Source organism: Labeo rohita, chromosome 12 (genome assembly GCF_022985175.1).
Source record: "Labeo rohita strain BAU-BD-2019 chromosome 12, IGBB_LRoh.1.0, whole genome shotgun sequence".
Classification (NCBI taxonomy): Eukaryota; Metazoa; Chordata; class Actinopteri; order Cypriniformes; family Cyprinidae; genus Labeo; species Labeo rohita.
The window spans coordinates 4676610-4730886 of record NC_066880.1 but is presented as its reverse complement, the minus strand read 5'-3'; the positions used below and the strand labels follow the sequence as shown (position 1 = coordinate 4730886).

Below are 54277 nucleotides of genomic sequence, written 5' to 3'. Positions count from 1 at the left end.
AAAATGTAGAATTACAGCTAATTAGTATTTGGGGTGAAATTTGTCTTTTAATATGTCAAAAATTGATTTTTGTTGTAAGTATGCCTGACAAGATTGTTACACTAAATGACATTTTAGTGGGTGTCTTTAAATTAGGGAAAAATTTATGATATTTATTTATTTATTTTTGCTCAGAAAAACCAAGATATGCAATTAAATTAAACAAAACGTTAGTTTTCAAAATCTTTTTTAGTATTTTTTGGAAAACAAAACAGTTTAAATTACACTGCTTTTTATGCTTAAACCTTTTTTTGTCTTTATTTTAACACACACAATGGTATATACAAGTATATTCATTTAAAAATTATATTTTTGTCTAATTTGACTCTTTTTTTTATGTTCTACAATGTCCTGAAAATATTTGTTTAATAGGGTTTAAAATGAGCAAGATTTCTTGGTAATAGGATGTCACTCAAGTCATGTAGATATTAGGCCTGTTGTTTGCAGACGTTTTATTCTTTTGTTGACTTAATACTCAAATGTCTTTCCAAAGGAAATGATGCTGTGACAAAAGCCCTGTTTGACAAGTGTGACAGCTTCTAATACTGAGCACCTTGAATGCTAATGACTTATTTTTTTAGACATCCAGAGAAACGCAAGCCTACACTTTAAACACAAGCAAGACCTGCATTACAAAATCTTGCATGCCAGCTTTAAAGGAGAATTCTGGCTTAAATACAACTTGAGGTCTATTGACAGCATTGGCATGCTTTTTACTGACAAATTCATTTAACTGCTTAAAACAAACATATAAACTTTACCTGAAACAGAATGTGCCACAAATGTTGATAGAACTTAAGTCTTTTATTTAACATGGCATATCCCTGGTTTTAATCATTTAAACAGTGCATTCACAAAAATTATGCTGCCAATAGGCAAAGATATCCAAGGAAAACATTTGTTTGGAAAGCAATTGTGTGGCATAACATCTTATGATGTTTTCAGATGGATGTGTGACTTCAGACTAATGGTCCAAAGTCTCAGTTTACACAGCCTCAGAACACAGATGCCACAAGAAGTTTTGTGTTTTGGCAAACTGTGGAACATTAGAATTGACAGACTCATGCATTAAATTTCCTCCATTTGAAAGCAATTACACTTTCAGTCTTCCTTTGCTTCTGACTCTTTGGTGGCAGGTGAGTCAATATGCAAACAAAAATAGACATTTACATATATACAGTAAGTTTACATACACCTTGCAGAATCTTAAAAATGTTATTTACCAAAATATGAGGGATCACACAAAATGCATGTTATTTTTTTATTTAGTACTGACCTGAAAAAGATATTTCACATATAAAACCTTTACATATAGTCTACAAGAGAAAATAATAGTTGAATTTATAAAAATGACCCAGTTTACATAAACTTGATTCTTAATACTGTGTTGTTACCTGAATGATCCACAGCCGTGTTTTTTTGTTTAGTGATAGTTGTTCATGAGTCCCTTGTTTGTCCTGAATAATTAAACTGCACAATGATCTTCAGAAAATCCTTCAGGTCTTACTAATTCTTTGGTTTTTCAGCATTTTTGTGTATTTGAACCTTTTCCAACAATGACTGTATGATTTTGAGATGCGTCTTTTCACACTGAGGACAACTGAGAGACTCATGTGCAACTATTACAGAAGGTTTAAACACTCACTGATGCTTCAGAAGGAAAAACAATGCATTAAGAGCTGGGGGTGAAAACTTTTGAACAGAATGAAGATGTGTACATTTTTCTTATTTTGCCTAAATATCATATTTTTTCGTGTAGTACTGCCCTTCAGAAGCTACAGAAGATACTTGCATGTGTTCCAGAAGACAAAATGAGTTAAATTTACCCTGCTCTTCAAATTCCAAAAGGCTCTTAATGCATTGTTTATCCTTCTGGAGCATCAGTGAGTGTTTGAACCTTCCGTAATAGTTGCATACAAGTCCCTCAGTTCATCAAAATCGTAGTCATTGTTGGAAATGGTTCAAATACACAAAAATGCTGAAAACCAAAGAATTTGTGGGACCTGATGGATTTTTCTGAAGAACAGCAGGCAGTGTAATTGTTTAGGACAAACAAGGGACTCATGAACAACTATCACTAAACAAAAAACAACACAGTATTAAGAATCAAGTGTATGCAAACTTTTGACTTTAACTATATATGCTAACTTCCCCAATTATTTTTTCAATATCAATTCCTAATGAATAAAATCCAGTCGCATTCAACAATCCAGTTTTCTCATTGAACATCCTATTTATGTCAGAAATACAGTGGTTTTTGAATTGTTCAAATCAAATGATTTAAAAATGATCACTGCGTCTGTGTCCTTGGAGCAGGAGTGACTAAGGACAGTTTTCTTTTAAATGTAGTCTTATTTTAAATGTGGAGTCATCACATGAAAGCAGCAGGAGATTGATTTTCATCCTGTGAAGAAAACATAATGTTGCACACATTGCAATCTGTCAGATTCTGTAGCTGCATTTTCTGTTTTCTGTTTTCCATCCCTTACACTGAGATGGAGCAAGCTGAATTTCAATATGAATGCCAAATCATCTCTCCGCACGCCAGAAAGCCAAATATTGTTTTTATCGACCTCAGTTGAGAATACTAAACTCGCCTGTTACCATAGTAACATATTTAAAAAATCTTTTGAGTATTTTAGGTTGAGTTTCTTCAATGATGCTGCAGCTCTAGACTTCATTTTTCATTGATCTGTGTGGATGTCAGGAAGAAAGAGTGACCGAGACTTTGTTACGCAATACAGGTCTGCATACGCATATTGCTGATGATGGACATGAAATGTTGTCCTGGATCCCGAGTAAGTTTCCTGAAATATCCCTGCTAGTAGATATGATATGGTCATTCATAACATGGAAATATTCTGTCTGTGGTCTCAGCACAGCTCAGTAAGTGTGACTACATCACGCTGTATACATTTTTGCTAATTCTGTTCATATCTTTTTCAAATTCACTGAGATTTACGTTACTTAAAGGGGTCATCGGATGCCCATTTTCCACAAGTTGATATGATTCTTTAAGGTCTTGATGAAAAGTCTATAATATACTTTGGTTAAAAATTCTCAATGGTAGTGTAAAACAACACTTTTTACCTTGCCAAACTCAGCTTTGCAAAAATCATCTCATTCTGGTCGAGGCTGCTTTAAATGCAAATGAGCTCTAGTCGCCCCGCCCCTCTCTTCTCTCTGTGGAGTGACGAGCCTGTTTACTTTAACAGCATTTAGCCCCGTTTAGCTTCTAAAGTTTTGTAGTGTAAACGGTTTGTTATTCTTGTCGCTATTTTCCTATAGTGGCTGTTGAACCGGATGTTTTGCTCATTCACAGAAAACAGCTTACTTCCGCTTTAATAAGGTAGATACAATTCAATTAATAAAACTAACGTTACCGTTATAGCGATCGTTCTTTCTTGGCGTGAATGGGCCTTTAATAAACACATCATACTAGTACAAGAAGAGCAGCTACAGAATTAGTCGTTAGCAGCTTTAGCGCGAGAACTCGTCCTGATTTGGTAGAGATTAGTTGAAGGTGACTATTCCGGAGGGCTCAGGTGTCTTCTGGCACTTCATTCTGGAGAGCAGAGTAAGTGCTGGAAATGCGTATTGACTGTTTGTGTGCGATGGACTCTGTCCAAGTCTCTCAACGTGCGCTTTGATCCGAGGAGGAAAACGTGATGAGCCAACAAGATGCTCGGATCAAAGATGCAAAGTGGTGTGTATGTGTGTCGAGCTTCAAGGAGAAACAGAGGTCTGGTTCAACATGACAAGAGATTATTAATAAGTATTTCCTTATGAATAAAGAGATGTTGTGTTTGTGGTGGTTTGGATTCTGGGAAAAACCTCTAAACGCTAAGAATTCTTCTTAGTGTTAGAGGTTTTTCCTAGAATCCATTTTCATTAGAAAGCTGGTTCTTGGAACCAGTGATGTGACAATGGCTTGACTGGAGCTGTTCTATATATTTTTTAAATTAAAATATGTTTATATATAGTATGTACACTACCATTAAAAACTTTCGGGTTGTTAATTTATTTATTTTTAATTAATTAATTTATTTTTAATGCTTCTGAAATAAGTATCTTATAGTAAAAACATTATATATATATATATATATATATATATAAAAAAGGCTTTCTAACTTAATATGTTAAAAGGTGTTTATTTCTGTGATGAAGCTGAATTTTCAGCATGATTACTCCAGTGTCACATGATACTTCAGAAATCATTCCAATATGCTGATTTGCTGCTTAAGAAACATTTCTTATCATTATCATTGTTGAAAACATGTTGCTTTACATTTTTGCTTAACATTTTTTTTTTTTTTTTTTTGTATTTTTTGTTAAATAGAAAGTTTGAAAAAACAGCATTTATTTGAAATGGAAATATTTTGTAACAAATATTTTTACTGTCATCCAGCGTTGCCAAGTCCACGATTGTTCTGCAGAATTGGGCTACTTTCATACTATTGCTGTGGGTTGTTTTTCATGTCCACTGGTTGGTGCTACCTCAATAATGTAAAATTTAGCTCCTAGAATGGTACTTTTACCAGAGGTAAAAAAAACGTGAAACGAAAAAAACGTGTATTTTACCCCCTGGAGCATGATTTTTTACCTGATTTTTTACCTCAAAATATGATTGGGCTCCTTTTGAGCTAGTTATGAGCAGCAATTGGGTGGGTTTTGTTGTGGACACCTGGCAACCCTGCTGTCATCTCCAATGTACTTCAAATTTTTGAGTGGTAGCATACAGTTGTCAATATTTTTTTATTTTATTTTATTTTTTTATTTTTTTTTTTTTGTGTTACATTTACCCAAATATATTTGCTAAAAATGAGTCTTTAAGAAAACACTAGCTCTTTTAAATTTACTGCCACAACTGTTTTGATAGGAAACTGTATATTTAATTGTTTCATGGTGTTTCTAAGTAGTTTGGAATCCATTATTTTAATTTCTTAAAAAATGAGAAGCAGTATTGTTTTAAAATATTTTTGTTTTAAAACTTTTGTTTACCAAATCAAGGTCAGTAATAAATGTGCAGGAAGCCGTTTTGCTGCCAGGTGACTAGAAAACCTTAAAAACAGGAAAACAGAAAGGGATATCACAGAAGACCTCTGAAGACCCTCACGAATGTACATTAAGGTCAATGAGTCTATAAAATTTCAAATGATTTCATGTTTTTATGTCATGGCAATGTTATTTCAGTTTGTGATAATATAACATCCCTGTATTTATTATTCAAAAATTCATGGTATTTGTAAAATGCTTTTGAAATACTTCAGAAAAATATGTTTGAAAGTGATGACTGACATTTGTGTACTCGTATGTATTCAAGGATATTATGTAGGATGTTAATGCTTTTACATCACTTGACATAGTCGGTGAAGCTTAGCTGAACGAGGCATGAGATATTCAAAACCGTATGAAACCCACATGAATGCATTTGCTTTTCATTGATTCTCTTATTTGGCAGTGACTCTTTAAAAAGCGTATAGGAAATGAACATACAGCACAGCATTTACATACATCTATTTCTGTGAAGTGCACTCTTAAAAATAAAAGCTCTTAATTGGCCTTGAAAATTCCATGAAGAGCCTTTGACCTCCATGGAATCTTTGCATTGCACAAAAGGTTCTTTATAGTGGAAGAAGGTTCTTCAAATATTTAAATATTCAAAAAAAACAGTTCATTTAAGAACAGTTCAAAGTAAGATTCTTTGTGGAACCCAAAATGGTTCTTTAATGGAATCACTGCGTGACACTTAACTTTTAAGAGTGTATGTGGCTCTGTTCCAAAACCTGTCTGCCTTCTGAGACAGTATCCTAACTAAAAAGCTCTGATTTGGAACGCTCTGCATGGGCAGCAACTAAATCGCAATTGATTGGAATAGAGTTTGACATTAACATGCTGCTAAGCTAACAGCATGCTACCCTAATAAGCATAAATTTGCATAGTACACACAAATATTAGGTAAATCAATTTTAAATTACACTAAACTATTTTTATCTCTACTTTTAAGTATTTAATGACATATAAGTGTATTTACAATCAACATTTTTCTCTCTACCTTTTTTACTGAGCTTTACACTATTAAAACTAAAAGTTTATTATTGTCATTGATGGCTGCGTTAAGGACTTGTAACATCGATGGAACCTTTCCATTAGACTAAAATTTCTTTGAAGAACCAAAATGGTTCTATTAGTATGAGTAGGGAACATGCAGTGCGGTCTTAGAAGGCATCATAATTAAATGTCTAAATTTTCACACTTTGTGTTAGGTGTGCGCCCTAAAATGCTGCCTACGTAGGCAGCTCTCTAGGTGTTGGAACACAGCCTGTAAGTGTGTTGCCTGGATGCTATAACCTAAAATTAAATTGTGACAGCGGAGAATCCCGCAGTGTATCTGTGATATTCTCACTTGCAGAGTATTTTCAGTTGATTGAAGGGTGAGAAAAATTATTTGACCTTTCTGTCATTTCCCAGGAGAAAACGAGAGGCAGCGACTTCCCTTCACTCACAAAAGACTGCCGTTGCTATGGTTATACCGCAGTACTGTTTTGAGGTTACTCTGATTATAAGCATGTTTGTATTAACATAATCACATATTCTGTTTACATAAGCTCTAACTTCATTGCACTATAAGGTGCACGTAAACACAGCCAGAGTAAACATGAAGGCAGTGAATTTTGCGTATGGATTTTTCATCACTTTAAAATGTGTCCTTCATTACCGTCAGACAGACTCCTAATAAACATGCAGGGCAGTATGTCGTCTCGTTTTATGTTAGCAGATGAGAAAGTTGTTTGATTTTTGTAGTGCCTTTGTCGATACGACGGCCAACAATGACTCATCACAACAACAAAGACGCTGTGAAGATCAGAGCAGGAAAAAGATGAGACTCTGAAGCTGCCTTGATGCGAAATCAAAAAACCAAAGAAATGCTGTGAAATTCATTAATTGTTTTCAGGCTAAGGCACATAATCCAATTTGTCTGCAATCTTCAGACGGCGCTGTGGTGTGGAATGATTGATTAGATGCTGGAGTATGAGCTATTCATCAATGCCCATTCAAAATGGCAGTTTGATTATTCCCTAATAGAGCCGTACTGCCGCAGTCACAACGCATTACTTCAGAAGACGCCATGGCAACGGTTTCTTCCTTCCAAGGTGATCGTTAGGCTTGGAGTCAGGTGACCGGAGGGATGAATTGGGATTGGTTAAGATGACCTCCTGTCAATAAGTGACAAGTCTATTATGTGGCACCGTTCAATATGGGAGCTTGATTCATCTGTTGAGAACAATATTAAAAAAACATTCAGCAGTGGCTCACTGCAGTCATAGATGGATGGATGGATGGATGGATGGATTGATGGATGAATGGACAGACAGACAGATAGAAGAAAGGACTGATAGATGGGTGGAAAGACGGCAGATGGGTTGATGGACGGACGAACGGACAGATAGAAGAAAGGACGGACGGATGGATGGACAGACGAACGGCCAGAAAGAAGAAAGAACAGATAGGTGGATGGACGGACAGACAGATAAATGGATGGATGGATGGATGGATGGATGGACGAACGGACAGATAGAAGAAAGAACAGACAGATGGGTGGATGGACAGACAGACAGACAGATAGATAGACAGACGGACGGACAGACAGATAGACAGACAGAAGGACAGATAGAAGAAAGGACAGTCAGATTGGTGGATGGATAGATAGATAGAAGAAAGGATGGACAGATGGGTGGATAGACGGATGGACAGATGGGTGGATGGATGGACAGAAAGAAGAAAGAACAGACAGATGGGTGGATGGACGGACATGCAGACAGATAGATAGATAGACGGACAGATAGAAGAAAGGACAGACAGATTGGTGGATAGACGGATGGGTAGATGGACTGACGGACGGACGGATGGATGGATGAACGGACGGACGGAAGAACGGACAGAAAGAAGAAAGAACAGACAGATGGGTGGATGGACGAATGGACAGATAGAAAAAGAACGGACAGATGGGTGGATAGACGGACAGACAGATAATGGATGGGATGGACAGATAGAGGAAAGGCAGAACGGACAGAAGAAATAACGGACAGATGGGTGGATGGATGAACGGACAGATAGAAGAAAGGACGGATAGATTGGTACATGGATGGATGGATAGATAGATAGAAGAAAGGACAGACAGATGGGTAGATGGTTGGACAGACGGATGGATGGATGGATAGCAAAAAGGACAGACAGATGGGTAGATGGATGGACAGATAGAAGAAAGGACAGATGGATGGATGGAAGGACAGACAGACAGATAGATAGATAGACAGATAGACACTGTAGATGGATGGATGGATGTATTGGATGGACGCACAGACAGACAGATGAATAGATAGAGGGTAGAAGAAAGGACAGATGGATGGATGGATGGAAGTATGGACAGACAGACAGATAGATAGATTATAGATGATAGATATAGATGGATAAATAGACAGATAGATACTGTAGATGGATGGATGGATGGATGGATTGGACGGACACACAGACAGATAGATGAATAGATAGGTGATAGAACAAAGGATAGACCGATGAATAGATGAAAATATTGAACAGTGAAATATTTTTTGACCCTTAACTGGAAACATTATTTTTTATTACATTGTTTACAGCAATGAGTGTGTGGTGAGAAACCCCTGAACACCAGTCTGGGAAATAACTGGAAAATGTGATATTTCTTCTTCTTTATTTGTTTTTTTTTAAGTCTGAGTGTCTGGGATGTTTGGCACAGGGTGTGTTTTGGCTGTCAGGCAGAGGATTTGTACGCACCTGTTCAAAGATTGAGGAGGCAGCGAGATTGAAGGAAAGGATGGAGGAGAGGATAGATAGATCAGTGAGAGGGCTCACAACAGAGGCACTGTGTCTGATGCACCTGCCTAACCCTCATCCGCCCGGAGAGAGAGAACGCAGAGCAGAAGAGGAGAGTCGCAGACTGGCTGGAGGAGAAGCCCTTAACTCTCACTTCGGTTAAAAGTGGATTCATAAAACAAAGAGTCTCTTTCACCACAGAGATTAAAGAGACAAACTTGATACCATGATGCAAGTGTTGTGGGTGGTTGCCAGGGAGTTGCTATGAGGTTACTCTATCTATCTATCTAGACTTGATGTGTTTCTTCACACTATTTTGTTTAATATTCTCAGAGCAGGGAGTCTAAAGCTTTCAGAGTCGTTTTCCAAACGAGTGTGTCCATCTGATCGATGCAGTGGTCGATGTTTAGTGTGTTACTGAAGAAGAGGTTGAGGATAATGACGGTAATTGGCTGGTCTGATAGATCACCGCATTCATTCTGCCTTTTGCTTGGAAAAGAACATAAAGAAACCCTTGACTTCAATCAGGTTTAGAAGTGCTATAGACTCCAGCTTGTTTTTCATACACAATGAGAGATGAACAAGTGTTTATGATGTTGACTTGACAACATACTGTTATTGTACAGTCTTCGGTTAGGCTTTTTTCTTTTAACTCGAATGTTTTGAAGCTGCATCCCCTAAATTTCTCACAGTCTGCAGCAGTTCATTTTGAGGCAGTATATGTGATCCTGGACCACAAAACCAGTCATAAGGGTCCTTTTTTTTAAGCTTTCCATTGATTTGTGGTTTGTAAGGATAAACGATATTTGAAAATCTGGAATCTGAGGATGCAAAAAAAAAAAAAAAAAAAAATACTGAGAAAAGCGCCTTTAAAGTTGTCCAAATTAAGTTCTTAGCAATGCATATTACTAATCAAAAATTACGTTTTTAATATATTTATGTTAGAAAATCTACAAAATATCTTAATGGAACATAATCTTTACTTACTATCCTAATGACTTTTGGCATAAAAGAAAATTCCTTAATTTTGACTCATTCATTGTATTTTTGGCTATTGCTACAAATATACCCATGCTACCTAAAACTGGTTTTGTGGTCCAGGGTCACATAATTAAATATCTTTTTGACCAGAAGCTTAAGGAAATATAGAAACGTTCAAATCCCTATATATATGCAACATTGTAATGTACTGATGGTGCAGTGTAAAAAGTGCCAAAAATAACCAAACTCCAACCAAATATCACCCAAAGTCCAAACCCACACCCCCGTTTGCCCCAACTATCGCTCTTTTAAGGGAGCACTCGGAGCGCGGCAGCAGGTGTATTCAATCTGAAAATGGCCGCAAATAGAACCGCCAATCACATCTCACAGGCTCAATGACGGGGCCGTCACAGTGTGTAAGTGTAGATGTATAACTTTCTAACAACCACAAAAAGCAACCACTCATGCTTTCATCTCTTTAAACATCAGACTGTTTAATAGGCAGGCAAGTCTATCAATCCAACATTTGTCCCTTGTTCTTTTCTTTTTCTTTCTTTGTCTTGTAGCTGAAATACGTTAAGCTGTTAATCTTCTCAAATTGTGTTCGAGCTGCGAACTTCTCATCAGATCAATAGTTCAATCCTGTGGGACGGCTGTGGACCAATGATACGAGCGATCCTTTTAAGTGAACTATTGAAAGAGAGAGAGAGCATGAAGGAGAGAGTGTATATGGATGCAGTATGGATGGATGTTGGAGTGGATTTATTTAGCTCCTGCTGTCTTACTCATCTATTTTTAGGGCTTGGACACAAAGGCTTTGTTTTTTCACTCCTACACACACAAACACAAATACACTCAAGAACCAAAGCCGTGCATTTATCACTTTAAACCTACACCCACATCCATCTCCACTCGTCAGAGCAAAACATTCTTGAATCGTAAATGTGTGTGCGTTAATTAATATTTAATGAGCTGCACCTGTGAGACTAATGAGCTGTGACTGGGATTCCCTATCGCCCAAATACACATACACTCAGATTAGCATTTTATTCTTATTACTATCTATAGCATGCAGTATAGTGCATACATATATTATATATATTTTATAGCATGCATACTGCATATATACATTATAGAGCATGCATACTGCATATTTAGACAGCATGCATATATATACACAACACCTGCTGAATTAAATATGACGTGACAAAAATTTGGCATACTAGTTTGCCATTGCAATGTGCACGTTTTGGCAAATGTTGCAGGTAATTTGGTTATATGCATATTAAATGTGCATTCTGTGCACAGTTTACATACCAGTGTTGTTTTAGTATCACTGAGATACTATTATAGTTTTTTTTAATAGTTTAAATTAATTTTAAAAATTATAATTTCCATTTTCATTTAAATGTTAGCTATTTATAATTTTTATTAATTTTTTAATGATTTTTTAAAAAGTTTTTGTTTTTAGCTTTAGTTAATTTATTATCATCAAGTTATTCTATGAATATTTTATTGCAAACTGTAACTTAATATTTGCTTTATATATATATATATATATATATATATAATTTAGGGCTGTCAAACAATTAATCGCGATTAATTGCATGCACAAAAATGTGTGTACTGTGTATTTTTATTATGTATATATAACTACACACAGATGCATGTATGTATTTAAGAAAAATTTTATATTCATATAGAAAATATATGTACATATAATATAAATTGTATGTAAATATACATGTATGTATACATATAAATATTTTTAAATACATGTGTGTTTGTATTCGTATGTGCATAATATACACAGTACATATTTTATGTAAACACAGGCTTTTATTTTGCATGCGATCAATCGAGATTAATAGTTTTTTTTTTTTTTTTTTTTTTTTTTAAATAAAAGTTTTTTTTATTTAGTTTTAGTAAAGTATAACCTTGATAAATACCTAAATACTGTAGGGGGAAAAAAGTAGACCTATGCTAGTATGTTTTTCTGGACACAACCAAATCTTCTGTTCTATTATTAGCTCCATTATGGCCCCTAAAACCCATTGTCAGATTAGTATTAGATGAAACCTCCACCTGTGAGCACAGCAGGACGCTGAACTAACACAAACCCCCTGTCATGCGATCCGTTTACCCCTTTAATCTATGAGCACATGAGGTGTGTTTGCTCATAGATTATCATCAGCACCCCAGTCTGTCTGGCTGTTATCACATTTACATCGAGAATATCACAACACCGTGCTTCAGTATGACTTAAATTGACACTATATTACACCGTATTTGTTACATTATAATAAATGAGATCTCCTTCAAATAGAGACGTTTTAAGAGTCATTTTATCGTTTTTTTATTTAATATATCAAGTATATTATTATGGCGGAAGCTAGCTGTATGATTGTTAATACATTAATAGGATGTGCGTATGTACAGGATAAAATGTAAGACGGGGCAAGGCTGTAGCGCCCCCTGTAGTCAATGTTTAATATAGGCTTTTGTAATGGCAGATGTCACTTAATCATTAGCAGACTTCACAAACACTTAGAAAATTATTACATGGATGGGTAACAGATTTTTTTCATGCCCTAATACACTTCAGCTTTGCTGCTACTCAGTGCATCAAAGAGCATTGACTAGTTTAGAAATTATAGAAATTAATTCTTTTATTTAGCAAGGATGCTTTAAATTGATCAAAAGTGATGATAAAGACATTTATAATGTTACAAAGGATTTTTATTTCAGATAAATGCTGTTCTTCTGAGCTTTCTATTCATCAAAGAAACCTAAAAGAATTCTACTCAGCTGTTTTCAACATAATTCAACATACTACTACTACTACTACTACTAATAATAATAAAAATTTTTTTGAACAGCAAATCAAAATATTAGAATGATTTCTGAAGGGCCATGTGACTGGAGTAATGATGCTAAAAATTCAGCTTTGAATATATATATATATATATATATATATATATATATACTGTATATATATACATTTTTTTTGGCATCAAATGCAGGGTTGGTAAGAAGACTTAATCTTACTGTTCAAAAACTGGTAATGTATGTATGTATGTTTATTTATTTATTTTAAAAAGTACAGTGTAAAAATGATAACTCATCAAAATAAGTTTAGCAATTTGAACTTTTTATGTTATATGAAATTCAAATTGATTAAAGTCAGTTTAATGTAATTTTAAGTTTTTTTTTTTTTTTTTTTTTTTTACAGTGAATGGACAATGAGGAATTTACAACATGTGATATACTATATATTCATATATTTAAATATGAAATAAATCAAATTTAAAACATTTAAATAGTTAGTAATTTGTCATTCCAATTAAATGAATCAGAACTAGAATATTTTTATATTATGTAAACTTATACATCATATAAACTTCTATAGTAAAATATTATGTGTGTGTGATTATTTACAAATTAATACATAAATAATAATAATAAAAATAACCATATTGAGAAAAGCAATCCAGCCTAGTTAGGTTTAAGATGAGGTTTAGCTGAGTATTGAATTCAGTCCTAAAGCAGATCTTTAGTGTTGACACTAATCCCACCCTGCCGTCTGTTTACTAGTTAGTGCACAGGAACATGTGCCATGTTTTTATATCACAAAACATGCTCACATGCAATACTGTTTATTTTAAAGACACTGCATGTCAGCAAGTTGATTAAAATTGTTTCTCATCATTTTAAAACAATGTGATTATGCTTGAAATTACTTATGCAGTCAAATATAAATAAACAGTAGGCTATACATACAGTTAAAGTCAAAAGTTGACATACACCTTGCAGAATTTGCAAAATGTTAATTATTTTAGCAAAATAAGAGGAATCATACAAAATGCATGTTATTTTTTATTTAGTACTGACCTGAATAAAATATTTCACATGAAAGACGTTTACATATAGTCCAGAAGAGAAAATAATAGTTCAAAAGTTTACATACATTTGACTTTTAATACTTTGTTGTTACCTGAATTAATCCTTCAGGTCCCACAAATTCTTTGGTTTTTCAGCATTCTTGTGTATTTGAACCCCATTTTTAGATCCATCTTTTCACACTGAGAGACTCATATGCAACTATTAGAGAAGGTTCAAACGCTCACTGATGCTCCAGAAGGAAACACAATGCATTATGAGCCAGGGGTGAAAACGTTTTGAATTTAAAGATCAGGGTAAATTTAACTTATTTTTTTTTTACATTTTGTTAAATGTAACATGTATGTATCTTCTGTAGCCTCTGAAGGGCAGTACTAAATGGAAGAAATATGATATTTAAAGGAGAAGTCCACTTCCAAAACAAAGATTCACATATAATGTACTCACCCCCTTGTCATCCAAGATGTTCATGTCTTTCTTTCTTCAGTCGTAAAGAAATTACGTTTTTTGAGGAAAAAATTTCAGCAGTTTTCTCCATATAATGGATGTCGAAAAACTCCCATCTCATGTTCTTCCTCAACTTCAAAATCGCCCTATATAGTTTTACTTTTTTTGTTAAGGGTGTTTGATTTTCTTTGCATGTCGGTACTTCTGCAGCAATGTAGGATGATTTTGAAATGATTTTTGAAGTTGAGGGAGTAAATATGAGTTTTTCGACATACCCTAACTGTCCTGAACCAGAATACACAGAGTTCAGGGAGAGTAAGACAAGACGAGCGTTTGAGAATAAAAAGTATTTGAACTGTATTTTTTAAATGAAAATAACAGATCACTTTTTTGCTAGATAAGACGGCATTTGATCCTTTACAACTGCATTTGGGATCGTTTGAAGCCACATTTAAACTGCATTTTGGAAGTTCAAAATCGGGGCACCATATCAGTCCATTATATGGAGAAAAATGCTGAAATGTTTTCCTAAAAAAACAATTTCATTACGACTAAAGAAAGAAAGACATGAACATCTTGGATGAGAATTGGGTGAGTACATTATATGTCAATCTTTGTTTTGGAAGTGGACTTCTCCTTTAAGCAAAATAAGAAAAATGTACACATCTTCATTCTGTTCAAAAGTTTTCACCCCCAGCTCTTAATGCATGGTTTTTCCTTATGGAGCATCAGTGAGTGTTTGAACCTTCTGTAATAGTTGCATATGAGTCCCTCAGTTGTCCTCAGTGTGAAAAGATGGATCTCAAAAGCATACAGTCATTACTGGAAAGGGTTCAAATACACAAAAAAGCTGAAAAAAAAAAATTGAAGAACAGCGGGCAGTTTCAACTGTTTACATTTTACAGAAGTTTTGCATTTTTATTGTTATTTTTTGTGTTTAATGAATGTTTTGCAGTTTAAATATCACTGATGGATTCAGCATTTGTGCTTTAGATTACTTATGCATGCACATATTTTTGATAATAGTGATATTGAGTAAAGTCAAAAGAACAATACGGTCCCAGATTGACGTATTTCATGCTTTGTTCTGCTCCAGACGTGTTTATTGCCTTCATGCTTTGATCTAGTAATAAATTCATACTCATATTGGATAATAAAGGAACTTCAGATGTAATTTGATGCTTGTGTTGATTCCAGACACTAAAGCTGAAGCCAGAAGGCTTGAAAAACCCTTGATTCGCAGCTGTTCTCTCTTCTCAGACTGAATATCTTGTTTCTGCAGAAATATGTATACTGCTTGTACAATATTTTGGTTTTCCATTTGAAACCTTTTCGAATTTCTCATTATCCACTTTTCGTCTTATTAGACGTTTGCCTCTTTTCAGTTACAGTACATCACTTACAGCCCATTCAAGTGCAATGTAACACATACATCTAACACCGTGAAGCTGAGTGCCATCCAAATGAATTATCACTTATCAAGTGTGCTCTGCTCTTGCCAGGACATCTTTAAATGTTATGTAAGCTGGCTTTGTAAGTTATTAAAGAATCTTTTTCACAGCACAGATGTTTTGCCTGGGAGTGTGAAAAGATAGCGAGAAAGAGCAAGGAGTCGTGATGATGAGGCAATACAGAGATTAAATAAAGCAGAAAGAGTGATAAAGAATGACAGCATTAATGCAGTACAGTTGCTCTTTACTGTACAGACGCTCATTCAGTCTATAAATGTGCTGCAATTCATTTTGTTTATCTGACATCACTGCAGTCTATTTTCGAAGCACAGTAGCTGCTATCTAGCTAGTTCATGTCCTGTTTGAAGTCTGAGGTCTTTAAATAGCTGAAAAACATTGATTATATTATAACTAAAAATATGTACACATCATGGAAATATTTATTGTGCTGCCACATACATTAAAAAGCAGTACAGCAAATACATGTGTGTGTGTGTGTGTGTGTGTATAGAGACAGAGGGAGAGAAATGTAGGCATGTCATAATGCAAAAAAAAAAAAAAAAAAAAAAAAAAAAAAAAAGTATTTAGCCCCAAAGTCATAAAAACAAAATTATATTCTAATTAAACATAAATACTTTGAAAAAAAAGAAACCTATATTTAAGTATGATGCATTATATTATATTATATTATATTATATTATATTATATTATATTATATTATATTATATTATATTATCATTTCTGGACAGTTGTAGGTCAAACATTTTTACCTCATTTACCTTGTAGTATATTTTCAATGTTTTTTTTTTGTTGTTGTTTTATTTAATAGTAAGTATATAAAAAAAATACATGTCATAATAATAATAATAATAATAAGAAGAAGAATTTAATCAGCATTTAGACATTACAACAAATCCTACCATTTAAATCAATCAATAAATAAAATGTATGTGTAAATAAATGTATGCATATGTTATTAATGAAAAAAAGTCTTAAGGAAGGAAAATATAAGTATGTATGGCTAATATTTAGCCCCCAAATCATAACAATTCTATTTAATATTTTAATTAAACATATAAATATTTTGCACAAAGAAAATTAAACCTATATTTAAATAAGATATTATATTGTATTAGATTTTTTATTATTATATTATATTATATTATATTATACATTAATTTTTGGACAATTGTAAGTTTTTTTTTATTATTATTATTTAGGTATTTAGGATATTTTCAATAATGTTTTTTTTTTAAATAGTAAGTAAATAAAAAATACTTTTCATAATAATAATAATAATAACAACAACAGCAACAACAACAACAACAATTTAATCAGCATTTATTAGACATTGCAACAAATCCTACCATTTAAATAAACAAATAAATAAATGTATGCATATGTTATTAATGCAACAAAAAATATTCTTTAGGATAAGTATGTATGGGTCATATTTAACCCCAAAGTCATAAAAATTATATTTTTGTTTTTAATGGTAAGTAAATAAACAAATACATACATGTAGTAGTAGTAGTAGTAATAATAATAATAATAATAATAATCTGTATTTATTAGAAATTACAACAAATCCTACCATTTAAATGAATTAATGAATGAAGGAATGAATAAATGAATGTGGTATGTTATTAATGCAAAAAAAAAAAAAAAAAAAAAAAAAAAAAAAAAAACCTTAAGGAAAATATAAGTATGGGTCATATTTAGCCCCAAAGTCATAAAAAAATTATATTTAATATTTTAATTAAACATAAATACTTTGCACAAAGAAAATGAAACCTATGTGTAAATATATATTATATTATATTATATTATATTATATTATATTATATTATATTATATATTATATATATTATTTTTTATTGTAATTAAGTTAATAAAGAAAGTAAATGTAATAATATAATAATGACATTACAACAAAACATAAATAAATGTGTTTTATAAACATATATTAGACAACAAATCCTACCATTGTGTGCACATGTAGTGTATAAATCTAAATGTATAAGCTTCGAGAATGACTGCCCTATCCATTTATAAATTATTATGATTGAATATTTCACGTAACTAATGGCATTATTTGTCTATTTATAGCTGAAATAACTAATATATGCTTCTGAACTTCACAGAGAGATGAAATAACATCAACTCCCCACTGAATTCCTGTGTTGTACTCACTGATGTGCTAAAGCGCCATTTAGTGGTTTAAAAATGTATTGCACATTAATTTTCATATCCTCTTGATTAAGTCAGTTTGATCCTAGTTATATTGACTCATTCCTGAGTAATTAGACAGAAAGCTGATCCATGCAAACGTCACATTTAATTAAACATGGTTTCACAGCCGGTGAAGGCCCAAAGTGCATTGACACAAACATACCAGATACTCCCAGAAGTATGATGGCAGTGGTGCATTGCAGACATATTTTATATCAGTTTTGCATTCTGTGTTGGTTCTGGGGACCAGAGGAAAGCAGGCCAGTTTGATCCGTTTGCACCGCCACAGCCTGCTGGGATCAAACAATTAACCTTCGGTATATTGAAAGCAACAGGAGAATGCTAACACAAAACCTTGCAAATGAAATAGCACCAGTTGCTATAGTAACTTCTGCTGAAGTCTAAAGGCATTTGTGCAACACCATACAATATGTTTCAGTTGCCAAGAAACATCCGTCATTTACTAAGTTTTCAGTGGCCTGGACTTACTGTAAACACACGAAGAGGACTTAAAAAGATTTCTAACGTGTTCTAACATTTCTAAAATGTTAAAACAATCCCTATGAACATTTAACCATGGTTTTACAATAGTAACTCTAACTGTTGCATGCTGTTTTGGTGGAAATGTTTCATAGGACTAATAATTAAGGCTTTCCAAGATGAAAATGAGTTTGTTTTTTCATCAGAACAGATTTGGAGAAATTCAGCATTACATCACTTGCTCATCAGTGGATCCTCTGCAGTGAATGGGTGCCGTCAGAATGAGCGTCCAAACAGCTGATAAAAACATCACAATAATCCACAAGTAATCCACACCACTCTAGCCCATCAATTAACATCTTGTAAAATAAAAAGCTGCATTTTCTAAAGATCAAATCCATTATTAAGGCCTTTTTCAATTGTTGCTTCTGACCAAAATATGAGTCCATAATGCATAATGCTACCTCTAGTGAAAAAAGTTCATCAATATATTTGTTTAGATCTGCTTTAAACTGGTTTCACTTGTAAACGGTGCTTGATCTGTGCATATTTCTTTAGTAGACAACTTTTCACCACAGAAGGCAATATTATGAATTATGGAAGCAATGGTAAAAATGTAAGCAAGTTAAAAAAAAGTCTTGATAGATTTGTTTATCACAAAAAAAGCAGCTTTTTTTGACAAGATGTTCATGATGGACAAGATGTGGATTACTTGTGTATTATTATGATGTTTTTATCAGATGTTTGGATTCTGACGGCACCCATTCACTACAGAGGATCCATTGGTAAGCAGTTGAGGTAATACTAAAATCTTGAGTTAAACTGAATTAAATCGGCTTAGACGAATAGTTACTTCCAGAACAAAAAATTACAGGTAATGTACTCACCCCCTTGTCATTCAAGATGTTCATGTCTGTCTTTATTCAGTCGTAAAGAAATTGTTTTTTGAGGAAAACATTTCAGGATTTCTCTCCATGTAATGGACTTCTATGGTACCCCCAAATTTGAACTTCAAAATGTAGTTTAAAAGCGGCTTCAAAGGTCTCTAAACAATCCCAGCTGAGGAAGAAGGGTCTTATCTAGCGAAACGATTGGTTATTTTCTAAAAAAAAAATGCAGTTTATATACTTTTTAACCTCAAATGTTCATCTTGTCTAGCTCTGTGTGAACTTTTTTCCGGTCAAGACAGTTAGGGTACGTCTAAAAACTCCCGACTCATTTTTCCTACATCGCTGTTTTTACGGTTTTTTTTTTTGTAAAGGGTGTTTGATCTTCTTTGCATATTCACTTTCTAAACTCTGGGTTGGTATTTCTGCGGTGATGTCGGACGATTTTGAAGTTGGAGGAGAAAATGAGACGGGAGTTTTTAGATATACCCTAACTATCATGACCGTCAAAAAAAAAGCGTGTGAGGTTAAAATGTATATAAATTGTAGATAATAGATAAGACCATTTTTCCTCAGCTGGGATCATTTAGAGCCTATTAAAGCTGCATTTAAACTGCATTTTGGAAGTTCAAATTTGGAGGCACCATAGAAGCATGGAGAGAAATCCTGAAATGTTTCCCTCAAAAAAAAAATTCTTTACAACTGAAGAAAGACATGGACATCTTGGATGACAAGGTGGTGAGTACATTATCTGTAAATTTTTGTTCTTGAAGCGAACTAATCCTTAGCGTGTTCCTCATGTAAAGTGATTGTAGAAGACCTAGAATATAGTATGAGTCATGTGAACTACTTTTACTTTTGTGACACCTATTATTATGGCGCTTATGGTGTGTTTTGTCATATATTTTAATATAGTTGTTCAGTAAACTGCATAATGATTCTTTAAAATTTTTCCTTTTGCATTTCACAGAACAAATGACAGTTTACAGTTTGAAATCACATCTGGGTGAGTAAATAATTACTCTTTTAAAGATGTTACCTACATTAGTATTTCACACTTTTAGGAAAAAAGGTCCCAAAGCTGCTAGTGGGGCGGTACCTTTTTAAATGATACTCTTTTGTATCTTATTTACCCCTAAAAGATGCTTTTTAGTACCTTAAAGGTACATATTAATACCTAAAGAGTACATATCAGTACCTAAATGGTGCACATTAGCACCTTTTGACAAATACACCTTCTTAGTGACAGCTTTTGTACCTTTTATTTTTCTCAGAGTGCATATTAAATTCAAAAAGACATAAAAAATGAGTAAAAACATTAAATTAGAAAGAGTAGCCCCTCTCAGTTTTCCTTGATTGACAATTCATGTGGCCATGTGTTTTGTATTATAGTTGAGTGTTGCTGATGGCTGATGGGATGTACTGGCATATGGCTGTAATAACAGCTGTCTGTTTTTTAACAGCAGGGATAATCTATAGCTTTGTGCTGAATGTAATCCCTAAATGACAACAATGAGTTTGTTCAGTCCCGTCACGGTACCTTAACTCCCGCCTTATGATGGGGGTTGTGGTGTAACTATGGTAACGGGATGTGTTAGTCATCACTCATCACAGAGTGAAGTATGTGACAGGTGTGGACACGACTGAGACGGAGTGTGATGTATATTTATAATCAATTTGAAATGCACACAGCATTACGCCCAAATGCTTTTACGTCCTCCCTCTGCTCTCGGGTATCCTGGAGCCAGTAGGGCCTGTAGGTTGCATGCTTATATAAGACATATGAAACACACCCGTCCTGTGATTAATGCCTGCTTTAACATGCCACTGCAATTTGTTGTTGACAGATAACATAGTTATGCAGTCCATGCAGTCTCTAAAAATGCATGCATAGTCATTAAAATAGGTCATTTATGTAATAATAAAATTAAATATTTGAAATATGTAACATTAGATGACTTATAATTATTTCTATGAACTGTATAATTAGGTCAAATAAAATTAAATTGAAAAAAAGGACTGAAATGTTTAAAATTACAATCAGTGACATTTTTGCATCATTAACCATAGTATTTTAATCATACTATTACATTATATTTTCTGTGTTATTTTTTTTTAAGTTGGTCATCTATTTGTTTTTGTCGTTTTTATTAATGCACAACAAAAATTATTATAAAGTAATTTTTTCTGTTACAATATTAACCCTGATCTACTACTAGGCCATGCTCTATGGCAAGGCACAAATAAAATAAAATAATAAAATAAAATAAAATAAAATAAATAAAATTCTTAAAAAAAAAAAAATTTAAGATGATAACTGAATTCCATATACTAAATTGAACAAGCATGTAATGATCTCATGTTTGCAAAAAAAATAAAAAATAAAAAAAAAATGCTAGTATACATATACACACATTTTATCCTATTCATGAACTTTTTTTTTTAATAATAATTTAAAGAGAAAATGAAAATAGCAGTTCTGGAAAAGAGGCTGGTCACTGTTAGGCTTACCTCTATTATTCTGCATTTGTGTGTGTGAAAGAGAGTGTGCAGGTTATTATCTGTGCTGAGCGTGTGTAATTCAGACCTATGGGACGCAGCTCTAATTGCGTCCTGCAACCGACAGTTATAATTGCATAGCATGTTATGACAATCAAACTGACAGGCCCAAATGAACTGAGAGACAAAATAATGAGTATTGTGTCTTCCTGTCTAGTTCTGTCTTTTCTTCCATTAACTTTCTCTGATATTCTCTCCCAATATTCATTCTTTTTCTCCAGTTCCCCAATGCCCAGCACCAGTTGCATTCGGTTTTGTTATTCTCATACCTAATTATTCTGTTTTCTGCACCTGTGCCTTTCCATTTTCGTGGACATGGATTGTATTAGAATTACATGCTATCATAGTACACATACTGTTTTTGGTAGAATTTTACACAAATCAGCTGCATAGAATTCCATATCCCACAATGCAATGTACTTGACTTAACCTTCCATTTCATTTTTTTTTAGTATTAAAATTTTTTTGATCACAATTTACAATCATGTAATTGGACATTTTTTACTGAAAACTAAATGGAAAAAAAGGTTGTATTTTTGAGTAACCGAATTCCATTTACTGAATTAGAAAGAAAAATGTAGTAAAACAAACCAATTATTGTTTTGTTCAAATTTTGTTTTTTTTTTTTTTTTTTTTTTTTTTTTTGTTCATTTTGGTTCAGTGTGGTTCTGATATATGTATTTTTAAAGTAAAAATCACAAATAATTACAAAGAAATGGCAAGTAACACACTGAATTGAGTTTTGAAGTAGAAGGAAGTGTACTGTACAGTATACTGAATACTATTGAAGCCCATTTCCACCATGTAAGAAAAAAATTAATGACTTTAAAGTCAAAACTATGACATACTTAAGTGAAATTATGACTTTAAAAGTCATAATTTAAAAGTCATTATGAGATAGAAAGTAAAAATTTTGACTTTAAAAGGTGAAATTATGACGTAAGTCATAATTATGAGATAAAAAAGTCAAAATCATGATGTAAAAAGTCAAAATTATGAGAAAGAGTCAAAATCATGATGTAAAAAGTCAAAATTATGAGAAAAATTCGAAATCATGACTTAAAAAGTCAAAATTATGAGAAATCAATTATGAGATAAAAAGTTAAAATTATGAGATAAAAAGTCAAAATTATGACTTTAAAAGTCGTAATTACAAGATAAAAAGTCGAAATCACAACATAAAAAGTCAAAATTATGAGATAAAAAGTCAAAATTGACTTCAAAAGTAGTAATGAGATAAAAAGTGTCGAAATTATGACATAAAAAGTTTAAATTATGACATAAAAAGTTTAAATTATGACTTAAATCGAAATTATGACTTTAAAAGTTTAAATTATAACGTAAATCATAATTACGAGATAAAAAGTTGAATTAATTACTTTAAAAGTCGAAATCATGATTTAAAAAGTCGAAATTATGACTTAAATTGAAATTATGACTTAAATCACAATTACGAGATAAAAAGTTATTTTTTGACTTTTCAAAGTCGTAATAAGAAGTCCAAATCATGATTTAAAAAGTCGGAATTACAAGATAAAAAGCCCAAATCGTGACTTAAAAAGTCATAATTACGAGATAAAAACTCGATCTTGTGAGATGAATAAATTGAAATTATGACTTGCTGACTTGCAGGCTCACTATTGACTTGAGTCATAATTTTAACTTTTTATCTCTTAATTATGACGTTTTGTCTTGTAATTATGACTTAAGTATGTCATAATTTCAACTTTTTCTTATAATATTTTCATTTTAAAATCATAATTTCAATTTTTTTTATCTCGACTTTTAAATTTTTTTATTTAATAAGTCTTTGTCTTTTTATCTTGTAAGTATGACTTAAGTATGTCATAATTTAGACTTTTTAGGGCATGAATGTTTTTCTTATGTGGCGGAAATGGGCTTCCATAGAATACTGCATGATTTTTTTAAATAGTAAGTAAAATAGTAGTTATTATTTATACAGTAACATTATACAGTATACAAATTAAAACAAAAACTGGGTGGTAAGAGGTATGCAAATACTCCATTGTGAACACAGCCATGAAAATGCAGAACTGAAGAAAATCCCAATGGCTTTGACCTGCTATTCCGTGTTATCAGCACAGGTTGGCGCTGTTCTACCCTGTAATGCATGAAGTTGCAGCCATTGCAAATATTCAGACTATGCTGTGCTCATACAGTATGACAAAAGGGTGATGAATCACAACATCTGCTCTAAGCTCTTGTCCGGCAGAGAATGAATTTAACAGGCCTGCACAGCCTAACCCCAAACACAGACCGAGGGGTATTTAGGATCTTGTCCAACCAGAACAGGTGTTCTCCTATAGACTTACTCATACACACACATACAACACGCTATGCTTTGTCTGTCCTGCTTATGATATCAAACTACTGTGTACAAGAATGTTGAAAAGGCAAATCAACTGACGAATGCCACATCCTTGCATTTAATACATTAAATATTAGATATGAGCTTTTAATGACACCTCACGAACAAAGACAGCTGCAGATTCATCAGTGCTGAATTTAGTGACATAGAAATGACTGCTAAATGGTATTAAGGTGTTAGATTTTTAAAGGCAAGAAGTTTAAAGCTGTTTCATACAACCACATAGTAAGTAAATAATGAGTAAATGAAAATGCAACTATCCCTTCGATTGTTATTTACATAAAGCAAAGCATTTCATCAGAGTGTCATTAACTGTTTTTGTTTGTATTGTAGCTTTGCCCTAATATTTTTCCTCAAATTAATGATAAAGTCTCTTAGATAGGCAACACCCAGACAAGCCTATTTTTTTCTGAATCCCAGCTGAGCTCTGTTTCTTTCTCTATCTCTCTCATCCATCTGTCCATTTAAACCAGGCTGTTGAGACGTGTCGTTCCAGCTTCCTGTTGCCTGCAGTGATGTCCTGATGTTCACCAAGAGTGGCAACAGGCGTGACTGGGTCATGCAGTGTGACGACCAGAGATAACGCACACAAACACACACACACACACACACATTCCAACACAGTCTATTGAGCAGACTTGTCAGAGGATTTAGTGAAAGGACACAGAGATTGATGCATTTTATTGATCCCCTAATAGAAATTCAGGTGTAAGGAAACGAGCTGAGGATGATACTAGGAAATGGTTTCAAAGGTATAGGCCCAACATGCGTCCACTGCTTAAAATGCTAAAAATGATATGATGATAAATCATACCATTTTATTGTTTTGCTTAATTCATCAGCACAAATATATATACACTACCAGTCAAAAGATTTTTAAAGGTTTTTTTTTTAAGAAGACTCTTCTGCTCAAGACTGCATTTATTTGATCCAAAGTATAGCGAAAACAGTAAAAAAAATTATTTATAATATTACAAACGATTCTTTATCAGATAAATGCTGTTCTTCTGAACTTTCTATTCATCAAAGAAACTTAAAAAACTTCTACACTGTAAAAAATAAAAAACACAATTTGTTGAGTCAGCTTAAAATAATTTGTTACCCTGCTGCCTTACAATTTTAAGTTATGTCAACTACAATAAGTTTAGTCAACTTGAAATGTTAAGTTGTACTAAGTAACAACTTAGATATTTGTGTTGAGTAACAGATGGGTAACTCAGCTGCCTTAAAATTTTAAGTCGATTCAACTCAAATATCTAAGTTGTCACTTAGCATAATTTAACATTTCAAGTTGAATAAACTTTTTTTGAGTTGACTGAACTTCAAATTTTAAGGCAGCCAGGTTACAAATTATTTTAAGTTGACTCAACAAATTGTTTTTTACAGTGTACTCAGCTGTTTTCAACAATAATAATAAGTGTTTTTTTGAACAGCAAATCAGAATATTAGAATGATTTCTGAAGGATCATGTGACTGGAGTAATGATGCTAAAAATTCAGCTTTGAAATCACAGGAATAAATTACATTTTAAAACATATTCAAATAGAAAACAGTTATTTTATATATTAAAAATATTATTATTATTTTTTTTTGTACTTTGGATCCAATAAATGCAGGCATGTTGAGCAGAAGAGACTTGTTTAAAAAAACATAAAAAATCTTACTGTTCAAAAATGTTTGACTGGTTGTGTAAATATTTATCGTAGTACCATTAATTATTATTATTATTTTTTTTATGTTTTTGAAAGTCTCTTAAGCCAGGGGTGCCCAACCCTGTTCCTGGAGATTGACTTTTCTGCAGAGTTTAGTTCCAACCCTAATCAAACACACCTGTCTGTAATTATCAAGTGCTCCTTGAGATCCTAATTAGCTGGTTCAGGTGTGTTTGGTCAGGGTTGAAGCTGAACTCTGCAGGAAAGTCGATCTCCAGGACCAGGGTTGAGCACCCCTGTCTTATGCTCACCGCTGCATTTTTTTAAAATTAAAAATACAGAAAAAAACAGCAATATTGTGAAATATTTTTATAATTTAAAATAACCGTTTTCTATTTGTATATGTTTTAAAATGTAATTTATTCATGTCATGCAAAGCTGAATTTTCAGCATCATTACTTCAGTCTTCAGTGTCACATGATCCTTCAGAGATCATTCTAATATGCTGATTTGCTACTTAAGAAACATTTCTTATAGTTATCAATGTTGAAAACATTTAATACTTCAAGTTCAAAAGAACAGCGTTTATTTGAAATAGAAACCTTCATACTATAAATCTCTTCACTGCCACTTTTGATCAGCTTAATGCATCCTTGCTGAATGAAAGTATTCATTTCTACCAAAAAAAAAAAAAAAAAAAAAAAAAAAAAACCTTGACAAGACTTGACATGTTACAAAAGTATCATTAATTGAGTGTCTCTCATGTTGACTTTAATTGGTACAGCATTTCATTGATGTACCTCTGCCTTCTGTAACCTAATAACTCCCAAATCTCATCACTTATGAAATGTCTTTTGAAGTAGCAGCTGGTTGGGCCATCTGCGTCAATACAGTAGTGCAACTGAGAAACATACTTTCAACCACAAAAATGTGTTATGCATCTCAGAACTAAATCTGTACCAGCAGCGACCACTCTGAAAATGCTGTTTCTAATTATTATCAGCATTTGCTAATGCAAGCATCGCTACCGTTGCTCATACTCAGAGATCTGAAGTATTTCCAGCCATGTGTCCTCCTGCCACACCCGGGTACAGTGTATTTGTCCATGCAGCACTTGTGATGAGTAATTTCCACCAACGACATCTGTGCATGACGTTATGGTTGGCAGGAAGTCAAAACGGGAGTTGTTTTCATTCATGTGGTAACTTAACTTTATGTTCTGAATCTGGAATATTCCTTTATCATATCTTTAGCAACTCAATTCAATTCAATTCAAATTTATTTGTATAGCGCTTTTCACAATGCATACCGCTGCAAAGCAGCTTTACACCAAATTGACATTTTTACAATATACACTACCGTTCAAAAGTTTGGGGTCAGTACATTTTTATTGTTTCTTTTTTTTTTTTAAGAAATTAATACTTTTATTCACCAAGGATGTATTAAGGTAATAATTAAAAGTTTATTAAAAGTTAATAATAAATAATTTACAGTGTTATAAAATATTTATATTTTGAATAAACACTGTACTTTTAAAACTTGTTATTCATGAAAGAATCCTGAAAAAAAAAATTACAGGTTCCAAAAAATATTTGGCAGCACAACTGTTGATATTATCCAACATTGATCATTCTAATAATAAATCTGCATATTAGAATGATTTCTGAAGGATCATGTGACACTTAAGACTGGAGTGACAGCTGATAAAAATTCAGCTTTTCATCACAGGAATAAATTCTATTTTAAAGTATGTTAAAATAAAAAACATTATTTTTTATTGTAAAAACATTTTGCAATATTATTGTTTTTTTTCTATATTTTTAATCAAATAAATGCAGCCTTGATGAGCATAAGAGACTTCTTTAAAGACTATTACAAGTCTTACTGACCCCAAACTTTTGAACGGTAGTGTATGTAGTAGTGTAGTAGGTAGAGATGTGTGGTAAAGATCAATTAATGACGTAATCAAACAGACAAAGAACACTATAAATTAGTAGCAGAATTCGGTAGTGCTGTATGTTTTCAGGGTTGGCATCATCTGAAGTCCTCTGTGGGGTTGGCATCTTCTCTTCTTAAGTGTTCTGGATCCAGACTGGAGCTTGTGAATTCCTAGTTACCACGGGATGTCAATCCCATGGCAAAAACAGAGAACAAACAGGAACATAATTAGCGTAGCTGCTGTTCAAACTAAGAAAAGGAAGATTTGTTAAACCAGAGCTAAAAGATTAATAATGAACATTCGATCAGATATAACTGCAGGAAAAGTTTATGAGATGCATTATTTGAATGCTTGGCTAAAAAGATGTGTCTTTAATCTAGATTTAAACAGAGGGAGTGTTTCTGAACGCTGAACGTTATCAGGAAGGCTGTTCCAGAGTTTGGGTGCCAAATGCGAAAAAGCTCTACCTCCTTTAGTGGACTTTGCTATCCTAGGTACTACCAACAGTCCAGAGTTTTGTGACCTTAGGGAGCGTGATGGATTGTAGCGTGGTAGAAGACTAGTTAGGTATGCAGGAGCTAAACTGTTAAGTGCCTTATAGGTAAGAAGTACTATTTTATAGCTGATGCAGAACCTAATAGGTAGCCAGTGCAGAGACTTTAAAATTGGGGTAATATGATCATATTTTCTTGACCTGGTAAGGACTCTAGCAGCTGCATTTTTTGGACTATCTGTAGCTTGTTTATTGAAGATGCAGGACAACCACCTAGTAGTGCATTACAATAGTCCAGTCTAGAGGTCATGAATGCGTGAACTAGCTTTTCTGCATAAGAAACAGGTAACATGTTTCGCAGCTTGGCAATGTTTCTAAGATGGAAGAATGCTGTTTTTCATGAGAAATATGATTTTCAAAAGACAAGTTGCTGTCTAATATAACACCCAGGCTTTTGACTGTAGTGGAAGTAACCGTACACTTATAAATCAACAAGCCTATGCTTAATCAACGTGAGTGAATCAGAGCTGATACAAGATGTTTATATTTAACCATCCAATATCCACCAGAATTCAGCCTCTGGCTCTGCAAAAGCATCTCTGACATCCCCTGGCATCACACATCCATCAGGATCCAACGGATCCCTGAATCATCCAGAATCAATGCTGCGTCTGCAAAGAATAGTTAGCGATGTGTGTGTGTGCATCTTGAGGGTTACTGGAAAACTATACAGTATAAAACACTTGTCACACTTGACAGTGTCAAAAACAGAAACAAGGAGCTCTGATGTAGAATTTAAGACTTTGTAAGTGCATTTGATTCATTATGGGGCAAGTTGTCACAAGCAATTTTAGTTTCCAAGGGAATTTTTTTTGTGAATTTTTAAAGTTTAAAGTATTTAAAAGCCATGTAAATCTAAGTTGGTGCATTTGTATTATTCTTAATGGATGTATTGCTATGAAATATCCTTTGTGACAGCTTCCCAGTGTGACAACTAACGTTAGCCCCTTCTTGTTTCATTATCTCTGTGCGCCTGTGTTAGGGGGTGTGACAGCAACTTCACTCCCTGCATCCGAAACCCATTCTGTCAGAACCCACTTCCAAAACAGACCAAACGCACCAAGCTGAGGACGGTCGGGAGGAGCGCTCACCATCATCATCATCATCCTCCTCCTCATCCTCCTCCTCACAGCTGAAGATGGCGGACCCGGCCGAGTGCACCATCAAAGTCATGTGCCGTTTTCGGCCTTTAAACAGTTCGGAGGTGATGAGGGGAGACAAATACATCCCCAAATTTCAAGGAGAGGACAATGTGGTCATCGGGGTGAGTTTAAAACATAATATCATGAAGAATTTCCGCGGTGACACCCGTCGTCCATCTCTGTTAGCATCCGCTAACCACCTGCAGACGTATCCTGACAGAAAATATCATCTTTAATACACGTTTGTGTGAAAATATGATCGTAATTCGTATTTTAGAATCATTCTGTGTGGGAAATTTTGTGCGTGATGCTTTAAACCAGTAACGTATTTGTAAAATGAAGAGTTTTAACGTTAAACCATCGTTAGCTCGGTAGCTAACAGCCCTTAGATGTAATGCAGCACAATGTTGATGGCACAAAATGTTTTATTTTCGACTTTTAGATTTTTTTTACCTAAACTTTTTAAGCGTAATTTTGTATTTCAGCGCATTTCGAAATACATTTTGATGTTAAATGGTTTGATAAGTAACCGCTAGCACCTGTGCTAATGTTAATCGGTTTGTTTTCATTTAGAAAAACAACTAAATCTATACGTATTTTACATTTCATACTGTAATTAACGTTAGTAGGTGTTAAAAATGAGTAAATTGAGTACATATGATCATAACAGTCACTAATATCAGTCTGTTATGATTTGGCCTAGTTTAAGTTAATAACATGAATGAACAAAGAACGTTTCGTGTCATTTATTACGGCTTTATTATTTGTGTTTTTATTAGGAACAGACAAATGTGTATTTTTAGGGCATGAAATGAAGTCAGCCCACTTTCTGTATTTTTTTGTTTGTTTATTTATAGGCCTGCATATATTTGACACTAGTTAGGCTATATGTCATTTAAATATTCCTACACCTCAGGTTTTAGGTTAGTTTATTACAATATGTTGTTTGTAAAAGTAAGGTTTTAAGAGTAAATAATGTTGGCCAGATAAATAAGCTATTCATTATATTAGTATTAATTATTAATGACTTAAATTCACCTCTTCTGAAGTTAAAGTCATTTACTTATGTTTAAATTTGGATTCATAACTGTTCAAAGACTGTAAACAAGTATTAATTCTCATTAAAATGCTGACATCATTAGTTTGGTGTAATATTGGCTTTGTGCACATCCTTCCTATTTTTAGTCAAAGTATCATTACTAATTTATTTACATTATGAAAATGGCTTTCGTGCTGGAAATTGTAGTTATGTTATTTGATGTCAGTAAATAATGCTTCTGCGTACATTTAAAGAGCTTGTTTGAACTCAATGCATTATAGATATCTGTTAGAGTGAAATATAGTTTTATGAGGTGTTGAGTCATGTCCTAAAGTTTCTTTATGCAGTTTCTGTAATGTACAGCTGAGTATAAGGCGGAGCAGTTTTGTGGTTTTGCTGTGGACAGTCTGCCCTGGTAGTTTGTGTTAAATTGCAATATCACGTCTGGAATTTTTCATCTTGGCCTTTATTTCTGCAGTGACACCATACTGTCTGTCCAACACTCACCCTTTTGTTTTCCAGTGCACTGACGTGTTTTGTGTGTGTGTATTTGAGAGTCGGCCAAATGAGTTTTGTCTTCCAGCTGTTTTGAGCAAGTCAGCATCAAGCACCAGTGCAACTATCCCGGTCCGGTGTAATGGACCGTGTGTGTGTTGGTATAATGGCTTTCAGCAGGTGGATAAGGTCATAAATTGGGCCATAAATCTTTCTGTAACGAAGGAAACCAAACCTGTCTGTCCAGCCACACATACAAGGATAGGCATATGGATTATGCATGTCTTGTTGCGTTGATATCCGTCTCATTTCACTATTAGTTCATAAGGGAATGTACTGTAATTACAGCTCTTTTTATGCTTGTTCATTTCTTTACTCTCTTTGTCTCTCTGCAAGCACAGCACACACTCTCATGCGTGTTTGAAACTAACATGTGACGAACGTTCTTGTCTCTGTGACCGTTGGGAGCATAATTATAATCACTCATTGGGAATACTGAGAGCTGTAAACAGTGCTGTTCCAATCCTGGCTGTGGAGGAGGCCTCAGGACATTGAGCTACACAAAAACAGTCTTCATGTAGTCTTGTGATTGTCTGAAGACCATAAAATAAGTCATTTGAAATTCAGAAGCTGTGATGTTGTGCATTATTAATTTTACAAATATGTTTGATTATTGAGACAATTCAGTCACTGAATGTTTAAGTTATTTGACATCAAAATCTTAAATATCCGTGTTGGTGGAGGTTGAGAAAATCAAGTTTTCTCGGAAGTTGCTTTACCATGTTAAAGTGCTGGGTAGATGTTGTAGTGATATATCAGGAACAGTAAAATACACTATTAAAACGATTAAACTATTTAAAAAAGATTTTCTGCTGATTGTTTAATAACATCTGTTAATTGTGTTAATTAAAATAAAGCTAAAATAAAATGAGTTTTATATAAATATAACACTTCAATGAAAAATTAAAATAAAATAAATATAAGCAGAAGTGCTAAAATTAATAAAGCCAAAACTGAAATAAAAATACAGGTAAATGTAAATATCTTAAAAAAAAAAAAAAAATGGTGAAAGCATGTAATAAAATGACTAAAATTACAATGAAAACTGAAAATATAAATGAATAATAATATATACAAATTTAAATATTGTAATATTATATAGATAATACTATAAGAGCACTGATGTTAAGATTATTGGCATCAGCCAATAAATTTGCCTACCAATTAACAAAAGAGTTGTCTCTTTAAAAAAAGTTACAATATTATTAATAATAGTCTAAAATATAATGCACATTGTCAGTTTTCAAGTATTTTTTTAGAGATTGTGTAGGTCACTGTTCATTAAAGTCAGCAATTTTGTGTGTCATTTGCTAAGATTATATGGATGTATAGATAAAGATTTATAGATCCATGATTGATATTAGAACTGGCCACTGAACATCAATATAAGCCTGCAATTAAAATTAATTTTAGATGTAGGCTTGTGCTGTGGTGGATGTGAGTGTATTGCTGTGTTAGAGGTTGGTCAGGTAGACTAATCTGCTTAGATGTGTTACATTCACAGCTGTTTCTTCACCTGGATAATCTAGTCTTGTGTTATAGTCAGTCTGGTGTGGTAAGGTCATGTCGATTTCAACCAATTAGTATCATGAGAGGAAGTTTGACTGCTAATGAGCAGATTCGTCACAGAATCTGCTTCTGTAACCTTTAAAGTTCATCCGGTGAAGAATTTGTCAGACTGATTCTTTAAAAGAATCAGCTCTTATTTATATTACACATTTATATTATTATTGTACTGTATTATATAAATTATTGTATTTATATTACAAATTCATTGAGATGGAAAACACATGAAGCCCATAGATCAAAAAAAGACAATGAAACACTTTTTGTTATGTCATATAATCTGTAAAGCTCTTCTTTCAGGCTCTTGGGTATCAAATCAACCTGTTTATGTTTTATTTCTCAACGAGGTCTGAATCTCTTAGAGGAGGTCTGATGTGTCTTGTGAGGGGTCTCAGCTTTATATTTGACCGGATTGTGATATATTGTCTTCTGATGGGTGTCAGTCAGTTGTAAGGTGATTAGTGATCGTCTTGTATGAATCAATGGGAGTTTACCTGAATGTAAAGAGATTACTTACTGCTCCAGCCTCCTATGACAGTCCTTCTACTGTAATCACTGCTAGTGCTGATATCATATTCTTAAATACCATGCATGTTCATCCCACTTATGTGATTGAATTGTGTAATGCTATCAAGGAAAATGGCCATCTAATGCACAACAGTTATACACAATTTATGCCTGTTATTGGGTAGATTATTTGTGCTGTCACCTCTATTTTTAGAGATGCACTGCTGACGGATGTGGTCATGGAAAAGTCATCTTGGTGTTTTTTTTGGACAGTGTTTCTTTATGTATTTAGTTTTGGTGTCAAAAGCATGCTAAATGATAATCTATACTAGTTTCTTCAACATATTTTGTTTGTTTTATAAAATACCACTTTGGTAAGCAAGTGAGTCATTTGTTGGTTCAGTCTAGTCCAGATAATTCATATCAGTTACTGATTAAATTACTTGCAGACTGATGTGCTTGTTGATTTAATTTATTCATTAAAAGTAAAATACATAAAAATATTTAGCTGTATTCAGTCTTACGCTCATCACATACATTTCACAAGGTCACAGTATTAATGTTTTATGTAAAACACCAGTAGTGGTGTATTATTGGCATTTTGAAATATTGGTATTTAAAAAATTAGTTGCAGTGCGTCTTGCACTTTTGTCTTTTAATGATATTCATCTTGCAGATGGTATAGTTCAAGAAAAACAGGAATAATTCAAAAACGTCTAAAGGAAGCTAGTAAAATGCTAATAGGCTGCTAATAAACAGGATGTTCACTGCACAATCTGTTTATAGCTATACAGAGTGAGCTCATGCTGGGTGGAAGACCTCTGATAAAATGATGTTATTATGTTATAACAGCTGAATTTCATTTCTGATTTACTGATTCTGCTGTTTGTGTTAATAGTTAAAGCCGTTTGTAATAGGAAGGAAGTATGTTTAGTTTTTTAGCCTGTATTAATGAGGCTTGGTCTGAATTTCTCTAAAGGATGATCTTTGAGTCTTATGACTGTGGTCTGCTGATTTAGAGTTACACGTATACGGTATGCATAATGAGCCATCATTCATTCTCTGTCTGTCTCTCTCTCTCTCCCTCCAGGGAAAGCCGTACATGTTTGATCGGGTGTTTCAGTCTAACACTACTCAGGAGCAGGTTTACAATGCTTGTGCTCAAAAGATTGTTAAAGGTGAGAAAGGAATCCTCTAGGAATCATGGCAACCTGATCACATGATTCAGGAAATAGCCACAATTAATAGTCAAAGCCACACTCTTTTATGCTGCTGTTAATCTTTAATCATTAATTATTCATTGATATTATTTAAGCATCACTACATACTGTTTGTCTTATATGGGGCGTTTATTCAAATGGTATGTTGTGTTGTGTTTTTGTTCCCTGCAGATGTGCTTGAGGGTTACAACGGTACAATATTTGCTTATGGACAAACCTCTTCTGGAAAAACGCACACCATGGAGGTGAGAATTCCTGTAGAAAACACATTTAGAGCCACAAAGAATTGTTTATTGCAACAAGCGGTTTGATTTTCAACAATTAGCTACTTTAAAACAAACTCCACTGTTTTTTGCTAGTCAGGACTATCAGTACATTTACTGTATCGTAAATTATCAGACATTATCATAGCGATTGAATGTGTGTTTGTGCGATTGTTTAGGGGAACCTTCACGATCCAGATGGCATGGGCATTATTCCACGGATCGTCCAGGATATTTTCAACTACATTTACTCCATGGATGAAAACCTGGAATTCCATATCAAGGTTGGAAATGCACCACAACTGAGGGCTAATTATTCACAGGGTTTCCACTGACATTTTCAGACTTGGAAAAAATTAATGATTTGAAATATAAAAGGTCAAAAGTTGTAGGAATATAAATATGATGTGTGTATAAATATGTATATATATATATATATAATTAGAATAATATTTCACAATATTAAAATGCATCCTTAGTAAGACTTTTTTTTCCAAAAAAATCTTACTGACCCCACACTTTTGCACAGCAGTGTATTAATTTTCAGACTACTGGTAATAAAACTCACAGAGCTTTTCTGCATTGGCAGGTCTCCTATTTTGAGATTTACCTGGACAAGATCAGGGATTTGCTGGATGGTATGTATGACTGAATATGATAGAGGTTCTATTAATTATGCATTGTTTTATGTATTAGAGATTGTGTAACCATGTCGTATTACATTAATAATAATCATTGTTTTATCTTTCAGTATCCAAGACCAACCTGTCTGTACATGAAGACAAGAACAGAGTTCCTTATGTAAAGGTAAGGCGTTGTTTTAGTAATTAGCTGTGCATGCATTACTGAAGAAGTGATTCACGTTTTGTTTATCTCTTTCTCCATCTGCAGGGTTGTACTGAACGCTTTGTATGTAGCCCGGAGGAAGTGATGGACACCATTGATGAAGGCAAATCCAACAGACATGTGGCTGTCACAAGTAAGCCAATGCAAATAAGTCAGACACACTGCATAGCTGTTTTTAGCAGGCTGAACTTTTCCACACCTGTTGCTCTCTTATATTAGCAAGAGTAGTTTCAGTGTTGTTCTTTCTTATTTGATTTTTTTTAAATGTTTATACGACCAAAAGAGTGTCCTGTTGTGTGCATGTAGTTAAAGTTGGGTGAAAATGGAAACTCATGTTTTTTTCCTGTGGTGTTTGTCAGACATGAACGAGCACAGCTCCAGGAGTCACAGTATCTTCCTGATAAACGTCAAGCAAGAGAACACACAGACGGAGCAGAAACTGAGCGGGAAACTCTACCTGGTGGATTTAGCAGGAAGCGAGAAGGTAATATTTCTGCTTATCTCTTTTCACTTCCTCTTTCCCTTTCACTTGTTCTTTTTATTTCTTTTTAAGCTCATTCACAGACATTTTTAACTCTGTTATTCTAAGCTGTTTTCACTTCAGCATCCATAATAGTATTTGAGATTTGATTAGTTCCTTATTACTATTAGTTTCATTTGTGGCAGAACTGTCTCTGATTTGATGTTTTGGACTGCAGGTCAGTAAAACCGGAGCAGAGGGTGCTGTATTGGATGAAGCCAAAAATATTAACAAATCTCTTTCCGCTCTGGGCAACGTCATCTCAGCTCTGGCTGAAGGAACGGTAGGTGTGATGCATCCGAGCTGCACAATTCACCTTCACGTTGTTACGTACTAATTTTGGGGTGCTGATTTCAAAAATAGCGCCTGTTTTGTTCAAGCATGCCACACTTTCTTACAAAATTTAGCCATTTGTATCATTTTTGCTTTCCACAATCAATTGCAAAGTGGAGAAGTCTTGTATTATCCCTCAATCACAAGATAAACAGTCACAAATACATGATTTTGAGCCAAATTACAAATGTTTGTTCAGTTCTAAGCTGATTTTCACATGTATAAATGATTCTGGAGGCATTATTTTATGCCTAATCCTGATTTCAAGGTTAAAATTATGGCCAGTGACAGGAAAAAATGCAAGCATGACCCAGATCCAATCTGCAACAGAAAATTGCAGATTCAAAAGAGTGCATTAAAGCTGATACATGTTCATAAAAAAAAAACCTTTAATTGTATATAAAAAGAAAGTTTGATATTTTTGAACTCAGCATCACCAAATTAGACCATATAAGGCCTTTTTTGTAATTCAGCAGAATGTTTTTTTTTTTTTTTTTTTTTTTCATGGATGGGCTAATGAATGATTATTTTTTTTTCCCTGTCAGACGTACGTTCCCTACAGAGACAGTAAGATGACGAGGATCTTGCAGGATTCTCTGGGTGGAAACTGCAGGACCACTATAGTGATCTGCTGCTCTCCATCCTCCTTCAATGAAGCCGAGACCAAATCTACCCTCATGTTCGGACAGAGGTGATGAGATATACCCACACTGAGAGTTTTAAGGAAACTTTCGTTTTGAGCGCCAATTCATTTTTACTGTTCTCACTGTTTTTAGAGCAAAGACCATCAAGAACACAGTGTCTGTGAATGTGGAGCTGACAGCCGAGCAGTGGAAGAAGAAATATGAGAAGGAGAAAGAAAAGAACAAGACACTAAGGAACACCATCACCTGGCTGGAGAACGAGCTCAACCGCTGGAGGAATGGTACTGTAATGACACACACACTCAAACTCATCAAGCTGTGTTTATTAAAAAAGGCAGACAGCTGTATTGTATTTTGTGTGTTTTTAGGTGAGAGCGTCCCTATTGAGGAGCAGTACGATAAGGAGAAGGCAAACGCAGATGTTCTGGCCTTGGATAATGTGATTAATAATGATAAAATCACTTCGTCTCCCAGCATGCCCGGCCTTAAGTTCACTGACGCTGAGCGTGAGAAGTGTGAGGCTGAATTGGCTAAACTCTACAAACAGCTGGATGACAAGGTGAGATGAACTGGACATTTTTGGAATTAATAGCCATTTTGAGATTTTCTTTGAAAATTTGTTGTGTATAACAATAAACAAAAAAAACGAAATTTTGTTGTAAAATAATTAAGATGCGGTTCAAGACTCATTCATTGTGTGTTTCTCTCTCTCTGCTGTCTGTCTATAGGATGATGAGATAAATCAGCAGTCTCAGCTGGCTGAGAAACTCAAGCAGCAGATGTTGGATCAGGAAGAGGTAAGAGCTGAACATGCACATCAGATTTACATTATGTCCCATAAATAAGAAGAGTGCCCTGTCTCCTAGTTGGCTGTGAATCATTTGGAGACTAAAAACTTGGGAGTTTGGGTTTGCCCTTTGCCATTAAGAACTATAAATAATAAATAACATTCTGACTAAGTGCACACGCTCCTTACATTTTGAGTTCCCATCACAGTCCCCTCTTCTCTCTCCTTAAGAATTTAACACTAATGACCCTAAAGTTGAGGAACATGTCTAATTGTAATAGCAGTAAAGTCACAATGCAAAACAAAATGAAATCTTTGTGTTGTAGCTGCTGGCCTCAACGCGAAGGGACCATGACAACCTGCAGGCGGAGCTCACCCGTCTTCAGATGGAGAACGAGGCTTCTAAAGAGGAGGTGAAGGAGGTGCTGCAGGCCCTGGAGGAGCTCGCAGTCAACTATGATCAGAAGAGTCAGGAGGTGGAGGACAAGACCAAGGAGTTTGAAGCCCTGAGTGAAGAGCTCAACCAGAAATCTGTAAGGAGAAACCCTTCATTTAAAAACACTGTTTTCTTCACCATTGTTTAATCATATGCGAAAGTTTCTTTTACCAAAATGTTGCGCAGCCAGACTAAAAAGAAATGCTGTGTAGATAAGTTCAGACCACTTATTTGCATACTGACAGGGTTGACAGTTGTTAATGCACAATTGACACTTTAGATCAACAAATTGTAATACTGTATAAGATTTCTATTTGAACTGAAAGCATAAATCTAGGCTGTCCACTGCTTTCATTCACTGATGCTCTTCAGTCGGCAGCACTAAACCTGGCAACGCATATCCTTATTTGCCAGCAACCCACCAAAATAAAAGCTGATTTTAAGTTAATATGAAAATTCATATTTAAAAAAGTAGATATTAGCATTTAATTTTAAGTTTACTATAAAATAAGTGCATTTTTATTTAATACTCCCTTTTTATTTTAAAATGTAGTAGTATTATCACACTTTATTATTTTGTTTATTTTATAAAATAAAATAATAATAATATAAAAAGTGCAATAATATTATCATCACTATTTTTTTTTTTTTTTTTTTTTTTTTTAGTTTTACTTGATGGGTCACACTATGTGCAGAGTAAGGGACCAAACCCAATCTCCTGGTGCTCTTATGAGAACCAGGCTGGGGGAAAAACTTATGTGCACCCCTGATGAAACATTATTATTTATAATAATATATGTAAAGCAACAGGGTAACTATATCAATGTAAGTCAGTAATTTTAAGTAATGTCTTGGTACTGTTTACTGATCTGAGCTGTCTGTTGTTGCAGAGCGTTCTTGCATCTATCGACTCTGAGCTGCAGAAACTGAAGGAAATGACCAACCATCAGAAGAAGAGAGTTACTGAGATGATGTCATCACTGCTTAAAGACCTGGCAGAGATTGGCATCGCCGTAGGCAGCAATGACATTAAGGTAAAAAGGCCAAAAAAGTTGTTGTATTAACTTATTTCACTTTTATATTTATGTTTTTTCTTTGTCCTTGCTTGTTGTTTTCCTCTCTTTGCATTGTTTTAACTGCTCACCCTCCTCTCTAACCTCAATTATTTCTCTTTCCTTCTGTCTGTGTTTTGTCTCCTCAGCATGAGGGTGGAGGTCTCATTGATGAAGAGTTCACAGTGGCTCGTCTGTACATCAGTAAGATGAAGTCAGAGGTGAAAACTCTAGTGAAGCGCAGCAAACAGCTGGAAAGCGCTCAAGCCGAGAGCAACAAAAAGATGGATGAGAATGAGAAGGAGCTCGCAGCCTGTCAGCTCCGTATCTCTCAGGTAAATGCAAAAACGACATAAAACAACAAATCTTGCATTTTATTAATAGTTCATTTAAAATATCGTTTACTCACTCTCATAGCATTGACTGAAAATAAAAGAGTGTTTACACAGCTCTTCTGCTGGTAAAACCACTTTTATGTTTTATTAGATAATTAATGTATCTGTAGCTAAATGGAAACACCGTATGTTCTTCATTGCAATACTAGCATGGCATTTACAGCAAGCTTTAAATGGATCCTAAGATTTATATGTTTGTATTTGTCTACAGTATGAAGCAAAGATCAAGTCCCTGACAGAGTATCTGCAAAACATCGAACAGAAGAAGAGACAGCTGGAGGAGAACGTCGACTCTCTCAATGAGGAACTGGTCAAACTCAGCGCACAGGGTACAAATACACACACATGCTTTTTTTTTACCCTCTCATAAATGCATTTTAATGGCCATATAAAAACTGTGGCGCAGACCGACCAACTTTTACTGCCCTCTTGTGGTGCGACTGCATTGGGTGAGAAAGAAGTTGTGATGAAGTTGTGATGAAGTTTATTTTCCCTTATGCAGAGAAAGTTCATGCCATGGAGAAGGAGAATGAGATACAGAGTGCTAATGAAGTCAAGGTAAGCATTTTATAATAACATTTCAATTGCATAACAATGATTTTTAGTGAGTTTATGTATGTATATATACCACAAGATTCAGAAGAAGCTTTGGGTAGAACTTTTGTTTATTTTAATAGAGAATCATAGTTTCTCTGAATGTGTGTCTGTACAGGCTGCAGTTGAGCAGCAGATCCAGAACCACAGAGAAGCTCATCAGAAACAGCTGAGCAGCCTGAGAGACGAGTTGGAGATCAAGGAAAAACTCATCACTGAACTCCAGGAGTAAGACATGCAAATCTTCATCTACATCTTCATCTCATCAGATGATGAATTGAGGATACACAGGGTCATTTTTCTCTTTGTTTTCTCTCTGCAGTCAGAACCAGAAGATCATGTTGGAGCAGGAGCGCTTGAAAGTGGAGCACGAGAAACTCAAAACCACTGACCAGGAGAAGAGCCGTAAACTGCACGAGCTCACGTATGACATGCACCGAACATGCTAAGATTTGAAAAGTGTACAGAAATGTTTATGGCGTGTTAATGCAAAAATATGTTTACAGGGTGATGCAGGACAGAAGGGAACAGGCCAGACAGGATCTTAAAGGCCTGGAGGAGACAGTGGTAGGTCATTTTGTTCAGTGCATGAGATGTTTCTTATATCTTTGTATGCATGTGTGCATGCTCTGATTGCTCTCTTCTCCTCAGGCCAAAGAGCTGCAGACTCTTCATAACCTGAGGAAGCTCTTTGTTCAGGATCTGGCCACACGGGTGAAGAAGGTACAACTATTGTAAACACGTTCTTCTGTAACTGAAATTAGTAAAAAAATTACTCCAGATAATTAAATAGTTGCAATGTAGATATTTCTTGAAATTATAATGTCTAACACTGAGTTACGGTCCTATAAAAACCTAAACATTAGACTTGTTTTATAGGTTCATGTATATAGTTGGCTTTTTTTTAAAACACTTTTTCTGTTGATTCATTTTCTGTATATTTTCTGTATATATTGTATTTGTATGATTTTATTACTATTATTATTAGTAGTAGTAGTATTATTATAAATATTATTATACGTTTTTAGTATTATTGTTCCTATGTTAGTTCTTAAATTATTGTATTTATTATTTTACTTTTTTATTACATTTTTTAAATTTGATTTTTGTTTTATTGTTTCTTTTAGAATTGTTATTACTATTTTTAATTTTTTTATTTTACTTTATTATTATTATTATTATTATTACTATTATCATCATCATCATAAATATTACAAGTTTATTGTCCCTATGTTCTTAAATTATTTGTTTTATTATTTTACTTTTTTTAATTATTTTTATTACTATTTTATTTTTTTTTTTTTTTTTTTTTTTTTACTGTTTTATTATTATTGTTATTGCTGTTGTTGTTGTTGTTATTATTATTATCATTATTATTATTATTATTATTATTATTATTAATTAATTTACCCCCATCCCCTTTTTTTTTCTTTATGGCCGTTAGCCTTTAGTTTATATCACTGCCATCAAAGCTAATAAACATCATAAAACTCCAGTTATGACTTTATTGACCCCTCTCAGACTTGCCTGAATTATGCATTAACATATTTTTCAGAGTGCTGAGATGGACTCGGATGACACTGGTGGCAGCGCGGCGCAAAAACAGAAGATCTCATTCCTTGAGAACAACCTTGAGCAGCTCACTAAAGTGCATAAGCAGGTAAACACACACTCAAAACATCAGACACCATGGACTTACTCTCAAAACACATGCTCAGACGTCTTTTTTTTCTCTTGTCTAGCTGGTGCGTGATAACGCTGACCTGCGCTGTGAGCTGCCCAAGCTGGAGAAGCGCCTGCGGGCAACGGCAGAGCGCGTGAAGGCTCTAGAGTCTGCACTCAAAGAGGCCAAAGAGAACGCAGCCCGCGACCGCAAACGCTACCAACAGGAGGTGGACCGCATCAAAGAGGCAGTCAGAGCCAAGAACATGGCCCGCAGAGGACACTCGGCACAGATTGGTTAGCTCACACACTTTAAAACAGCGCAGTTACTAGATTGAGCCAAGTTCTTATGGAAGACAGATGTCTTTTGACATGTCGACTTGGGTAGGGTTGAAAATATCATACTATAACAGAAGAACAGTGAAAGTTGTTGATTGCTACACTCTAAAATTGCTGGGTTAAAAAAACCCAACTGGGGTTATTTGGCAACCCAGCGCTGGATAAATATTGGACAGAACACATGCTGGATTGTTTAATTTAAGTCAACTATTGTTTAAAAATTATTATATTGCTAGCTTAAAATAGGCTGGAAATTGAAAATCACAGATTTATAGAGGCAACTGTAATAATCAAAAGATGACAAGCTGAACCCAGCATTCGGTTTAAAAAATAACCCAGCATTTTTAGAATGCAGAAAAACTACCCAGCACCTGGGTAAAAATATTAAAAACAACCCAATGAAATGACCCAGCAGGCTGAACCCAGCAATTGGGTTAAAAAAAAAAAATAACCCAGCCTTTTTTTAGAGTGCAGAAAAACTACCCAGCACCTGGGGAAAAAATGAAAAACAACCCAGTAAAATGACCCAGCAGGCTGAACCCAGCATTTTGGGTTAAAAAATAACCTTGTAACAACCCAGCACCTGGGTAAAATATTAAAAACAACCCAATAAAATGACCCAGCATTTTTATAGGGCAGAAAAACTACCCAGCACCTGGGTAAAAATATTAAAAATGACCCAGCAGGCTGAACCCAGTATCTGAGTAAAAAAAAAAAGAAAAAAACATAACCCAGCATTTTTAGAGTGCAGAAAAACTACCCATCACCTGGGTAAAAAATAAATAATTAAAAACAACCCAACAAAATGACCCTGCAGGCTGAACCCAGCATTTGAGTTAAAAAAAAAAAAAAAAAAAAAACAGCATTTTTTTTGGAGTGCAGAAAAACTACCAGCACACCTGGGTAAAAAATATTAAAAATAGCCTAAAAAATGACTCAGCAGGCCGAACCCAGCATTTTTTAGAGTGCAGAAAAATGATCCATCACCTGGGTAAAAATATTAAAAACAACCCAATAAAATGACCCAGCAGCCTGAACCCAGTATTTGGGTTTCTTTGAATTTAATGCATTAAATAGCCAGTTTTAAAGCTTTTCAGTTTGTTGTCAACGTTTAAAAACAACTTTTAGGCATCATACACTTACCAAACAAAAAACAAAAAAAACAGTGAAGTTTTAAAATCATCCCAAATTGTATATAAAATGTAATGTAATATAATATAATTATAATATAATCCTATTTTAAACTGTGTAAACTAGGCACTTTTCTGTGAAAAACTGTCAACTCTGGCTGCCCAAAACCTGCAGATTAGCACTGATTCGTCCAAACTGTAAATTAGACTGAAAATCTGTCCAGAAGTCTTATAGTGTATTATAGGGCTTTGGGTTTTTAGGAGCAATTTTTGATTGATGGATTTAGTAGACCAGTTTAGTAAACAATCCTAAATCTAATATTTCCTTCTTTCACAGCCAAGCCAATCAGACCAGGTCAGCCCCCTGTCGCCTCTCCCACCCACCCCAATGTCAACCGCTCAGGGGCGGGGCTCTTCCAGAACAACCAATCAGTGGGCATCCGTGGTGGAGGCGGAGTCAAACAGTAAAATAAGTGAGTACATGCTACAAAAAAACTCACAAGGATCGGAGTAAAATGGGTTGTGGATGTCTCCTTTCTCACCCTCTGTCTCTTTTTTTTCTCACTCTTTCCAGCTGTTCAATGCTGAACGTAACCCCAGTAGCCCCAGCTGAAGCTGATATCACCCCAAAAAGCTGAACAGGCATTCCACAGCACGGGAGGGTTCAATACTATACATATGAAAATGAATATAAGTATATATATGTGTATGAAACATGAAATACTATCCCCGTCTGGGCTGTACAGTTGTTCCTCCATTCTTATCTCTTATATCTTCCCTTTAAAAATATAAAGAAAACTAAACACAAACACAAAAAAAGACAGGCTTTTTGCACCAGTGGACACTAGCGTGTATCTCTCTTCACTCTTGCACAGTAGGTTTCTGCTCACATCCTGCTCTCCACGTCCCTCACTGTGCCAAGTTGAATGTATTACAAAACTACAAAAGAAAAAAAAAGGCAGAAATGAATGAAAAATGGAAAAAAGGAACAAAAAAATACTACTAGCTGAATTATTTTAGCCTTATTTATGTACGTTCACATTTTGGGTTTGTTTAGAGAGTTAGCTTGTTCTCTCTTGCTTTGAGTAGTTTCTATTGAACATTTCACCTAAATAAGTAAGTTAAACACTACAATTGAACTGTATATATGAACCATTGAACTAGTTTTTGTAATGACGGACATGTTCAGAAGAAAGATTTAAATTATGAGGAAAGGTAGACAAACGAGATGCAGTTAAATGAAATGAGAAAAGGCTGCTTCATGTAGACGCACCTGAGCTTCAGGTATATTTAAACCACTGTACGAGTAATCATTGTTACAGCATAAAGACCTGTGTGTATGTCACAGTCAGAGGTCTTAGATGAGTTGTAGCTAGGTTAAAAAATAATAATACCAATGTCACGTGCTCATTTCAATATTTAACTTCAGTTTCACTGTTAAAGCCGATAGAGTTTGTCGCATCGATGCTGCTCCGTAGCTCAATCACTACAAATCATTATTAATCATGTGTGGATTTCTCCTCTTAGTTTTACCTACAATATTCCCAGGCAGGATTGCTGTTACATTGTTTTTGGTAGGCAGGGAATCTAGCTTTTAATTTTAGAGATTGTAAACCCAACAATGAACGATTAACTCACAATTTATTTACCCACATGTTGTTCCAAACCTGTTAAGACTTTACTTTTATGCAACACTAAAAGCTATCAAAATGTTTACACTGCTTTTTGACATTAAAATGAATAGGCTTGGAGAATATTAAAAGCATCGAGATGTTAAATTGAAGTTAAATTGAAAATTTTAACTTACTATTAAATTCAGATCTTGCCCTAAGTGGCTCTAAAGTCTCAAAAGTGCTTTTTTCACTACTTGTTTTACATTTTGTACAGGGCAACAAAATTTATTAGGGTTTGGGACAGCATGAGAGTGAGTAAATAATGACAAAATTGTCTTTTTTGGGTTGTGTTAAGGGATTCTTGAATGTGGAAGTGATCATATCCCACCCTCCTCTCCTTTAAAGACGCTGTGTTAAAGCAATACGGTTTTGTAGTTTGCTTTAAATTTAGTGTAATTTTGTCCTTTTGTTGGAGTGAGGTTTGTGCAATGGTCAGACAGCCATTGAAATCACAATATACCCTCACTCCCGAGTCTTTTCCTTTTATTTGATTTTAGTTGGTACGGTTTAGTCCATTATAGGGTCCATATTTGAAGTTGTGCATTTTGGAAATGGCGATCGAATCTCCGGTGGTTTGAGCATTGCAACCAACACATCATTTAGTTCTGGCTCACAAAACCAAAACGCGATTGTGAATTGTCATTTTGGTTTTGCGTTTGCTTGTTTAGACCTGCTGATCGGCTCTCCACAGTTCATACGGTTCCTATGCTTTTCATTCAGCACAATGTTACTGCCTTTCATTGACTAGTGTTAATGGGTGGGGCCTATTTAATGGTGGGCGGGGTTTATTTAATCATTTTAGGTCATGTTTTCATTGTTGCACTTGCAACTAGATAATATAGTTTTATTTATTTCTGTTTTGTTATAGACTAGGGATTTTGCTGTTCATGTTCTTTTGTTGGTCTTTTTTAAAGCCGTTTTTTCTTATGACAAGCGTATGTAGATTCCAGTGTACTTGGTTTCCATTGTCCTTTGTTATTGGATCCAGATCCTACTAGGTGTCCTGTGTATAGTACTGTAGTAGCAGGGGGAATATTGAAGATGGCGTTTAAGACCTTTTGTGTGCAATATGAATCTGGTGTAGTGCAAATTTCGCAGTACTGAAGAAAAGCGACGGAGAAGAAATAAAAACCGCACTCAACAGTCCTCCCATTTTATTTTATTGTTTAATGCTCACTTGTCTAACGGTTGTCTTGTTCGCCGAATTTAATCTTTTAAAAGCACTTTAAAATGTTACCATCTCAATTGAAAAATGCACTTGTTGAAAACTGAAAATTTGCATCTCAAACATCGAATTCCTCACTGAGTTTTATAATTCTTGTTGTTGAGGGGCTTCTGCAGGAGGTCATGTGTTTTGAAGACTGTCAATGTTGTTTTTTGTATTTTATTTTGCCTTGAATCTGCATTTTTAACAGTTACTGGGGAAAACACTCTGCTTAAATGGCGCTAATGGAAAGATGTAACGGTGATCAGAGAATGTGTACAGTTGGTTCTTCAGAGTGTTGATTGAATTGCTGTGTATATTTCCTTCAGTTGCTTACTGTAGGCAAGTTTTCACCCCTTGACATGAAACGCAAATAAAATATAGGGTAAAACACACCTGAGCATGTTTGGTTTTCCTATTGAGAGTTGCATGCTAAGCTGTTTATTATTGCTGGAATTCATTTTCCAGGAATGACCTTATGGTTAAATTTAGTGATTGTAATGGTTATATGTTGCTGTAGATATATTCTGAAAGATGTAGAAACACATGTAACCATTTGTCCACAGGCTTCAAAATATTACTGGGGCTAATTACACAAAATTACATTTAATTTAGTTACATTTGCATGAAATGACCAGGTGGGGGAAGCATTGAAAAAGAAATAGTTTTCTTGGAGTCATCAAGCCTGAGCCTGTTAATATAATAATTTTAACAAGGATATAAATGACTTTACAATTAAGCAACAAGAAATGAGGTCTAAATACAGCATGACTTTGAGTGTTTTATATGGTTTTATATGGTTTGTATGGTATGTACACACACACATACAGTTCAAAATTTTACATACACCTTGCAGAATCTACAAAATGTTAATTATTTTCCCAAAATAAGAGGGATCATACAAAATGCATGTTATTTTTTATTTAGTACTGACCTGAATAAGATACTTAACATAAAAGATGTTTACATACAGTCCAGAAGAGAAAATAATAGTTCTAATGATTCTTAATACTGTTGTGACTTGAATGATCCACAGCTGTTAATTTTGTTTGGGTGATACTTGTTCATGAGTCGCTGAACAGTTAAACTGCTCGCTGTTTATTAGAAAAATCCTACAGGTCCCACAAATTATTTGGTTTTTCAGCACTTTTGTGTATTTGAACCCTTTCCAACAATGACTGTATGATTTTAAGGTCCATCTTTTCACACTGAGAACAACAGAGGGACTCATATGCAACTATTACAGAAGGTTCAAACACTCACTGATGCTTCAGAAGGAAACACGATGCATTAAGAGCCAGGGGTGAAAACTTTTGAACAGAATGAAGATGTGTACATTTTTCTTATTTTGCCTAAATATTTTTTTTTTTTTTTTTCAGTTAGTACTGCCCTTCAGAAGCTACAGAAGATACTCACATGTTTCCCAGAAGACAAAAGTTAAATTTACCCTGATCTTTAAATTCCAAAAGTTTTCACCTCCCAGCTCTTACTGTATTGTGTTTCCTTCTGGAGCATCAGTGAGTTTTTGAACCTTATGTAATAGTTGCATATGAGTCTCTCAGTTGTCCTCAGTGTGAAAAGATGGATCTCAAAATCATACAGGCTTTATTGGAAAGGGTTTAAATACACAAAAATGCTGAAAAACCAAAGAATTTGTGGGAACATGTAGGTAACAACAATCTTTTGAATGGGGTCGTTTTTATAAATTCAACTATTATTTTTTCTTGTGGACTACATGCCGTTTATGTGAAATATCTTATTCAGGTCAGTACTAAATAAAAAATTAACATGCATTTTGTATGACCCCCCTTATTTTGGTAAAATAATGAACATTTTGCAGATTCTGCAAGGTGTATGTAAACTTTTGACTTCAAATGTATATTAAAAGTTGGGGGTCATTATTCTAAATCTATTATACCGTATATATATTACGCATACATTATATATATATATATATAATACTTGACAACTGTTGAACTGTGAACAATTCTCTAATGTAGAATTATAAAAAAAATTCTAAAACACTTACACAGGGATCTGCATGATGTGTACATCATTTAAAAAATTTGTTAAAAATACACATTTTCTTTATTGATGTAGACACTTTGAAGTGCATTTTTAATGTGTGTGATCCCTGTTTCTTGAGTAAAAAAAATGATTAACTGAACATTCTGAAACTCATTTTTAATCATTTGTTCAAATTAAGAATGCATTTTTTTTTGCATTCTATAGCAGGAAACTCTGTGGCAGGGAGCTCTGGGACCGAGCTAACATGGCGAACTTAGAGATCTTGGTACCCATTACAGGACCCTCTTTGGCAGCTGTATCTTGCAGCTGTATCTTTGGCAGATGAGTGAATGGGCCTGTGTGGAGATGAATGAATGGGAATTTTGGAGCCCAAGGTGGATGTGCACTGAGATGGCCTTTGGTGCTGGTTCTGGCTACAGGAGCCTCTGTGGAGTCAACGACACTGTTGGGTGCCTTTGGCAGGTGTGGAGCAGCCATATCAAGGAACCTCTTTAGTGTCATTGGCTCGCATGGTTGGCAGAGAACGGGAGCTCTTTAATTGTGGAGCTCTGATATTTGGACAGCTGTGACAGGAACCTCAGGAGCGGCCATGATTGGAAAAATAAAAAGGGGCAACCAAAAGAAGTATGTACATATATATACAATATGTACACATCCCTCCGGAAGCAGTACCGCCAGACGCAAGTACTGCTTCCTCAAGCCAAGGCGCAAGACGCTACACATGGCTTGCTCGCCCCGCAAGACGCAAAGGCGAGAGGAGGGATGGAAGCGTCTCCCACTGCAGCCCGCAAGACGCAAAGCTGCGTGAGAGACGCCAACTGGAGTGGTCTCATGAGATAACCTGAAACAAAACAGAAGAACAGGTTCGACTTGGCAATTTCTTCACATAAGGATATTAATTCCTTTAGCTGATCTCAGGTTCACTACCTTAAACCAGTTGTGGGACAGGATTTGCCCCAAGCCAAGTCGCTCACTTGGCTTCTCTTGGAGGAGAGCCCTGAGGAGGTGACAGCATTCTGTGCAGGAAGACGGGAAGGATGTTTCAATCATGCTATTCTAAACTCTAAGATGTTTTGATGATGATTCTGCTAATTGATAAAGATCTCACCTTTTGACAGGCCGGGTTTGCAGAACTGCTTGTACTGCAGCAAGAACAAGTCAAAGTCACTAGGGAAGTGTCCACACAGCAGTGTGAACATTACAATCCCTAGTGACCAGACCGTCGCTGGCCTGCCGTAGTACATCCCCCAGCTGTTGTACTCTGGCGGGGAGTACACTGCTGTGCCTGGAGGTCAAAACGTGTAAGTTTGCACTAATGCAGCATGATTATTCTGTATCTTTTAGGAAGAGATTAATTCTATCATACATACCATAGTAGGACCCGTATGGTGACCTCCTCAGAATGTCCCCGCATCCGAAGTCAATCAGTTTGACTACGGATGTCTCCCTGTTTATTAGTAGGTTCTCGAGTTTGACGTCACGGTGGAGCACTCTGCGGAGGCAGCAGACGTTTGCAGCAAGAGCCGCCTGCCACATGATGTTCCTCACTGTGTCTTCGTCGAGGCTTCCACCGTGACGCCTGACAAACTCTACTAGGTTCTCACAGGGAGAGGGACATTCGAGGACCATTACGAAGTGGTCAGGGTGGTCTGTCCAGTCCAGCAGCCTGATGATTTGCGGCACGTGGTGACCGTTATTAGCCAGGAAGGTAAGGGCGATCTCTTTGGGAAGGGGAGCTGGAAAATCGGGCTAGAGGAATCAAGTTTTTATGATGGTTACCAAGGGCTCATATGCCGGGGGGGTGAAAACTTTTGAACAGAACGAAGATATGTATATTTTTTCATATTTTGCCTTAATATCATATAGTACTGTCCTTCGGAAGCTACAGAAGATTCTTACATGTTTCCCAGAAGACAAAATAAGTTATTAAATTTAAATTAAATTAAATTAAATTTAAATTTACCCTGATCTTCAAATTCAAAAGTTTTCACCCCCCAGCTCTTAATGCATTGTTTTTCCTTTTGAAGCATCAGTGAACATTTAAACCTTCTGTAATAGTTGCATATGAGTCCCTCAGTTGTCCTCAGTGTGAAAAGATGGATCTTATAATCATACAGTCATTGTTGGAAATGGTTCAAATACTAAAAAATGCTTAAAAACCACAGAATTTGTGGAACCTAAAGGATTTTTCTGAAGAACAGCAGGCAGTTTAACTGTTCAGGACAAACAAGGAACTCATGAACAACTATCACTAAACAAAAAAACACAGCTGTGGATCATTCAGGTAACAACACAGTATTAAGAATCAAGTGTATGTAAACTTTTGAACAGGGTCATTTTTATAAATTCAACTACTCTTTTCTATTCTTGACTATATGTAAACATCTCTTATTCAGGTCAGTACAAAATAAAACATGCATTTTGTATGATCCTTCTTATTTTTGTAATACAATTAACATTTTGCACATTCTACAAGGTGAATGTAAACTTTTGACTTCAACTGTATTAATATGAGACATTTTAGATTGTTTTTATAGTGCCATGTACTTACAATGAATATACATTCCATGTTCTGGGTCTTCGTGACGTATTTCAAAGCCACCTGATGAACAAAAAAAAATTAGATTTAGAGGAGAAAACATTTGCTAGCTTGGTAATGTGTTATTAATATTCACTTACTTTAAGACCATCCTCCAGCCGTCTCCCTTCATACACTACACCAAATGTTCCTTTGCCCAGCTGATCGCCCACTGAATAGCGGCTGAAGATGTAGTCTATGAAAAGATAAAGTTTCAACAAAATTTCACATGAGATCAGTGCCTTGTGATGTGGAAGATAGTATTTAATCAAATTTTCATACATGTTTCATTTATTCATTTTAATTACTGTATTTTAATTAATTAATAGAGACTATATTGAATATTTACTATTTAGTTTTTCAGCATTTTTGTGTATTTGAACCCTTTCCAACAATGATTGTATTATTTTGAGATCCATCTTTTCACACTGAGAACAACTGAGAGACTCATATGCAACTTTTACACAAGGTTTAAACACTCATCGATGCTCCAAAAGGAAACACGATGCATTAAGAGCCAGGGGGTGAAAACTTTTGAATGGAATGTGTACATTTTATTTTGCCTCTGCATCAGTGATATTTGAACTTTTGTAATAGTTACATTACAAAAATCTGTGGGACCTTAAGGGTTTTTCTAAACAAAAACTTTTCAGGACAAACAAGGGACTCATGAACAACTATCACAAAACAAAAACACATCTGTGCATCATTTAGGTAACAACACTGTATTAAGAATGTGAACTTTTGAACAGGGTCATTTTTATAAATCCAAATATTAATTTCACATGTAAACATCATATACTAGTCAGTACTAAGTAAAAAAAAAAAAAAAACATGCATTTTCATATTTTTGTATAATAATTACTGTGCATGTAAACATTTGACTTGTATGTACTGATGGGCTTGTATTGTGCATGAGGGTACTGATAGTTTTACATGGTCAAAGTAAAGCACATGTTCTCATAAGATGGATGTGTGTCATTTACCATCACTACTTCTTCCGGCCCATGCCACCTTCCTCTTCACTTCCTCATCCTGCTGCTGCTGCTGCTGCTCCTTCACCAATTCCTGACCTGGGCTGCTCTTTGGATTTTTTTTGGCAGCCTTGAAGAAAGAGCGAAGCCTCTGCCACCACTTGCTCTTTCTTCTCCCCTCAACTCTCCCTGCCTCCTTCCTCTCCTCCTCCTCCTCTCCTCTTCCTCCCTCTCCTCCTCCTCCTCCTCCTCCTCCTCCTCCTACTCCTCCTCCTTCCTCCTCTCCTCCTCTCCTCCTTCCTCTCCTCCTCCTCCTCCTCCTTCCTCACCTCCTCCTCCTCCTCCAGCACCAACAGGGGTCTCATCGCGGGGATGAGGATGTTGAACCGCCCTGTTGGTGCTGGGTTTTGGGGGTGTACTTAGATGTTGATCGTACACCTCTCCAATCGATATCGGCCGCACTTTTGTCGCTCGCTGTCCCATCGCTGTGAATACTCACTAACCACTACTACTAACCCACAAAGAATGTCAGAATGTCACGCTCTTTATAAACCCCGCGAGTTCTATTCGAACGCGCTCTATGGCGTCATAAGGCTTTGAGCTTCTTAGTACTTTCTTAATGATCCCCGTTCATTTTATATATAAAACCTATAATAGAAAATAAAATATTACAAGACCAAAGCATGTCAGAATACTGAGATTAAATATGTATCATAAATTAATAACATGCTCTATCTCAACGTTTTAACGTTTTTTAAACCCAGCTATGTAAAATAGGTGTATATTTTTCAATGAAATTATTTTAAACATACATTTTAAAAAAAAAAAAAAAAAAAAAAAATATATATATATATATATATATATATATATATATTAGATATTTTTATATCTTAGTAGTGAAAGGAATAAAAATAATAATAATAATAAAAAAAACTTTTATATATCAATCGTTATATGTGATGCTAATGTAACTGATGGAGGTGTCTTGCGCATAACCCCCATTTATAACTTTTTGTAACCGTATTAAGCGCGTTATTAGTTTCTCCAGTAGAGGGCGTTTATTTAACATGTAATATATTCAGATTTGATTTAATCATGTGAGTGTGTAGTTTTATTGGTGTGTATCTCTTCACTAGTATATGAAATGATGTTTTGTACTATGTTGAATCACTGCTGTGCCCTACAGTCAACTCTTTTTGGAAACTGTACATTCAAATCCACATGCAAATTGCGCTTTGCTTTCCTAATGCCCAGTTTCACCAAACCTCATTTGCCTTCAAATTTATCAAAAACTCATTCTTTTGTGCAGTTTTATAAATAATGCATAACAGGAATTTGCTTATTTCCGCAGTCAATGTAATCCTGAGAAAGTGGGTGTTATATATAAAAAATATAATATATTTTTTTTAAAAACAATTTATATGATGAAATCAGTTGTGCTTAATATTTTTGTAATAATATTTTGTCAAAACAGATTATATATATATATATATATATATATATATATATTTAATCCATTTTGAAAAAATATTATTACAAAATATTATACTGTGTACTGTATATTTTTATATATACATAGATAAATTATATACCCATTTTTACCTATATATATATATATATATATATATATATATATATATATATATATAATCTTAATAGGTATATATATATAATATATAAATATATATACATATAAAAAATACAAATATTGTAAAAATATTGTAAAAAATATACAGTATTTTTAAATAATTTTGTTGAATGTATATTTAATATATATTTTAATATTTTTATTTTTTTATTGCTTATATATATATATATAAACAAAAAAATATATATATATAAATTTATTTATATGTGTAAAAATATACAGTATATATATAATTTTGCTTTTAATTCTAAATATTTTCTGTAATAATTTTGTTTTTCAAAACTGATATATATATATATAGAGAGAGAGAGAGAGAGAGAGAGAGATAGATATATAGATATAGATATAGATATATAAATATATAGCAAGTGATTTCATAGTATTTTCATCCTAAGTTGTTTCTTAAAAGAAAATACTTGATCGTTATAATAGGTATTTAAATAAATGTATATGTGTATATATAAATAATAATTCTGCTTTTAAAATTATGTTGTTCTAAAAACACTTTGTTTGAAACTCATTAGGCTGACAATACATTAAAATCACTTGAAAACATTACTCTGTAAATGTTCATAAATAATGACACAAAATTGGCTATTTTAATGAAAAATATATTGGTATTTCCCAAATGTTACAGAAAAGACTTTCAGTAGATAAACTGAGGAACACTTTCTATCAGTGTGGTGAAATTTTGCATTGGTGCAGATGAAAGTGTTTTGTTTTGACTCATGTTAGAGCACTTGAGGAAAGTGGTATCACTTTACACTTCAATGCAAGACC

General features: G+C 34.4%; 3 protein-coding genes across 3 annotated transcripts in view; 2 read left to right on the top strand and 1 right to left on the bottom strand.

The window, feature by feature from the left end:
- Window positions 1-29372: 29372 nt before the first annotated feature.
- On the top strand, window positions 29373-46662 carry kif5bb (kinesin family member 5B, b). Its single transcript, XM_051124312.1, has 26 exons — window positions 29373-29626; window positions 34262-34349; window positions 34563-34636; window positions 34834-34938; window positions 35244-35292; window positions 35406-35461; window positions 35546-35633; window positions 35860-35984; window positions 36199-36303; window positions 36899-37044; window positions 37130-37278; window positions 37366-37556; window positions 37726-37794; window positions 38111-38317; window positions 39111-39254; window positions 39422-39607; window positions 39879-39996; window positions 40170-40225; window positions 40380-40489; window positions 40584-40685; window positions 40768-40828; window positions 40913-40984; window positions 41817-41921; window positions 42004-42220; window positions 43730-43865; window positions 43967-46662. Exons 1-25 carry the CDS (start codon window positions 29501-29503, stop codon window positions 43858-43860), a joined length of 2880 nt encoding a protein of 959 aa, XP_050980269.1. The 5' UTR covers window positions 29373-29500; the 3' UTR covers window positions 43861-43865; window positions 43967-46662.
- A 2132-nt stretch (window positions 46663-48794) lies between these two features.
- LOC127174563 (serine/threonine-protein kinase pim-1) lies at window positions 48795-52214 on the bottom strand. The gene is made up of 9 exons (XM_051125062.1): window positions 52179-52214; window positions 51862-51979; window positions 50977-51071; window positions 50849-50899; window positions 49668-50046; window positions 49406-49582; window positions 49184-49313; window positions 48970-49138; window positions 48795-48860 (listed from the first exon to the last, which is right to left on the bottom strand). Exons 1-9 carry the CDS (start codon window positions 52212-52214, stop codon window positions 48795-48797), a joined length of 1221 nt encoding a protein of 406 aa, XP_050981019.1.
- A 2050-nt stretch (window positions 52215-54264) lies between these two features.
- LOC127174304 (E3 ubiquitin-protein ligase TRIM39) overlaps window positions 54265-54277 on the top strand; it is a 5813-nt gene continuing 5800 nt past the window's right edge. The window contains exon 1 of the mRNA XM_051124678.1: window positions 54265-54277. This exon is cut by the window's right edge and continues 683 nt beyond it. The gene's annotated coding sequence lies outside the window, so the exon portion shown is untranslated.

What these genes read in the sequence shown, in the direction of transcription:
- kif5bb (XM_051124312.1), top strand. Translation starts at nt 29,501, where the DNA reads ATGGCGGACCCGGCCGAGTGCACCATCAAAGTCATGTGCCGTTTTCGG. An exon ending in TAGGCAGCAATGACATTAAG is followed by an intron (nt 39,255 to 39,421) that starts GTAAAAAGGCCA and finishes TTGTCTCCTCAG; the next exon opens with CATGAGGGTGGAGGTCTCAT. An exon ending in GGTCAAACTCAGCGCACAGG is followed by an intron (nt 39,997 to 40,169) that starts GTACAAATACAC and finishes TCCCTTATGCAG; the next exon opens with AGAAAGTTCATGCCATGGAG.
- LOC127174563 (XM_051125062.1), bottom strand. Translation starts at nt 52,214, where the DNA reads ATGAGACCCCTGTTGGTGCTGGAGGAGGAGGAGGAG. An exon ending in ACCATACGGGTCCTACTATG is followed by an intron (nt 49,583 to 49,667) that starts GTATGTATGATA and finishes TTTGACCTCCAG; the next exon opens with GCACAGCAGTGTACTCCCCG. An exon ending in AAAGGAATTAATATCCTTAT is followed by an intron (nt 49,139 to 49,183) that starts GTGAAGAAATTG and finishes GTTTTGTTTCAG; the next exon opens with GTTATCTCATGAGACCACTC.